We start from the raw sequence: 72,089 nt of genomic DNA, 5'->3' as shown, positions 1-72,089 counted from the left end.
CAACACCTTGATTTTAAAATTCTTATCCTTCTGTTCAAATAGCTTTGTCTCCCCATCTGTTCCCATAACTCCTGACCAACCCACAGCCTACAAAGACATCTGCACTTATCTAATTCCCGCCTCGTGGAGGACCTCGATCTTAATCACCCTTCTATTCCACTGTGGGTGGCTCAATAGTTAGCACTACTGCCTCAAGGTGCCAGGACGCTGGTTCAATTCCAGCCTTAGGTGACTGCCTGTGTGGAATTTGCACACTCTCCTTGAGTCTGTGTGGGTGTATTCCAGTTTTCTCCCACAGTCCAGAGTTGATTCGGTGGATTGGCCATGCTGAATTGCTCATAGTGTCCAGTGACATGCAAGCTAGGTGGATTAACCATGGGAAATGCAGGTTTACGGGGATTGGTTGGTCTGGGTGCGATGTCCTTCAGATGGGTCAGTGAGAACACAGTGGGGCAAGTGGCCTGCTTCCATACCGTAGAAATTCTCTTGATGGTTTTACCGAGTTGATTCTATTGATGGTTTTATTGAGTTGATTCTCTTGATGGTTTTACCATGTTACCTTGGACTCAGACTTTGAAATTCCCTTCATGCACCTATCTGCCTCTCCACCAGCTCACTTCGCTCATTTAAACACTCATTGCATCAGTCTTCTTTAATAATTTCTTTTGGTCAATGGACCTCTATCTATGTCAGGCGCTCAGCCTCATTTTAATAAAGTGACTATAAAGTTTTCTTCCTGCTTTCATGGCATCTGGATGTCATTGGCAAGGCCAACATTTATTGACCATCACTAACTGTCCTGAGGAAGATGGTGTGGGTCATTTTTTTGAACTTCTGAAGTCCTCTGGCACACAAGAACATCCAGCATGCTGTTCAGAAGGGAGTTTCAAGATTTTGATTCAATCATAGTGCAAGAACTAGATCAGAATAGTTTACGGCTTTGAGGGGAATGTATAAGTTGTGTTGCTGTCATGCGTCTGCTATTTTTTAACCTCTAGATGGTAGAGGTCATGAGTTTGAAATGTTTGGTGGATGGAGTTACTGCAATGCATCTGGTAGATGATGTACACTGTTTCCATTGGCAATGGAGCGAATGAACATTGAAGGTGATGGATTGAATGCCAAACAAGTGGGCTGCCTTGTCCTGAATAGGGCTAAACCTTTTGAGCGTTGTTGGAATTGTACTCAGCTGGACCAGTGTCAGTGCATTAGGTTGTCGCTTTATCAGCATTTGTTGTTCTTGTTCCATTTGTTGAAAGCTTTCCTTCATTTTATCAATATTTACAATTGGTTCCACAATTTTTGCTGATCTTTATATGTACTTAGCTACAGAGACTCTGGAATCTTGAATTTCTACTCCTTGTTTCTGACTTGTGTCCTTACTACCAATGTCAAACAGTTCTAACTTTGACAATACCTTATGTGTATTCCATTTGGCACTGTTGCTTATATTCTAATTGTGATTTAATGCTGGAAATAGAAGGATGAGCCATTGAACTCCTAATAAGATGATGGTTGAAATAGCAATGCAAATTTACAAGGCAAATTGCAATGTCAATCAATGGGAATTGAACTAAAACTGGTCTCAACGATGCCTGAAACGCATTAAAGTCTTCACAAAAACATAATTCTCCAAGCTGAACTACAAACTAAATACCAAAGAGTAACCCATGTGAGAAAAATAGCAACTTTATCTTTTTCTGAAGCAATTATGTGGTGCACAGGCTCCATGATGAAGCAGTTATGTGATGCAGAGGCTCCATTATACCAGCAGACACAGATACTTAACAATGTAAAGATGCAAAATAACTAGCATTTCCCAAATTGATTAATGTTTATAGTACATAACACCTCATGGCTTGACATACATCAAGAAAGAAAGTTATTGTAGCTCTCATGAAGAAAACAGAAAGCATTTCCTGTCGAAACGCACAGATAAAGTTTAGTCAAAATCTGTTTTCAGTCGACTTGCCAGGAGGATTTCTGGGTGCTGAGAAACACTTGACAAAATGGACCAAATGGTGGTGTTCAAGACTTTTGTAAGAGTCGGCACTAGATCAAGATTAAATCTGGTAAGGATGAAGAAGCAAGGAGCTATTTAAAGTCAAATCCCTAACTTCTCTAACAAAAAGGATCAATTTCAGTGGGATGAGAATGGATCAAAAAGAAACAACAGCCAGTAGGAAAAACTAACAGAACAAATGGATGATCTTTAACTGAGAAACTAACCATGAGGTTAGTGGAAGCGGAAACGATCAATAATTTCCAAAGTAAATTGAATGAGACATGGAACGCACTGCCTGGAACAATAGTAGACATTTAAATGGCCATTGGATGGCATATGGACAAGAATAGAATAGTGTAGGTTAGATGGGCTTCAGATTGGTTCCACAGGTCAGTACAACATCGAGGGCCAAAGGGTCTGTACTGCACTATAATGTTCTATATTCTATGTTCTAGATGTAAAGTAACCCACGGTAATATTTCTAAGAAGACCGAGCGAATTATAGACCATGTCCTGAGGAATATTTATCCCTCATCACTAGAATGGATTAACCAGTTAGAAGCTTTTTGTTATTACGTGAACAGCCACACATCTATTGATCTGTGATCACTGTTGCAATCACATTCAGCACTGGTGCTAGTTTAAAAAAAAACGTAATGATTGCTTCTTTACAAAATATGTGGTTCATATTAGACTAAAATGTTAATTTAGCCAAAGAAGGACCAAATGACTCGTCATGGGAGAAAATCGGCTGACACAATCCGACGTAACAAAAGCGCTTCATTGGCATTAAAAGACTTGGAACATTTGACGATAAAAAAAGCAGCATATAAATGCAAGTCTTTCAAAAACTTAAGTCCTTTTTTACAATAAGTAATTCACTGCTGGAATAATTGCAGCTGTACATCCTTGATGGTGGGAAGGAAGCAGTGGCAGCTAGATTCCTGAGGAAATTATTCTTACTGAAACGGTACTTTGTGTGGGTGGAAGGGATGGTGCTTGAAGTGCTTACATATTCATAAAGAGCAGATGGAATATATCCGAGGATAATTTGCAAAAAAAGGAGATAAAAGAAGAAGGACGCTATGGTATAAATTTTTCACAACTTATTAGATGCAGGAGAGATATCATGCGATTTTAAAAAGCTAATGCTACTGTTAATATTAATATAAAGCAGTTGAAATCAAAATTAACCAAGGCCACTTCAGCTGTGATCTAAGACTAGAATCTAATTGTTAAAGCGAAAGATATAATAACTAATGAGAGATATTCCCAGCTAACAGTAGCATATGAAAGATAAGTAAAAGGATTGGGAATGCAACAATCACCTGTTGCACAAGCCTTGAAATTCAGAAAATTGGGATGTTGATATTCCAACAGTTCTTTGAAGCAAGGCATACTGATCATTGTAACTAACTGTTTCCCGGTAGCATCTAGGGTCCACAATGCCCACATCCCAAAACAGAGGATAATCGATCAAGTTTTACTATCAGCATTAGGATGGTGCACTAGAGGTGACAAAAAGGGGAATCAAATCAACACTTAAAGATGTTTGGATGGCTCAACCATTTCTCAATAGTCAGCCTCCTAATGCTTTGGTTGATTGACAATAGAAGGTCTGTTGACGCTGGCAAACTAATTACAAGACCAACAATTCTAAAATCTCAGTAGCTCTAGCAGTCTATATCCTTTCAGGCCTCAGAAAAGCTACAGAAGAAATTTTCTGGAATGGAACCATGGACGACAGTTATTCATTAAAGAGAAAGCAGATTTCTCCTTACGGTAGAAAAGGAGAAGAAGAAATTCAGTAGAGGATCCAAAATTAATAAAAGTAATTATGTCCTCTTCCCTATCCAGTGACTTGATCATCACAACTGTGGCATATAATTCAGCACAGACTGAAATTGAAATCTGGGATCTTGCTGATACTTATGCACTGGAGGAAAATGAAGAAATTTGTGAGAAAATAAAATGACAAGTCATATGGCACTTCTTCAGCTAAATCAACATTTTAGACTATATGAACTACATATTTTGTGAAGAAGCAATCATTACTTTTTTTTAAAAACAGTATCTGTGTTGACTCTAATTGCAACAGTGATCTGTAGATCTATGGCTGTTCACGCAATAAGAAACAGCTTGTGGCTGTGTAGGCTTATACACTTTATCATGCTGTGACATTTTGACATTTGGCTCTTTATAATTGGCATCAAAAGCTGGCTTCTAAAATCTAAATGGGTAGGACTCTGGAGTATTCATGTAATAGTTCATAAAATTGAAAAGAGCAAACTAGCGAAAAAAAAACAAGCTCACCAGCATTTCAAAACAGCTCGGAAATTGCTTTTACAGATACATCATTATTTTTGATGCAGCATTGAAAATGCAGCATTTTAGGATATTGGCTGTGATTAGAAATACATCTTAGATTCGATGAACTGGAATGAATGGTGATTCAGCACCTGATATTTTGATACATGTTTGGCTGTCACTGCTCTACAATGGCTGTATTTCTGATGCATTTCAAATATGAAATTAGAAATGTATCTTCTTTCAATAGCCCAGATTTTGATACTGAAGGAAAACATTCGAAGTAGTCTACAACTCGATGTCCAAATGCCATCATTAACTGTCTTCCATTTCCCAGAAATCTGATCACCACCATAATCATACATTACCAATTAGTACAAGATCTGCCTACGTTGAGATTCTCAAGGAACTATATAAAATATGTTTGCTCGTTAAGAGCATATGGACAAATCCATAACTTTCCTTCATTAAGGAATCGGAGGCAGATTGCTGTGATAGAGTGAGACTATTCTCCATTCAAAAATGTAAAGGAACTACTAGTATTGTGAGTCTTAAATACTCCCTAGCTCCTTATTTCCCCAGCTTCAGAGGTGGGTCTGAAAACTGCATTGTGCGATCTCCTCCTGCAAATACTTAAAACATCCATATCAAATTCTTTTACCTCATAATCAGCCAATGTGCAGGGTTGGAGGAAAAAGCCAAGAGCATCAGACTATGTCATAATACTCACTAGGAGATCATGCACAGAAGTGAGCAAATGAGCTGAGGAGTGGGCAGATGGACTTTAGACAATTATGAGGTTTTGCATTTTGGGAGGGCAAATCAAGGTAGGACTTATGTACTTAATGGTAAGGTCCTGAGAAGTGTTGCCAAATAAAAAGACTTTGGGTGCTGCTTCATAGTTCCTTGAAAGCACAGTAGCACATAGACAGAGTAGTGATGAAGGTGTTGGGTACACTTGACTTTATTGGTCAGTGCATTGAGCATACAAATTGGGATGTCATGCTATGGGTATATAGGACATTGGTTAGGACAGTTTCGTAATAAGGTCTACAGTTCTGGTCTCCCTCCTATTGGAAGGATGCTGTGAAACTTGAAGGGATTCAGAAAAGATTTACAAGCATGTTGCTAGGGTTGGAGGGTTTGAGCTATACGGAGAGGCTGAACAGGCTGGGGCTGTTTTCCCTAGAACGTCAGAGGCTGAAGGGCATCCTTATGACAGTTTATAAAATCAGAAAGGCATTGATACGGTGAATAGCCAAGGTCATTTTTCCCCCGTGAAGGGAAGTCCAAAACTAGAGGACATAGGCTTAAGGTGAGAGGGAAAATATTTAAAAGGAACCTAAGGGGCAACTTTTTCACACAGAGGATGGTGCATGTACGGAATGAGCTGTCAGAGGAAGTGGTGGAGGCTGGTACAATTCCAGCATTTAAAAGGCATTTGGATGGGTATATGAGTAAGAAGGGTTTGGAGGGATATGGGAAATATACTGGTACACGAGACTAGATTAATTTAGGATATCGGGTCATTGTGGACAAGTTGGACCAAAGGGTCTGTTTTATGCTGTCCATCTCTATAACTCTGAGTATGAGCCAAGTGGTCACCTTCTGGATATTCATAATTCTGAGGTTCCACATCAATGGGATTGTACCTCTTGGGTGGAAATGGTGGTCAGGTGGTCAGCTGTAGTGATGGTAAAGAGGCCAGACAGATTCCACTGACTTTGGCTGACTTTCCTTCTAAATGGGCTGAGGAGCCTCACCTGCTAAACCAGATAGCTGAGAGGTCACTGCAAGTGGCTTCTGGGAATGACCTTCAACAGGGGGTTGTGTGGGGTCAGACATAAGACAAAATCTATCAAGCTTTTCCTAGCCCACCAAGAACTGTACAATAATTATTTTCAACTTAACTTTGATTCAACTTCGTTTTTGCTCTAGGCAGGTTTGAGCTACTACAGTCAGACCTTGATAATATCAATGGAGAAAATTTGGGGAAAATCTTCATTCTATTTTTTGACGCCTGTCTTTTTTTACCTGCCAAGTAAAGTTACTGTCAGACTCAGCAAGAAAGCATGGAATAACTAATCTAGCTGTTCACTGTTATATCCAAATGGATCACGTAAAGCACTATCAATGCCATCTTCACATCCAAGTTTACATCCAAGAAACTCAGAGATTTCTGTCTCACTAAGATTGAGACCATTGAAATAGCAGCCATTTTTTTCTCTTCCTTTACTTCAAAGACCAAATTTCCATTTCAGCCCCACCCATGCTCTAACTCTGAAATCATATCTTTCTTCAGTTCTTTTCTCATCTCCGTAAATACCCTCTCTGAGCTCAGCCTGTTCAATAGACTCACTTTGACCTTCTTCCTAAAATGCTCAACACCCAAATGCCCTTCCTGCATCTCTGCATTCATTGATTGTGTTAACAGTCCTCTGTCTTCAGGTGCTGCCCTTCTCACCTAGTTGTGTGCCATCAACTGCCCCGACCCTCAAAGAAAGAAACTCTCAAACTCACTGACTTTGCAAATTACTGCCCAAGCTTTTGTCTCACTTGGCTGTTCATACTCCCTGATTAAGTTGGCATCTGTCTTTCTCTGACCTCCATATTTGAATCTCTCCATTAAGTACACGTTCTGCCATAACATACAAAGTTACAAATGACATCCTACATGACCGTGACGAAAATAACTGACCCTCCTGCCCTTCTTATTCATTGAGTAGAGATTTAGAGTATAATGGACAGTGATGAGAGAGAGGTTAGCAACACAGAGGAAGAATTAGAAGAGATTGTCTTCACATGTGCGTGATAAATACGGAAGAGGAGGACGAGGCTTCTTTCTTTCAACACCCAGGAAAATCTTTGCCTCGTCCCATTGTCATTTCCAACTGATTCTTAATCAATTCCATAATTTTGTCTTCAGCCACTCTAACTGAAAATCTACTTTTGCTGCTAATCACATTAGTTATGAATTCCTCTTCACCCAAATTTAAACCTGTTTTCCCTCTTCTGCTATTTGTCTGGCAGTACTTTGAAATAATTTTCTAGATCAATATTGCTTCTCATGTGAGGAGGTTAAAAATACCAAGATTCAATACTCTTCCCACATTACTATGATATTTGACAGAAGGGCTCAGCCTCATTGCTCTTCTGGAAAGCTTCCAACACTTGCACCTCATTGATCACAACTAGATGGGTGCTCAAGGTATTGACTAAGTAAAGCAGTATACAATTTGCTCATAATTCTAAACTTGCATTCTGATGCTTTAGTTAATTAGTTCACCATTCCAAATTGATTGCAAAACGTTAGGGAATGAATTTTACAGGAATGGCTGGGGGAAATAATACAGAGAAATTATTCCTTTTTCCCTACTCTCAATCAAAACAGGTTGTTTGGCATTATGCCAACTGCACATCTGGCTGTGCTACAGCAATATTATGCGAGGGGTATATTTTTTCACATATTGCTGTCCACCTTCAATCACATTATCAGGGGACTATAAAACTCAACCCCAAGAGTTGAACATGGTGAGTGTCAAATGTACAAGGAGCCTTTATGTCATCCATAGCTTCATCCTTAGCTGTTTCCACATGTAAATAAATTGTTCATTTGTTTTAGACTTCTGCATTCTGCATGCTAAAAGTTTCCAATTGACATTTTATCACCATTAACATATTTCATCCAAATAACTTTTGATTTCCCGAACTGTTCAGAATAAACAATCATCCTGACATAGTACAATCTGTAAATCTATTTAAGTTGGGGAGAATGTTCTCGGAGAGACCATCATGGCTCACCATGTTGTGGTTCTATGTTTGTTTAACACACATTTACAGGACTGGCATTCTAAGCGCAGGTCCTGTCTATTTGAATACACGTCACAGGATTGATCAGCAGATAGAGTGTTATAAAAGTTCAGCAATGACTGTTCCAGAAAAGTACATTTGCAACTCTGACACACTACCTGCTACAAGCTCAACTGGTCCAGGGCTGTTGGTCACAAGTTCTGCACCCTGGTTACTTAAAATCAAAAGAGCTACTATCCCCTATTGAAATGGCAGGACCCGTGAATGAGTCAGGCACTTGTTTGATTAAGTAGGGAACTCTGCAAGCATGTTTAGACAATAGACAATAGGTGCAGGAGTAGGCCATTCTGCCCTTTGAGCCTGCACCACCATCCAATATGATCATGGCTGATCATCCTTAATCAATATCCTGTTCCTGCCTTATCTCCATAACCCTTGATTCCACTATCCTTGAGAGCTCTATCCAACTCTTTCTTAAATGAATCCAGAGACTGGGCCTCCACTGCCCTCTGGGGCAGAGCATTTCACACAGCCACCACTCTCTGGGTGAAGAAGTTTCTCCTCATCTCTGTCCTAAGTGGTCTACCCCGTATTTTTAAGCTGTGTCCTCTGGTTCGGTATTCACCCATCAGCGGAAACATTTACCTGCCTCCAGAGTGTCCAATCCTTTAATAATCTTATATGTCTCAATCGGATCCCCTCTCAGTCTTCTAAACCCAAGGATATACAAGCCCAGTTGCTCTAGTCTTTCAGCATACATCAGCTGAGATCTGCAGGATTACCATCTTGCCATGGGGCCCACTGTCTGAGCAGAGAAGTCCTATAGACCAAGATGCTGCATCTGTCAGACCACTGTTGGAATATTGCTTGCAATTCTGGTCTCCTTCCTATCGGAAAGATGTTGTAAAACTTAGAAGGCTCAGAGAAGATTTACAAGGATGTTGCCAGGGTTGGAGGATTTGAGCTATAGGGAGGGGCTGAACAGGCTGGGCTGTTTTCCCTGGAACGTCAGAGGCTGAGGAATGACTTAATAGAGGTTAACAAAATTATGAGGGGCATGGATAGGTTAAATAGACAAAGTCTTTTCCCTGGGGTGAGGGAGTCCAGAACTAGATGGCATAGATTTAGGGTGAGAGGGGAAAGATATAAAAAGGATGTAAGGGGCAACTTTTTCATGCCGAGAGTGATACGTGTATGGAATGAGCTGCCAGAGGAAATGGTGGAGACTTGTACAATTGCAACATTAAAAGGCATTTGGATGGGTATATAAGTAGGAAGAGTTTGGAGGGATATGGGCCAGGTGCTGACAAATGGAACTAGATAGGGTTGGGATGTCTGGTTGGCATGGACGAGTTGGACTGAAGGGTCTGTTTCCATGCTGCACATCTCTATAACTCTATGATTTGACAGGATGTTGGCATGGGATGGGACAACTCAATTGGACATGGGATCTTTGGGGCAGCAGTCACCACAGGAATGGAAAGAGACCTGGGCCATGTACTCAACATTTGAATCTCATGCTGAGGGATGTGAGGAGCTGCAGTGAGGCATATTCTCTCAAAGATAGGAGGAAGAGGAAAACCTACCCAGTGAACAGGCATGCATGGAAGTAGCTGAGGAAGTCAGCAGCACTATGTGGTTTCCCTTCCCTCAAACTGAAGATTGTGCAAAAGAAAAGTGACTCAAAACCCAATGAGAGCAGGAAATCTGAGTGACAATATCCTCAGGCCAATTCATCTTGCAGTTCCATTCAATCCCCTTCTCAAGACATCTTTCCATCTGAACAGCCGGACTCTCACTCACACCCACACTTCGCAGTCACTCTCCACAAATACTATCCTTCCTTTTGATAGGTATTCCTAACAATTATGACTCATTACTTTGTCTCCTGGCAGAAGACAGACTCAGGGACAGACCCAGTGGAAGGCAGGCTGGTTGTGAGGAATTTTCCAATAACAGGCGTGTTGGTGATCACAACTAAAATTAGCATCTTTTTCCAAAAGACTTCAAATTTCAGTCATCATTTGGCCAGAAAGCCTGAGCATCCTGAGGCACAGTTGCTCAGAAATGTTGAGAGCGCAGATCCTCTGACTGCAAATCCTGTGCTGAGGTCTGGCAGCAAGGAAATGCACTGCTCAGCTACAAAAAACACCTGAGTGAAACCCTAAATAGGATTGGATTCTCATCGTGTTGTTATTTCTGGGGATTTAACTTTCAGTCTCACCTAAGCCCACGTCTCCTTATTTAGAAAAATCCCCCCACTGTATCAAATGTCTGATTCAAAATATTAACATAAATTGGAATAATAATTAGTCTGTCTCCTCCTCCTATCCCCACGTAACAAAGCTTCACAAAAAACAGTATCATTTCCCAAGCAATAGCCAATGATTTGTCAATTCACTCAGTTCATCTTTTGAGCTCAAATAGGAGCTTTTCAAGCAAACCTTCGTCAAATTCTTTCAATACCAACAGTTAATAGAATTATTTCCTAAGCTGTTATGATGTAAGTTCTCTTGACAGCAGGATATAGAAAATGCTGACGGTGTGGAACTGCTTCGCTCTTCTCGAGAATACAGGCAGTCTTTCACAAAAGGAGAAATGAAATCATTTAAACCTGAAGTGTGAAACACCTCAATTTGGAGATTCAGCAACTAATTCCAAACTGGTCAATGGTCAACTTAGATAAGAAATCTGATTTGGGGTTTTATATAAATATTGTTTGAGAATTTCAACCCCTATAACTATTATTGACTTGCAATCCTATTCATTCCTGTACAATATAAAGACATTGCTGTACTAAGGTGAGAGAAGTTAATGAGGATCCATTCACTATTTATTGCAGTTTTGATTGACTTCTACTAGCATAGGGAACATAGAAACTAGGAGTAGGAGTAGGCCAATTGGCCCTTCGAGACTGCTCCAATATTCAGTACAATCATAATTGATCAACTGACTAGATTCAGTGAGGAAATAACTTATCAGTGAAATTTTCCAGCATTTCAGTGATGTGGGCAATGCCAAGAAATTTAGGAGATTACGGCAAGAATAAAAATATTGAAATTCTCAGCTTAGAGGAAAAACAACTTTTCTACAGCTTGATGAATGCCTTACTAGTAAGTGTTGGTGAACATATTCCCATACATTTACATCCCATTATTAGCTAATCTTACATCCTTACTATGCAGTTTATGTTTCCCAAGGCACTCGTCTAATAATAGATGACACCAAATCCTTACTTGAAAGTCCAAAAACATACTTTGTGGTTGCTTTTTGGGGCCTCTATATGTACGTTTATTCACCAATATCACATGGTGCCAACACCACACCCCTCCATCCCCACCCGACTCCCATGGGGAATGAGTGCCTCCATCTATCATGTGTAGCAATGGCAATGGCAGAACACCAGTCCCACCACATCATCGTGGTCAACCTCTGACTAACTCAAAAGAAACTTTCACACTTCATTACTGAACCTTATGGAGCTCAGCAACATCGCACATTGCAATGCTCCTGCCATGTTGCCATATGTAGGGACATACACCCAATCATGCATCTGTACAAAGAGCTCTTCATTGCCTTATTATTGCTCACTTATTTACTAGATTTCCTACAGCATGGAAACAGGCCCTTCAGCCCTACAAGTCCACACCGACCCTCCGAAGAGTAACCCACTCAGACTCATTTCCCTCTGATTAATGCACCTAATACAATGGGCAATTTAGCATGGTCAATTCATCTAACCTGCACATCTTTGGACTGTGGGAGGAGCACCTGGTTGAAACCCACGCAGACACAGGGAGAGTGTGCAAACTCCATACAGACAGCCGCCTGAGGCTGGAATTGAACCTGGGATCCTGGTGCTGTGAGGCACCCATGCAACCACTGAGCCACCATGCCACCCACTTATCCTGTGCTCACTTAGACTCTCACAGCATCTCTGTCTTGCCTTACTTCTCAATGCAGTCAGAAGGTCAGGTAACTCATCCTAGTTTCCAGCACTGAATGTTCAAGGGCTCTACCAAAGTCCCTATGCAGGATTCCACCTGACAAAAGGAAGAATTGAGGGAGATGAACAGCTTGGAACAGCTTTTAATGGTTGGATAGAAGCAGGAGAGTTGTCGTGATGTCCCAGGTGAGTGAGTGAGTACGAAGTATAGAGGGCTTAGTGCCATGGGGGGATGGGCTGGGCGAGAGTCATTGAGTGAAGATGCTAGATGCAATAGCAATAGTGACTGACCATTAATCTTGGTAACAGGCGTGTACAATGGCAGAATACAGCAAGTAACAAGTAGCAGAGAGAAGATGGTGGCATAAACTATTGTTGAGCAGACAAGATCAATGATCTTTTTTTCTATATTGCTGGAGGTTTCTTCTCACCTGGGACACTATTTGACCTGAGAGCTGGTCTCAGTGCAGACTGGCAGCAACTGGTCACGGCCTCGTTTGACAGTTCAGAGGAAACACATTGACCCATATCTTCATCTCTCTGTCCACCAGGCCCTCCGACGAGAATCAGGGAGCTAATGTCCTTTTCTCAGCCATCTCCTCTATATTAGTGGTCAATCAACAAACGTTGAATGGCAATTTCTGGCTTGCAGCATTTGAAGTGCGCACAGCTGGAGAATAAACATCACTCCTGAAGGACCTGGCAGTGAAAATTTATTTGATTTTGCCAACTGCATGATTCAACAGGAAGATTGCTATGGAGCATAGAAGCCTTCCATTAAACTCCTCAAAACTCATACAGCCAAAATACAGCCCCATTTATCTATGTACCATAAATCAATTAAACAAGCCATCCATAATACTCTCTAGGAGAACGGGGGTGAAGTCTGGAGGTTGGGGAAACGATGTTATACAGTGACAGCAGAAAACATAAAATCCCTTTGGTCCAAATTCTTTCTGCAGTTGTGCTCAACACTTTCACATACATCAGTCCCTGAAAACTTGTAACTTGACTATCTGGACCCCTCTAGTTTCTGTCCTTGTAAGCATCCCCAATTGTAATCCCTCTACCATTGGTGGGTGGGTGGGTCGTCAGTGCCTGGAACTTAAACTCTGGAATATCTTCCCCACTCCTATCTCCTCACGCGCATTGGCTTCCTTTACAACATTTCCCAAAGCCCACCTCCTCAGCATGGTGGCTCAGTGGTTAGCACTGCTGCCTCACAGCACCAGGGCCCTGGGTTTGATTCCCACCTCAGGTGACTGTCGGTGTGGAGTTTGCACATACTCCCTGTGTCTGTGTGGGTTTCCTGTGGGTGCTCTGGTTTTCTCCCACAGTCCAAAGATGTGCAGGTCAGGTGAATTGGCCATGCTAAATTGCTCAGTGTTAGGTGCATTAGTCAAGGGTAAATAAAGGATAGGGGAATGGGGCTGAGTGGGTTACTCTTCAGAGGGTCGGTGTGGACTTGTTGGGCAGAAGGGCCTGTTTCCATACTATAGGGAATCTAATCTTGACCAAGCTGTTGGTCACTCCACTTCTGACCCTCTTTTTGTAAATTCTCCAACCTCACACGTAAATTAAACTTACTTATCCTACATTAATATAACTTAAGGACTTCAACATATCGCAGGATGGCAACCAGATATGGATATTTTTAAAATTAACTTGTTCTGACAAATCCAGGGTGGGTGGGAATTGAATCCAGTCCTGCTAATCCAGAAGTAGGAACATTGTGACTTGCACCACAGGGCCATTTTTGTAGATATTGTCTAATAAACCGATTCAGAAATGTTCTTCCACCCCTCAGGAGTAGAATGGGATTTGAACCCAAATCTCCTGATTCAGGTGTGGAGACACAGCCACTGCAATACAAGTGCCCCCACTAAACAGGTATACTCTTGGAATTGAACAGTCCTCTGTATTCGCTGCAACAGCTGCAGTCACCTTTCCACATGCTGCTTTACTTCCTGGTTCCTTGATTATTTGTGTGTTCTCAAAGTGATATTGCAATTCTCACTTCTGATCTAATTAGTAGTTCCTATGACTTATTGCGTGCAACTTTGGTCTCCTTCCTATCAGAAAGATTTTGTGAAACTTGAAAGGGTTCAGAAAAGATTTACAAGGATGTTGCCAGGGTTGGAGGATTTGAGCGATAGGGAGAGGCTGAACAGGCTGGGGCTGTTTTCCCTGGAGCGTTGGAGGCTGAGGTTTATAAAATTATGAGGGGCATGGATAGGATAAATAGACAAAGTCTTTTCCCTGGGGTGGGGGAGTCCAGAACTAGAGGGCTTACGTTTAGGGTGAGAGGGGAAAGATATAAACAAGACCTACATGGCAACTTTTTCACACAGAGGGTGATGCATGTATAGAATGGGCTGCCAGAGGAAGTGGTGGAGGCTGGTACAATTGCAACATTTAAAAGGCATCTGGATGGGTATATGAATAGGAAGGGTTTGGAGGGATATGGGCCGGGTGCTGGCAGGTGGGAATAGGTTGGGTTGGGATATCTGGACCGTATAGATGGGTTGGACAGAAAGGTCTGCTTCTGCGCTGTACATCTCTAAGACTCAATTACTTTAAGTTCCATGAAGTATTTTGGAATGCTTTATAATGTTAAAGGTGCTGTAAAAATGTGCCTTATTGTTGAGAGACACCAAGGATGCAAACTGCTGAATAAAAAAGAAAGTTTTATTTAGACTATCAGCACTAAAACAGGGTATTCAGTAAAATAAATCATGGCAGGCTTTATCCTCCACTTGAGTTTCCTTGGTCCCAACTGGTTCCTTTTCAGCTATCAACAGAATGTTCTGGACCCTTTTCCCTTACAGGTTTTTGGAAATCCCTGTTAAATCCATCCTTATTAACTGCCTCAATTATTCTCAGTGGTAGCAAGTTGCATATTCTCTCCACACTCTGAGTAAAGTAGAAATATTTAAGGTTTTTTTGTTAGACAAGAAAATTAAGAGTTACAGAACCAAGGGTGGTAAATGGAGTGAAGGTACGGATTAACAATTGCAGAATGGATTCACAGGGCTAAATGGTCTATTCTGATCCTCTGTTCCACATGCTTATGACTATTAATTAGCTTTGTACTAGATGTCAGGGTACAGTCCACAAAAATATTACAGTCAATGCGTGCCTGCTAAGAGGAGCAATTAATCAATGTAATTTTAATTATTTATTTAGGATAATTGGGAACATAGCTGAAATCCTCATTCCTAGTGGCCTTCGGAATACTGCTCTATACTAGCTCTTTTCCATGACTAAACCCACCCAAATGGCTGTAAATGAACACAGCTTTAGACCAAGATTAATGCTTTCCTTCACAATGAATTTTAGATCTGTTATGCAGTGCAGTAAACTAACAGCATTAACTCCTTCACATCTACCAGCAATGTGTCTACGAGTTAAGCTAATTAGTAATATTAAAATTAGGTGGATTCTACATATCATTCTCTATAATAATAATGTGGTTTGGGATAACATCAGCTGAGGAACTTCATAAACTAATTAATCTTTTTCTTTAATATCAAACAATGCTTTTCCTTTCCTGTTTAAAAAGAATGGTGGGAGAAAAGAAAACTTTAAATGAGCATTTCCTTCCATAATGATCCTGATATTAATATGAGCCTCAGGCCTTTCTGTCACAGTGAAGGTAGAACCTGTTCTGGTCCACTGATAAATGACAACTATAATACTGTATCAAATAAAGAGTGTCACCAATCTCAATTTATTTTAATACATAGAACAAGCGCTGTAAGGTATACAAGATGATATATATCTTATTTTGCAGGTCACAACCGTATATGACATTGTCATTTATTGTCACTTCACACCAAAATATCCATGAATCATAATTACATTCTTGGGCTATGCACTGAGATTGTATTACAATACACTTTCTCTGCATGAAGATTCAGAATTCATCATTGTCATATGTAAAGAAATGGAGCGTTGTAAGACAATAGAAGCAATTGTTTCTCAAGGCAAGAAAGATAGAATCCAGTAGTGTTCAATCAAGTAGAAATGTGTAATAAGAACATTTCCTACATAAGCTATTAGATTCAATCAAAATACTTGTGCCATCAGCAACCACCCAGATAAACCCTGCATCTATAATTAAGTTCTAAATTAATAATGCAGGCTTATAGAATCCAAGACCAAAATTAAACAAAAGCATTTTTCAGCAAATACAAAGTGACATGAGTGAATTTACTACAGGGTTTTTTTGTTTATTATTTTCAACCTGGAGTAATTAGCATGTAAGTTATTCTCCACGGAAACTGCATTTACACATAGCCTAATGACTTGAAACAGAAAGATTCAAGATGCTATTGACAATAAATGCCATACTGCGTGCTAGGAAATGAAGTGAAAATTGGTACAGTCCCAGAGCATTAGAGAGAGAGGCAACTGGTGGTGAGGTTAACTCAAGGGTCACCTTACCTCAGGCGAGGGACAGGCTTAAGATGGCAAGACTTGTATAATGACTTCAGTTGGAATGGAAATTGAAATTTGCTATGGGTGTCACACTGAATGACAAACCAGCCAGCCAGTCTACTGAGCTAAATGACCTCTCCATTCTGAGTTCTCTTCACAAGGAAAACTTCAGGCTGCAATCAGGAAAATGCATTTAAAAATCAGCAGGAAATTGAGCTTGTTTTTCCCAAGTAAAATGGTACCTATAATTTCCACTCAAACTCATTTGTATAAGCCCAAGCACAAAATTTTCCACGAATTGATGCAATCAAGCTTTGAATATAATCAATTATTGAGTGGAACATGCAGGATTATTGAAGCCTTGAGATTACTGAATCAAAGTGCTGTAAGCTAAACTGAAAACTTGCTGAAGTAATTGCTGCACTGAAGAAACAGGCAAACAGTGGTTAAAATTGACTGCTGGTCAATTATTGACTGAAATTGAACTAATTTAAGCTGAATTTAAAGCAATTGAAAAATCAGTTGGAGAAACATACCTATCTGTGAGGCTTCAAATAAATGCTTGTCACTGATGCTGCAGACCATGAGCAATAGAATAATGTGAGTATGGCTCACTGGTACAAGATGGCAGCAGAGTAGGACACTTCAGCCGAAGCTCGTCCACTCCACCTGTTCTTCTTCTTCTTCTTTTCTTCTCACTTTATTTCCTTTTGGCGTCTACTTTCTGCTTCTCTCAAGGCCGCCAACAACTCCCAGCTTCCCATGGCAACCTCCTGGCCTGGCTTGGTGACCTCCTGGCCTGGTGTAGCGACCTCTCGGCCCGGCATGGCAGTCTGGAGTGATCTCCCAGACTTATGATCCTCAGGGTGAAGCCTGGCATGCTCTGGAGTGAAGATCCAGTGCAGACTGGAGGCTAGATGCCATGGGTTGGAAGACCATTGTTTTGGACTTATATTTCTGCAATGCTGGCATTTTATATTTCTATTTTCTAAGATCTTGTACCTGAAGAAGCTGTACCTAGGTACCTTTGTCCCTAAGATGGCGGTGTCACGGCAACATATAAACTTTTCACTATACTCATTGAGTATATGTGGCAATAAAGCTAATTAATTCATTCATTCATTCTATGCACCCATATATCTGAGCAAACTGTGTCAAACAAACTGAACTGGTCCCAACAGTGGAAACTTCCTGCTGGAAGCCAAACAAAGGGGCAATTTTGTGAGTGGGCACTTCTTCAGGTGAGTTGATTTTTGAGCCAACATTCAGGATTTTGCAAACATCAATGAAAAAATGTTGTTGTAGTTGTGCATAGTCGTCTGGCATTTTAACTCTCATGATTTTTAGTGTTATTTCAGATGGTGGGATGCTGGGGACTAAGTAAAACTCCATTGTAGCATGTTCACTTTGTAGTTTCACAGGCAATCCAGGATGTAGAATGCTGTGAAAGAACTGCTCAATTCTAAGAATTCAAGGTTCTCCTTGAAAATTATTGTAGCTGTGTAGAAACATGGCTTTTTCTCACCTGAACATTTACAGAATTAGGTCAAGATTAGTTATTTCAATCTCTTCCTAAAGTGAAGAAACAATGACAATCCTAATGGAAAAAATTAATAATCTGTCTCTATTTTCAGAAAATATCTACTTTTCAGAGAAAAAACAATGCCTATGAAAGCCTCTGTAACGATATAGTTCTCTCCAGTTATTGACAGCAAACAGCAGAAATTTCTCTATACTAGTAGAAAGGACAACCGAAAAATTAACAAATATGTATCTTTCAGCTCCAACAGGATTATGAACAGATTTCATTAAGCAATTGCTGCTAAGCTGCTGTTGATCTTTTGTTCTCTGCTTAGTGATAGGTATCCAGTCAGGATGAGAGCGATTATGATCCACCACAATTTTGATCGTTGGAACAATCTTGTAATGTCACTACTGCATTTCAAGAGAAAACTTCTTGCCCAAACAGAAACATTGGCAGAGAGCAATCGATTACTTTCTAGCACATGGCAAGGAACCAAATAATGGGAGACAGTTTCATTCTAGTTACAAACAAAGATAGGTGTTCATCAGAACTGATCAAAGGTATTTAATGCTCTTTGGGGAGAGACACTACGACAGAAAGATTATATAGGGGGCTCAGGTAGAGACTCCACTGCCTTTTTGATCCCTTCCAATCTGATCCAGGGTAGGGGGAAGCCATTTGGAGCCCTTTAGTTGTCAATTAAGGGTCTTACTCTGCCACCAGTGATTATCAGACAATGATGGTGTTATGAAAATGTGGGTATACCTTTAAGAGAGTTAAAAGCAGTAAAATTACTGGATACAGCACCAAGTGTTCTCAATAAGGTAAGAATATACCACTCAGTCAAACAACTTGATCAGCTCATTGCCTAGAGACTAGAGCAAATTTGAAATCAGCCAATCAGTTTAAATTATCCCCCGAAAAATATCAAATGCCAATCTACTTTGAATTGAGAATATTGACAAGCTTAAAAGCCAATGACACAATCTGATGCTCTGGGGTATAAGACTGGAGGGAAATTGAACAGTTGAGAGGAGAACTGCCAAGTCATACCATGTAACAGACTTCTTGAAAAAACATCTCTCTTAAAAGTACCTTTGTGATGAGTAACCTGTGATGTAGAAATTCCTAACAAGGAAAAAATAAGACACAGGAAGATCCAAAGACGAGAACCTACAGCTGAAAATGTGTTGCTGGAAAAGCACAGCAGGTCAGGCAGCATCCAAGAAGCAGGAGAATCGACATTTCGGGCATGGGCCCTTCTTCAGGCTCAAGCCCAAAATGTCGATTCTCCTGTTCCTTGGATGTGGCCTGACCGGCTGCGTTTTTCCAGCAACACATTTTCAGCTCTGATCTCCAGCATCTGCAGTCCTCACTTTCTCTGAGAACCTACAGCTGCCTGGTTTTGAGATAAGAAGTGTTGTTTTGTAAATCTTAATTGGGGGTTTTATCAGACGAGCATTACGGAAGGGAAGATAAGAGATAGGTTAGAAAAAGAAATTGTAAATTGTGGTTAGCTAATTATTCTCTATTATACTTTACGAAATAAACTTGTTAATTTTTGCTTTCCATCGTGTTTGGCCACTAGATTACTGCATGGGACAAATCCTTTCTGTGTTGCTGGTTTTAAATTAAGCAGGAGAGTTTACCCCATGTCGTAACAATGGGATGACTACACTTCGTGCGCAATCAAGCAGGTAAATTTTCTTGGGCATCTTGTGCCCAAAGGAAGGACCCACTTTCAGAAAGGAAATAATTCCATGAAGCTACCTCTCTGCCCCTTTACAAAAACACTACCGACTTTAGTGGTCCCTTCTGAAATGTCCCTGGTAATCTCAACAGAATTTAATCTGAATGAGTCTCCTGAAATTGGCTGTAGTGTGCTTGCCACTGGCTGTCTAGTCAGTAAGCTCATCTACCACAGTGACCATTATTTTCTGTCTATTGACTCAACTTTTCTCTCCCTGAATGCCAACTGGCCTGCTGACTATTTCTAGCAGCTTCTGTGAATCATTTTAATATATATTGTCATGCACCATTCTTTCACTGCGCAGAAAGAGAAAATTGCCTATGCAGGTTTTACACAATTCTCTGAAAATGAAACAAGTATAGAACTATTGATGGACCAATAACTGCAATAAGCAGTTGCTGATGATGACTAAAATCTATGGTTACATAGTCACAACTGATCTGATTCTGTTATTGTGACTGCGATGAGACACAGGCTTATTAAAACTGCGCTGATGATTTCTATTCCTGCAAAAATGAATTAACATACGTTCTGATGATTTATAGGTTTGTACTGGAGGACTCTTCCAGGAGTGGACAGGAAACAAATGCAGGATTATTGACGGATTGGTGGAATCAGTCATTCATAATGATTAAAATCTGCAGTTACCTGACTACAACATATTTGACCTTAAGTTGGGAATGCAGTGAGTCACAGGTTCATTAAAACTTCACTTTAAAAGTCTGCTGTGGAAGATTAGTTGTTTCAATTGTACATTTATAAACTGTACAACTAAGTATATGAATAGATGGTGACAAGACATTGGGTGCTAATTGCCCTAAATTAGTTTATGGTAAAGGATACAAATATAAAATACAAGTGGTCCTTTTTCATTCCAGATTATGATAGACCTGCTGTGTATTTCTCGAACCATACATATTTTTCTTTACATTTTTAGCATTTGCAAATTATCCACACATTTAACCATGAATTTCTGATTGTGTTGCTGAACAGTATAATGCTCACCAGCATTTTAAGTGAAACAAAATAAAAGAACGATCACTTTTGATAGCACTAACATTTGGAGCAGGACATTCGAGAGGAGCAGTTAGCCATGTATTAAATCGTCTGTTCAAGGTGTCATTGAGAAACAACTGACAGCACAGTTCACACACTGAAATCAGCAGCATAGTTGAGACTATTTCTGCCTGATATATTCATCAGTGTGCAACCTCTGGGGTTACTAAATGCATTGGTCACTGTAACATTATACTATAAAGCCAATAAAATGTCATTCTTTATGGATATGTTCAATGGAAAACATTGATATCTATACTAGAAAAGCTGCACTAGTTCTCTACCGGTCCTGTCGAGTCCAATTAAGAATTTTATGGGTTTCTATGAAATAACCCCTCATTCTTTTAAAATCAAATGAATATAGCCCTAACTAATCCAGTCTCCCTTCAGTACTGTCTTCCCAAGAATCAAACGAGAAAATCTTTATTTCCCTCTCTCCACAACCAGAACGTTCTTCCTCAGATAAGGAGGCCAAAATTACGTGCAATACACTAGATGTGGTCTCACCAAGGCCCTGCCCTGTCACTGCTGAAGTGTATGGATAGAATGAAAGTCATTAGGACTTAACTTACCCGTTCAATGATGCAATAAATAGTAAAATAACTGATTAAAAGTTCCTTTTGAAAACTTGGAAGAGCTCTGTGCCATAATTAAACAATTCAAATGTCAATTCACCTTTAGCAGGATAGTGATCATCAGAGCATTGTTAATAAACTTGTTATAGGAATTGATGATGCAGATCGCAATCTCGCCCTTCTCTCCCTACATTATGATGTGCCCACAACCTATTGTCAGCAAAAGGTCACGCAGTAATAGTCCCTTCAGTTTCTGCTGTGAAATTCTACAATTACATTTCAAGAAGTTCACCAGTACAAATCACATTGAATAAGTGAATCATTTCCATTGCTGTGTTATTCTGCATCAATTTATCATTTGTGACTTTAACAAACATAGGCCTGTTTTCCTCCTAATTCAATGCCAACATATGTTAACCCATTTTTTGATGGATAGGAATTCTCAGAACAGCTTTAACAAAGATGCATAGTCCATTTGCACTTTCCACCTACATCTTTTTCTTTTTCTGAAGCAGATTGTTTTGCTCATATTAACCAAGCTGCTTAGATCAGCTCAGAAATATGAAAGCTTTGAAAAATGTTCAAAATTAACCATTTAGCAATATTACAGTCAGCAATCATTTTGTTCTGCTCAGTCTTGTTACTGTACAGAAGATAATTTGGAATAATTTCGAAACATAAATCATGCTTAATATTCTCTACTAAGCGTTCTTGTATAGGAATTGCTTTCATAATATTAAGTTTTTTAATATACTCTGTCTAACCACATAAGAATACTTTTTCCACAAAGCAATATTCATGAGGCATCAATTACATACATTAACTTATCAAAGTAAATTGTATGTTAGAGTTCGCATTTACTACAAAAGGAAATGATTGCCTCAACGATTTAAACAACAAGCGAATACTGTTGACCGTTTTATTCTCATACTTGATAGTGATGTGCATGTGTCAGAGTAACGGACGCAATAGAATTCTGTCTTTACGTTTGTAAGCAGAAACAGTTTCATCCTAGCCAAATGGAATGCCTGCCGTGGAGCATGTGAACAGTCATGGATACTTATTATGACCCAAGTACTGTCAATGTCACTGGTTGTACAAGTTTGAGCTCCAGATCTCAGAACACAAGCAAATGTAGTCACTGAGGTGGATATTCACTGATAGAGAATAGTAGCTTAATAGGTGGAGTCAGAGTAATGGAGAAAATAATAAAATCTAACTTAAGGTTATGCTGTGTATCTGTGAATGCATAGAAGGTAGTTGATGAGATTGAGGAGCTATGACAGACAGTGCCTTGTGTGATTATCATGATATGGTGCTAATGGAGATCTAGCTTGAGGAAGGTTGAATCTGAGTGTTAATTATTCCTGGTTACATGGTTTTCCAAAAAGATAGGAAGGGAGAGGAAAAAACAGAGGATTTTGGCATTTTGGTTAAGGGGAACATTGCAGTGGTGACAAAACAGGATGTTTCAGTGGGGTTAAGGACAGAATCAAGGATTGGATCCAAGGAATAAATATGGGACAATTTCATTGATCAGCATAATCTGTGCTCTTTCCAATAATTGGTGGTCTATACAGTAACAAAACTGCAGAAAAAAGAAGTATTTATAATTATTATAGAGTAGTCATTATGGAGGACTTTGTTACTTGTACGTAGTCTGGGATAAAGGGGAAGTGAGGGATTTAATATTGAGTTCAACACCTTCAGACTGTGCACCCATTCCTATTCTTTCCCTTTCTATTAGCTTTACTTGTTATGTTCTCTGTCACCATGACCTCTCACCCATGCCCCTTCACTAGTGGGACTATCTGTTCTTTCCAGTCTGGAAGTTTGACACACCATTGTTCTGTCATTCTCAATTTTCAATCAGTTAATCTACTCTATCAATACCCTTTTCTTTAAGTACTTTTACCTATGTTAACCTTGGTCTGGCAGTATTAAGTGCAAATAGGAAAATAGCAGAAACTCTTTGCCCTTGCTATCAAATCAGCTTCCTTTCTTATGTCAATAAATTCTTACTTACTCTGTGCTAGCTTAGAAATTTATGTTTATTAAAATTACTGAAGTGAAACGGAGATTCCAATTGTAGTTGCTCAACAATCAAATAACTCATAATGTTCCTGTGTTGACACTCACTCCTTTTTCCAAACTCTGGTTAAAAATTCCACCAAGTGAAGAAGAACCTTGAACAACCATCAACATAATTAACATGATATGAGCTAACTGAGAGAAACACTCAACCATATATGTGATGTATACTGCAAATGAAAATGTCCCAATGCACTTTACAGGAGCATTATCAAACAATATTTGGTACTTAGCTACAAAAATTTGGTCAAATAGATTTTAAAAGAGAACATGCAAAGTGGAGCAGAGTTTTAAGGGAAAATATTCCAGAGTTTAGGAATTAATGTATTGAAAACCTAGTCACCAGACAGACAATCAAAACCAGAAATATGCAAAAGGTCAGAATTGTATGGGTAACTAAACCTTAAAAGGGCTATAAGGCTGGATGAGGTTATGTAGAAAGATAAGAGCAAGTCCTTGGATGGATTAGAGAAGAAGGAAGAGACCTCTAGTTGTCACAAAATTAAACCTGTTTGTTCTAGTTTTTGAATATGTTTCCAACCAGTTGAATTCTGGCCATGTGATGTTACTAATGGGCATATCGTTAAAAAGAGGATTTCCTTGGTGAAACTGAAATTATATAAAAGTCATGTTTTACCCATTGAAGTCTGAAGGCTTCAAGGAAAGCTTTTTGAAAAGAGTTAGAAGATTAAGAAAAATTTTTTTGCAACTTGTTGACAAAAGAATGATTAAGAGTTTCAAAGTGAAAAATAGATTAAGAGAGGTGAAGTGTTTATCAAACAGTTATAATCTATATTATAGAGAATAGCCAATAAGGTCCGATACAATTGTACAAGAAATTACAACATGTGAGAGATAGCCACAACTAGGAAGAGAAGGAAATAGAAGTTATTCACAGTGATAACCTGCCACCAGAATCTCTAGAAACGAAGTTTGCATCATAGAGGAAGGTAAAAGCTGCTCAACATTATGGCAGCTATTTTTCTCAAAAGGATGATGTAGATTGTATGAGTATGTCATAGAGGGACAGTATCAATATTCACATGTTCACCTTCAGTTTAGTGATAAGATCTTTTATGTTTGCCTAGAAGATCTGATTAGACATTGGTTTAATGTCTCAGTTTGGAAGATGGCAACTCTGACAATGCCAAACTCCCTCAGTACTGCACTAGAGAATCAGGTGTGATACTGGAGTGGTTAAGGTCCTGAATTATGACTCAAATTCAGCACCTTCAGGCTCAGAGCAGGGACAGCTTTTGTTAAACCAAGGCCGGTACATAACTTGAAACCTCAACATTACAGTGGCAGAAGTACAAATAAAGAAAAGAAAATATTCGCTACTTTAAAATGTTATCACACATCAGTATATCAAAATTGCAACACTGGCAAACACAAGTAAGCCTGTGACAACACCTGAGGCAAAATTAATTAAATTAATAGTGATTTGAAAACATTATATCAGAGGCAAAAATTGAAAGAGGATTTTGCTAAAAGTTCCAAAGAACTAATAAGGGAGAATCTTAAGGGAGCTTAAAGGTCCAATATGATCAAAGTAACTGGAACAAGGATAGAAAGTTTTGAAAATCAAAATAAGATTAATCAGAATTGCTAAGGTACAACTGGATGAGAAGGAGATAACATTTGAGGCAGACAATGGAAAATGAGCCAATAGGTAATCAATATAGGTTAAAATAAAATTGACATGCCTTAGATATCTGCAGTACCTGCAGAGGGCATAACATTGACGCGAGGAGTAAGTCATTTAGAGGAGATCTGAGGAAATATTTTTTCACACAGAGGGGAGCAGATATATAGCATGTGCTGCCTGAGAGGGTGGTGGGTACAAGTACTCTTGCAACACTTAAAAGCCAGCGAATTGTAGACTCTGGACCAAGTGCAGATAAATGAGATTAGTGTAGTTTTGTGCTTGTATGGTGTGCTGAAGGGCTGTTTCTGTCCTGTACGATTCTAAGACCGAGATGAAGATTAGGATAATATGGAACCTGAAACATTACTTTCTCTCCACAGTTGCTGTCAGACCAGCTGAGTGTCTTCAGCAATAACTGTATTTAGTTCAGATTTCCAGCCTCCAAAGTTATTTGTTTTATTTATATGAGAATAATTTATATGTACAGTTCCATTATTGCTTGTGCAGGAAGATGAAACATTAATGTTCAAAGCATCTTTGTTGAATAATAATGTGAAGCTACAATAATGAACTATAAAGGTCAAACATCACAACATATCATTTCATAATCAATTGGAAAAAGTTTGTAACTGCAATGTATAACCTGCATTAATTCAATAACTATTACTGTTCCCAATGATTCCGTAATAGTGTTTAATGTTATATGGCTAATTCATCATTAAATGGAAATCTCACCAGCACTGAGCCATAATAAATGATGCTTTATTCATATTCCACTGAATGTTCAGAAAATAATTTATTCATGCCATGCTGATTAGAAAGATCTCAAATGTTCTAATGTCAGAAAGGATTATATTTTTCAATGCTTTTGTCATGAGGGACTGATTATGTCACCATTGAGTTATTAGACCATTCACAATCATGGAGTAATTATTATATGCCATTCTAAATTGTCCATGCTCCTCCATTTGCAATTACCTTTATATAACTTTTCTTTTCTAGACTTGCCAGAACGTACATTCTAATGTTGACTGCTCCTCAGATTGTTTATGGTTGTTTGAAACAAAATCCTCTTGAAACCCTCATCATTGAACTTCAAAGCTGATTATTTAGTAGTGAGTAACTATATGCAAGAATGTTGTGATTCACACATGATTTGGTTTTATAAACCAGTATGTAAGACTAAGAAATGGGATTACCACCAAAAATAATTGATAGCGATGACACATTACACAAAACTAATTAGTATTGGAATAAATACTCATGCTTAATATGTATTTACCTGTGTTTTACTCTGGAAAACTACCTGATAAATTGTGTATATTTATGAAAATAATAGAGACTTAGATGTCTCCATTCTAGTATTGTTATGGCTATCCTGATGTTGTCATACCACTTGATTGAGGGAATTAAAAGAGGTCCTGACACATCTTTAAAATTCAGTTAAATATTTCATAGTGGTAACCCATTTAGTGTCATAGAGTCATAGAGACATACAGCACAGAAACAGATCCTTCAGTCCAACTCATCCATACCAACCAGATATCCCAGCCCAATCTAGTCCCACCTGCCAGCACCCGGCCCATATCCCTCCAAACCCTTCTTATTCATATACCCATCCAAATGCCTTTTAAATGTTTCAATTGTACCAGCCTCCACCACTTCCTCTGGCAGCTCATTCCATACACGAACCATCTTCTGCGTGAAAATGTTGACCCTTAGGTCTCTTTTATATCTTTCCCCTCTCACCCTAAACCTATGCCCTCTAGTTCTGGACTCCCCCACCCCAGGGACAATACTTTGCCTATTTATCATATCCATGTCCCTTATTAGCATACAAAATACTGTATTTTTGGAAGCGAATGGAATTAGAAAATTGCTTTTAAAAATGTAATGTAATATTGCCTTATAGTGTGTCAACACAATGCCACTTATTTATGCCTAATTATTCAAATTAGATCGATCAAGATTTTAAATGTTTGGCCCCAAACATCCAAAGGGAAGCTATTTTAAATAAGTTTATCCCTGAGACCCTCAATTCTTTCGGATGCAGGTTGAAGGTAGCTCTTTGTACTGATTGAGACCAAAGTTAAGTAGTTAATATAAGAATGGACAGCGTAGAGAACGAACATCAGAGTCTGTGACTTTATGTGGAGCGCATTTACAAATGATTATGCTGCAAAAGATGATAAATCATATAACTGGGGAAGGTACTCATTCATTTTATGAAAAGGCTAAATATTTAAATTTACAGATAATCCTTGCTGTTAATATTTCATTTAAAACAGCCTAATCTAGGGTTGGCCAAAGACTCAAAGTTGAATAAAACTTCTAAAGAGAGTGCTTTGTCACTGCTTCAAGGGCTAAGAACTCTCACCCAGATCTCCGTCTATTTGATGCAGTCGTTAAGCTGTTCATTTCTTCACAATACTTGCTCCAATAATTTTTTTTCTTCTGTCATACTGAGGAGGAAATAGAGCTTCTGTTCTTCTGAGCCATGACCCAGAAAAAAAAACTCTATACAAAAACTGAAAATGGCTATGTGGCAACTTTATGCAGCGAACAAGCAAGAGACCGAGAGTAATCAATTAAAATGATCCCTGAAGTCATGGGAATGACTTTCTCACTGCTTGAAAAAGACTCAGCTTTCAGACACAACCTCCCAATGTTCTCTTCATTCTTTTTTTTCTGACAGAATAAAGCTTAGTATTATTCTACAATTTCTCAATTCCTACTGTATTACTTTCCACTAATCATAGGGCTGCTACAAATCTCCAATCTATCCCTCAAAACACAAAATAAAATGTGGAATCAACATGCAAACAAGATTTTTGGGAGATAATGTGAAATCAGAATAAATCCAATTTGACAGCTAATAGTTCATTGGCTTTGCCATATTCCTGCAAATATGCCTACCGACTAACTTGGAAGATCAAACATTGTTGATGAATTGTAGTCAGTCAGATTTGTAAATATGAATTCCAAATAATGGGCACAGGTCAACACAATAATACATATAACAAATTGCTGTGTGATATGTGGGCTATGGCATAGCTCCATAGAATTATACTGCTTGAAAGAGAGCGGAAAGATGTAAAAAAGACCTAAAGGGCAACTTTTTCACGCAGAGGGTGGTACATGTATGGAATGAGTTGCCAGAGGAAGTGGTGGAGGCTTGTACAATTGCAACATTTAAAAGGCATTTCGATGGGTATATGAATAGGAAACATTTATAGGGATTATGAGAAAATGAGGACTGCAGATGCTGGAGATCAAAGCTGAAAAATGTGTTGCTGGAAAAGCGCAGCAGGTCAGGCAACATCCAAGGAGCAGGAGAATTGACGTTTCGGGCATAAGCCCTTCTTTAGGAATGGAAGTGGGAGGATTGGAAAGAGAAGTTGTTCAGAGTGAGGACCAGTTCAGTCAGTCGAAGGAGGGTGTCAGTGGAAGGGTACTGGTTGGTTCGGTGGGAAAGGAAGAAGCGGAGGGCTTTGAGGCCTTCGTGATGTGGGATGGAGGTGTATAGGGACTGGAATGTCCATGGTGAAGATAAGGCGTTGGGGACCGGGGAAGCAAGAATCATGGAGGAGGTGGAGGTGGGGGGCGTGGATGGTGTCCCAAACATAGGTGGGGAGTTCTTGGACTAAGGGGGACAGAACCGTGTCGAGGTATGCAGAGATGAGTTCGGTGGGGCAGGAGCAGGCTGAGACATTCCTGAAGAAGGGCTTATGCCCAAAACGTCGATTCTCCTGCTCCTTGGATGCTGCCTGACATGCTGCGCTTTTCCAGCAGCACATTTTTCAGTTTAGAGGGATTATGGACAAAGACAAGAACATTAAAAATGTATTGATTAAACTGGGAAAAGCAGAGTTCAGCAAAAGCAGTGGTGAAGGGTGAACAAGGCATGATGCACATTAGGATATGGTAACACACCTCTCATGAGCTTCAGTTTAAGGAGGACAGATGATGGGAAGTTGGTCAGAGATGAATTAGAATAATTAAGAAGTAACAACAACTTGCATTAGATTTCAGCAGCAGATGAGCTGAGACAGGGGCAATGGTATGGTGATGGAGATCAGCAGCTTTAATGCCAACGCGATACATGAGCCCAGTTTACCTTGAGGTGGAAAGCGCCACCAAGGCTGTGATTTGATTCAGCCTGAGACAGTTGCTGGGGAGACAGATGGAATCAGTTGAAAGAGAGTAGTTTACGGCCAGGAAAGAATTGTTTTATCTTTTTGCTAGTTAGTTGGAGGAAATTTCTCTTCATTCTGCACTGGACATCAGACAAGCAGCCTAACATTGCAGAAACAGGAGAGGAATAGAAAGAACTGATAGTGAGGGGTTGGACATCCTCAGTGTACCTATGAAACCTCATTTTGTACTTTTAAGGATATCCTTGAGGGGCAACATCTGAGTGAGAAGTAGGAGGGAGGTAAAGAAAGATCCTTGGGGACACTGGAGGTAGCCATGAGGTAGTAGGAAGACAAGCCATTGCAAAAAATTATTCGGTTATTACTGAATTGATAAGAATTAAATCAGACAAGAGTAGTCTCAACCACAATGGAGCGACATTGTAAAAGATAGCATGAAAAACCGTATCAAAGGCTGCACATGTTGAGAATGATGGGGAGCGATAATTTATCATTGTCACATAAGGATCAATGGTGACAATAAACTTCAATATAAAGCACTTTGATTGCAGTGAGAATGAAATTACAAACACCTCATATATAAGAGCTAGAATAACTGTATGGATGCCACTACTGGCACCTCACAGTATCTGCCATTACATGATTCAGAGTAAGGTGTATTAGGAGGCAGTTTGCAGCCACTAATCTTCCTTTATCTATTCATCATCTCGCACATCTCTAATGATACATGACAATAAGGTTTTTACAGAAGTGGCACTGTTCTTACTTAACCAGAACACTTATTGCTAGCATGCAATAAACAACTACATTGCGCATTAGGCATAATTACGAGGAGCTGTACAGAACACACTCACTCCTTAGGAAGGTTAGTGCAGAAACTCCTCTCTCACCATCAGACTGGATCATCAGATTGAGCAGAGGTAATTCAAATTCAACATTAACTCTTTCAGAACCATCACCTCTAAAACAGGCAGTTGAATGTCAGGACTGTGCTCAGTGGCTGGTTTTGCACATTGAGAGTGTCCTATAATACCACACTTGCAGAGGACCTCCCTAACTCTTGCTTGGAGCATAGCTGGGGTTGCAGTGGGGATATTTTCTTTGTATGGGGAGGTAGGATTGTGTGAGTAGTGGAAGATAATTCCACCTAAGTTAACGCTGAATCTGGATCTCAATCTCATTCCACCTCTTCCGATTTCTGTGAAGTGGGATTGACGATGGGAGAATTCCCCTGAAACTGTTGGACAATTCATTTTTGCATCAGTTCCCAAACTATTCCCTGATTAGAATACTTTACAGTGTGGAAACAGGTCCTTTGGCCCAACAAGTCCACACCGACCCGCCGAAGCACAACCCACCCAGACCCATTCCCCTACATTTACCCCTTCACCTAAAGCTAATCTAATAATCTATAAATTAGATTGTGGGAGGAAACCAGAGTACTCGGAGGAAACCCACGCAGACACGGGGAGAATGTGCAAACTCCACACAGTCGCCTGAGGCTGGAATTGAACGCAGGTCTCTGGCGCTGTGAGGCAGCAGTGCTAACCACAGTGCCACCGTGCCACCCACGGTGATGAGGTCGCAGGGATCACATTTGGGGTCATGAACTACTCCTCCTCAGAGGTTGCAACTGTAGGGTCTATAATTTGTACATTTTAATAGTTATATACTGAATGTTGCTACACCACTTTATTGTCGTTTTGCTTTTGATGGCACTGTGATCAGGAACTACAATTGGGTCACATTAGCAAATAGCTTGGGAGACACTGTTTGCGACCGAATGCTAATGCTGTGGTTGAATAAGAAAGCCACAGTTAAGCCCAACCATTAGCAAACCAGATTTCTGTCCCAAGTATTGACCCAGCAGCCTGGGAGGGGCTAAATCCAAAAGATTCCATCTCTCGAATTGAAGTACGGTTTAGAGTCGGTCCAATGCTTAATAAATTTCAAGATAGTTTTCTCTACAGTATAGCCACCTTAGACACAAACACAGGTAGAGGAAAGTGAGAGTGTATCTGTCAGTCAGCAGAATGTAATTCAATAGACTCTATTTGATTGGTGCATTTTACATCTAATATCTGAAAGGACCTGTAAATAAAAAGCAGGGTGAATAGCCATAATGTTAATTAATGTACCAGGGCATAGATGCTGTTCAAGGGGAAGGGAATAAAGTAAAAATATATTTTTCAGAGATTCAGTAATTGAGAGGATAAATTGCACCTTCAGCTATAATAAATCCCAGAAAGTCACCTTGTGTAAGGGTAACAGATATTCAAAGTGGCAGTAAAGGAAACTGGAAAAGGAAGATGAAAATCATATTGTTGTATTCTGAGTGGTCCGGTGGCACAGGTAAGAAAAATGGGAGATATTCTATTGCTGATGCATGAAAAGTTCAGAACTAATTTGGGAACTGCCCACCACAAATGTGATGGAACATTCTCCATTTACCTGGAGAACTGCAGCTTCATTATCACAAGAAACTTGACACCATCCAGGATAAACGCATCCTGTTTGACTGGCACTATATCAACCACCTTCACATCATTCGCAGCAACAGTGTACACAATCTCCAAGATGCACTGACCAAGGCATGGTGGCTCAGCACTGCTCCCTCACAACACCTGGGATCCAGGTTTGATTCCAGCCTCAGGCGACTCTCTGTGTGGAGATCACACATTCTCCAAGACATTTCATGGCACTACTGGAGAAGACAATATTTTCCTTTTCGTCATAAAAATTGTTATTCCTGCATATTAAAGCATATGAAATATTCTTGAAAAGGCATTTTTCTGGGTGAATCAACAAGACTTGGAAGTGGTGACTTCCTTATTCATCTTATGTCTTCTAATGCACCACCTGGATCTTATCTTTAATACTATCTATATGTATATTCTTCTTGATAATGGTACTCTATATTTTCTTACACTCTTCCTCAGAATTAAATAGAGTCCTGAATATATTATTCCTAAAATTTTAATATATACTCAGGATTCACAGAGTCAAATAATATGTAAATTGTGCATTTTGTCTCAAAATCAATCTCTTTCATACTATTTCCAGTTGTTACATTTCTGAATCATGTCCTTCAAGGCATCTATCTGTTTTGTGTTTCAAGATCAATTATTCAACTTATTCTCATTTTCAGTGATTCTGTACTGGTCATGAGCTTTTCTTTTAATAAAACAACAGCAGTCAAGACCTCACAGCACTTTCCAGTAGTTATATGGCCAGCTCAGTGTATTTTTTATCTGCCTCCTCTGTTTTTCTACCTTAGGAACAAAGGAACAGGAGTAGACCATTCAGCCCTTCAAGCCTGCCCTACTACTTAATATGATCATGGTTGATAAACACTTCACTCCCTTTTGCCTACACAATTGTCATTACTTTTTATGTCATTGGTTATCAGAAATCTATCAACCTCTACTTTAAACACAGGTAAAGACTGAATTCCCATAGCCCTACGTGGTGGAGAATTCCAAAGTTTCACAATCATTTTCAGTGAAAAGATTTCTCCTTAACCTAGTCCTAAATGATGTTCCTCTTTTATTTTTTCAATCATGCCCCCTCATTCTAGACTCCTCATCTTACATGCATCTATGTTGTCTATCTCTTTTAAGTGTTTTGTATGTATCAATGATAACCTCTATTCTTCCAATTTAGAGAATGTAGGCCCAGTTTGCCCAATCTCTCTTCATTGGGTAATTCATCCATTCTGGAAACAAGTCTGAGTCATGTCCCATTATGACAATAATGAGGACAGCATGTACTTCAGGTGTAGTCTAAAAATGCACTTACAAAATTGAAGCAAGACTTCACCACTCCAATACTTAAATCCTCTTATAATAAAAACTAACAAATTTTCATAGCACTCTTTTTTTTCTCTTTTTACATTCAAATTTACAGTCCTATGCTTATGATCCTTCTTTAACTCTTTTTCTCTTTGTTACCTTATGATTGCTTGGCCACTCCATGTAGAATTGAAAACAGGGAGGAGAAACAATATGCTTGCTATCCTATGCCATCCTTAAAGTGTTTAATGTTCTGCAGATCCAAATAGGAACACTACACTGAGGTGCAAACAATGTATACAAACGTACATCTTTGAGTTTTGTAGCTCACTAGCGTTCAGTGATGTGTTTCATAAATCACTACCCATCAGTATGAATTCTACCTATTGTCAATAACATCTTGCCGGACTTTGAACAGAGATTTTGGTACCAAAGCAATGCATGGCAAAATAGAGACAATGGCTTTCAGCAAATAGAGCATCTGTTTGAATACAAAGCTGCTTTTTTTTTGTTCAACATGATGGTTGAAATTTTCAAACATTTTATAGAACAGATTGTGTGGAGCCTGAGGAAAGATTGTGTTGTAAGACTTTTTTTTTTCAAGAAGGAGTTTGATATAGGTCTTAGGATTAAAGGAATCAAAGGGTAAGAGGAGACAGTAGGAGCAGGATGCTGAGTTGGCAGAATAGCCAAGGACAAGGGAAGTATGGAAAATGTGGCCATTAGCTTTCCTTTTATCCCTTATTCTTTATTCACAGTAGATTTCCTGCCACATTCCAAAATGGCAACCTATGTTTCAGTGCTGAAAAAAGGACTGGCAGTTCACTATCTGCATTCAAACAAGGCCTGACCACCAAACAGATTATGTCTCTTTTTTCTGGTGACAGGGGTTGATCCTGCAATAGACGGACACTTACTGACCATTGCATGAAGTTGAGAATCAGTCTCCTTAACTCGTACTTGTACCAGAGATAGTTGATGAACTAAACTAGGGATGGACAGTTGCTGTTGGAAATCACAAGTGGAAGGACGTTTTAGTCCTCCAGTTGAGATGAAGATGTGCACTAAAAAACAAAATCACTTTGGGAAACTGGATTTTAAAATAGAGGCAGAGGGATTTAGTCAATTGAGAATTCACTTTTTTAATAGTTCTAAAGTCATTCTGGAACAGTTCCCTTAATGTTTCATTGCTCTGAAAACATGTGATAGCACTCAAGGGCCTGCAACATTATTGGAGGAAATACTTATACTGTTGTGCTTTTGACAAAGTTATTAGATTTGTTTTTGACTTTGGAACTGAAGAATCAACTGTTCTATAATACACAGAAGCAAGGTGTCTGTTACGTCAAAACTTTGAGTTGAAAAAGGAGAATAACTTCTCTGGACTTCAATCTCCAACAGATAGTGTCAGCAAACAGTTGAAATTTTGTTTTTCTGTTTGAGATTTTTTTTGTAACATTTGCTTTGTTTTCAGTAATAAACTTATGTTTTGTTATTAAAGGGCATCTGTAATCTCCTGTGAAAATATTTCAGTGACCTTTTACCATTAACTACAAAAAAAATCAAATATAAGATCAATCAGAGTAAGTTTCATTCTGCGACTTGATTTGTCCGGTATTACTATCATAACAATGCATGATGACTGAAGCAAAAATCTTGCTGGATGGACAAAATCTATTTCTTCATTGACATGGAAGGACATGTTACTTGGAGAATATTGCAGAGTTCAATTGCTGATGATCATTTACTTTATGGCCAAGTTTCTGGTGCCAGGATACAGGAGATAGTTTTGGTGGATAACCACTCATTCATTGGTGCTACATATGAGAAACGAGGTGGTATTGAAAGTCATACGATTGACAAGATAAGTAATGAAGGGGTAATGAAAAAGCCATCCCTGCAAACTAGGCTCTGGTTGTTTACACTGATGTAGCAATGCCACTTGCTATATCCCAAATATGTGAACATCTGCTTTTGGAATCACATTCATGATTCTGGAAAGAAAAAGGGACCAGGAAAGAATCTATAGTGTTTTCATTTCTTTTCTCAGTGGGAGGCATCTGCCGAAAAGCCAAGCAATTATTTGCCATTGTGGCACAGAGTGGTCAAATGATTCTAGCTAAAGTACCTGTAACAAATGTCCAGTTTCTGCTACACCAACTCAGAGCCAGCGTGCCACAAGATTGGTTTTAGATTAGGTTAGTCGATGAATCCCAGTTCAGTAATAGTAAAATGTTCCAGATTGTTACTTTGCAACTGAAGTTCAAAAGTTAATTTCTGTAAATATCCAGTTATAGACAAATGATAATCTAACTTACAGTGCCATGCTGAAGAGTAGTAACTGAATAATTCAATATGTGGCACAGTTCACAGGACAATGTAGGATATCATTCAATAGTAATACAGAAGAAATGCCAATAATATATTCTGTCATTAACTCTGTCCATACATTATCAATTAATCATTAAAATAAATCCACAAATCAACTATCCTACCAATGTCCCCAGATTCGATTTGCTTTAGACCAGCTGCAAACCGAGGGAAACTTCTAATGTCAGGGGAGACTCTCTATTTTGTCTGCAAATGATAAGCATCTATCTAATGCAGACAGCTCATTTGATATCAGAAATGGACTGCTTACATCATTCTCACAGCCAAAGAAACATCTGGACTCCCTTTTGTAAGAAATAACATTTAGCACTCACATCTGCAAATGCTGATACCTTGATTTTGACCAAAACACACAAAACTCCAGGCATTTGAGAAAGTGACTAAACATCAGTCTCAGTCTGGTTGGAAAAGTCAGCAGGTTCTTCAGTCACAGATGATCACAAACAAAAAAATGGCTGCTGGAATTCTCCATTGATAACTGTTGTGCCCTTCTAGTCTACACTCAGAATGTAATTCCCCATATACTTTCTTGTGTGGGAGTTATATTGCCTTTCTGATGAGTCTACTGTATTCTGGGCTCATTTTATCAAGAATCTTTCATTTTCAGAATTCTACATTTACATAGGGTGCCTCCATGTGATCACTCTCCACACTCGAAGATAGTCATGTCACCTTAAATCATGACAATGAGTAACGGGTTGACAGCATGAGTCCAAGTGATCATGATGTAAAAATGTAATACCTTGTCCAACTGTAACAGTTTATTAGATTACATTTAATGAACGGGAATTTTCTCTGCATGTCTCTATCTATACCTCAATCCAATAATAATTTGTAATACTTCACTATCACGCATTTTAGTGACAGAAAGATTAACTGAAAAGTATTACTCATATTAAAGAGGCTACCATTTCTTTTAACGCATGAAGGGGGAAGTGGGTTTGGAATTAAATGAAGATTAAAGTATGCCAACAATTGTTGTGTTTGCATACAGCTATGGGATGAGTACAGCATAATTAATTTGCAATGCATACTTTTATTTGTTCATGGGATGGGAGTGCTGCTGGCTGGGCCACCATTTATTTCCTTTCTCCAATTGTACGGAAGGCAGTTCAGAGTCAACCACATTCCTGTGGGTCTGGAGTCACACTGGACTAGACTAGGTAAAGACTGTTCTTTCCCTCAAGAGCATGAGTCAGCCAGATGGTTCACAATAATGTTTTACAACAATATTTGCATAGTTAGGTCACATGTTCATTCCAGATCATCTTTACTTAATTCATTAGCTGCTACGGTGGAGTTAGAACCCATGTCTCAGAACATTACTGGGGGGGGTGGAAGGGGGGGGGGGGATGGTATCTGGATTACTGCTCCAGCAGACATTACCATTACACCATCACCTCTTCTTGGTGCTGTGAGATAATCACGCGAAAATGTTGATGACAGTGAAGTGCTGTGATTGTGAATGCTGTTGAATCAACAGAAATAATCTCAAGTGCTCAGCTACACTATGTTAATTCTTGAGATAGAATTGGCTACCTGAAGTTTACTGTGGTTTAGTCATAGCATTATTAGCCCCAAGATAGAAGATTAAGAGTTTAAATTTCATACGGATGCCATCTTTCAGAAGAAATAATGAATTGACACTTGGCCTCCTCTTTCAGGTAGAATGAAAAGCTCCCTGTTGCTATTTCAGAGAAGAAAAGGGGAGTTATCCTTGGTGTCCTAATCAATAATTAGTAATCAACATCATTAAAAAATTAGCTAATTACGTGGTCATTATCACAGTGCTGCATGGGGAAGCTTGCTATCTACACACTGGACACCCCACTTGTTCGATTACAATCTTGACCACACAAACCATGAAATGCTTCTGAAGTGTCATCCTGAGGCTGCAAATGGAACTACCTGCAATTATTTTCTTTCTTAACTTTTTCAGACAGTCAGTAATATGACTTGAAGTTGTTTTTGCTTGCAGAGTACTACAATGAGACCTGAGTAAGAATGCTGAGCTGCAACTGGTTCTAAAACCTTGTGCATGGTGTCATGGTCTCCCTCACTAATGATATGTGTTGAACCAACGTCCTTCCGAATTGGTTGTATAGTAACGCAGCTCACCTGTTTTAACCAGTATTGACTGCAGTGGTCAATGTTATTGAGCATTTGGAAGTTCTTATTGGCTTGCAAGTCAAACAGACAATGTACATGCATGCTTACATCCCATAATTGATTGTTGTAGGCCAGACATAACCACTAGTGTCTGTCTTTCTGCATTTTTCTTAGTAAACTACTGCAATCTCACCAATACATCGCGATTTTTAATTGTTTCCTTTGTTTCTTTAGACGCACTTCAAATTTTCAAGTACAATTGAGAATGTCATATGCCAAGAACAAGTGATTTTAAAACCGTATTTTTTTGTGAAAATTGCAACAATAAATTTGAAGAATTCCTATGACATTTCTTTTCCTTTGAGCTATTCATTTTGTCACAGTTCTACCATGATTCATTGTCATATGACTATGCCATCCTGAATGACTGGCAGATTTATTCCAGACCAACTTCTATAATTCATTGTTCAGTCAAACTTGAATATGCCTATTATTAAAAATAAAAAGCTGTTAAGTATCTATGAAGAAATTCTCCAAGTAGTAGGAAATACTTTAATGACTGCCATTTATCACTTAAGTTATACTTTAAGTTAGAATTACTGCCATTTATCACTTAAAATATAACCTTAGTAAGAATGTTCGATAAAAACAGAAAGAGTATCAAATATTTCAAAGATTGTGATTGGCACCCTGAAGACTAATTAAATTATAAATTTCCTTTATCATGCATGTGGAAGATGGTAGTGTTGTGACGGGATTAATAATCTAGGGGTTAATACTCTGGCAACATGAGTTCAAATCACACTGTAGCAGCTAGTGGAATTTATATTTAATTAATAAACCTGGAAAGTTAGTCCCTGTAATGTTGATCGCAAACGACAACTGTTTGAAAAACCCAACTAGCTCACTTGTGTTTTTAAAAAAAGGAAATCTGCCAATCTTACTAGATTTGGCCTACGTATGACTCCATACCCACATCGATGTGGCCCACTCTTAACTGTAATCTAGAATGATCCAGAATGCAACTCAGTCCAAGGGCAGTTAGAATGAGTCACAAATTCTGGCCTTTTCAATTACATTCAGATGAATGAATGAAGAAAAAAATTGCTCAAAGACCCAAAAGCTGCTTTGATTAAATAAATGCAATTCAAAGCAGAATAAAATGAAATTTAAAGGAAAGTCAAATAATACTTCAAAATAAATCTAAGAAAGAAACGTGTTTCTATATCCTATGCAAAGCATTATGAAACACCTTCTCCCAAGTCCTATTTCAAAGACTGCCAGTAACCTTTCCATATTTTCACATAAAACAATCTGATAAAGATGACTTGCATCAGCCCTTTTGATCTTGGAGATTTCTTGTGCAACATTTCATGCTAGCAAGGTCAATTCTTAGATCTTTTTCCATGTGTTGTAAGATCTGCATTTTCCCATAAGGTTCAATTATCTGTCATCTTGAATCTTAACCAATACTTAAACTGAATGGTATGCTTTCCTGCATTTCCCTGCACAGTCACATCCTCCCATTTACTGGACTCTACTGGAATATATGCCACCAGATTATCCACTTCAGACAATTAGTAATTGGAAGTGATAGCCCTCTCCTGTCTGCCATGATCATTCAGTGACCACCATTGAGCTACTGAAAAATTGTATCCTATTCCTCAGGGCTTCCATCTCATGCATTGAATATGTCAGGTGCAGGGAACATCATTGTCTTGTATCCACTGTGCAGTTCCTGCTTGTTTGCAATCAATCACAATGAACTGTGAGGAATGAACCAAAACCATAAACATTAATGTCGAAGAACTTGGAGGGTTCCAACTTACTTAAGCTAAATAGTTACTCGGAAAAAATTTAGATAATTATAAAACTACCTTAGCTCCAAGGTAACTATTAAACTGAACCCTTGAGTCACCCTTCTTCCCCCCAAAAAACTATACCTCCCTCAGTCCCAACCCCTAGCACACTCCTCCCCCAGCCCTCCTGACCAGCTTCCAAGCTCACAGTTACCCAACCCCACACAGCGTGCTTTAACCTTCTCCCCAAAATTCACAAACAGGACTGCTCTTCATGAAAAAAAGGCCTGAACCATCCCCATCCTCCATAACCCTCCTCCACCTGGCCGAGCTCGTCCTCACCCTGAATAACTTCTCTTTTAACTCCTTTCACTTTCTTCAGGTAAAAGGTGTAGCCATGGATACCCGCATTGGCCCCAGTCATGCCTGTCTCTTTTTGGGATACATGGAACTTTCCTTATTCCAGTCCTATTCAGTCCTCAACTCATAACTCCTCTTCCAGTCCATCAATAATTTGACCTGTGCTTCTCTCTCTTGTTTGAAATTGGGAAAGTTTACCAATTTTGCTTCCAACCTCTACCCTACCCTCACTTTCACCTGGACAATCTCTAACTCCTCCCTTCACTTCCTTGACATCTGTGTTTCCATTTCTGGTAATAGATTGGCCACCAATATCCACTACAAACCTACTGACTCCCATAGTTACCTTGACTACACATCCTCATACCAAACTTCCTCGAAAGACTCCATTCCATTCTCCCAGTTTATTTGTCTCTGCAGCATCTGTTTTGATGATGCTGGCTTCTGCAGGGCATCTCAGAAATATTTACCTTTTTTGTCTCAACTGAGGATTCCCCATATTGATGGTTGATAGGGTTCTCAGCCATTTCCCACTCATTTTCCACACTTCTGCCCTTACCCCCTCTCTTTCCTCCCACAGCACTAAAATGGTACCCTGGTCCTCACTTACCACCCCACCAGTATCTGTGTCCAAAGGATCATTGGCCACCGTTTCTGCCACCTCCGGTGGGATGCCATGACCCGACACATATTCCCCTTCCCTCTCTTGTCAACACTGTGCAAGAATGTTCTTTCTGGGACAACATTGTCCATTCCTCCTCTGCTCCTAACATCTCTCCACAAGCCCACAGCATCTTCCCTTGCAGTTGCAGAAGGTGTAACAACTGCCCATTTACTTCCTCATGCTCTAAGACCTTACAGGTGAAGCAGTGATTAACTCATTTCACTTCACTGTATTTGCTGCTCATAATGTGGCCTTGTCTTCACATTGGGAAGATAAAATGTAGACTGGATGATTGCTTTGCAGAACATATACATTCTGGCTTCAAAATTGGCTCAACTTCCAGTTGCCTGCCATTTCAACATGCCACCATGTTCCATCAACAACAGTTCTGAAGAAGGGTCACTGGAGCTAAAATGTTAACTCTGCTTTCTCTCCAGAGATACTGCCAGACCTGCTGAGTTTCTCCATCAATTTCCATTTTTTTAATTCACCTCTCCTTCCCTTGTCTTTGGGACCTTTAACTCCTGAAAATGGCAGAAAGTGTCCAAGAAATATCCTGCCCTGACTTGGTCTGCAATTATACTACACTGCTGGGTGCTTTTGTCCCCTATTTCCACACAGAGAATGGTTCGCATGTGGAATAAACTACTGGAGGAAGTTGTGGATGCAGTTACAATGTTTAAAAGACATTTGGATAAGTTCACAAGTAAGAAATGTTTGGAGTGAGACAGACAGACGGGACTAGTTTAGTTTGGGAACGTGGTCGATATGGTTAGACCAAAGGGTATGCTGTATGACTCTATGACTCCAGTGAATATATTCAAAACAGGCTAAGTTCAAAAATCACTGACATGTGAGTTGGTAATTTTCAAAAGGGTTACCATCTGTTACATCTTTTCCGATTTTCAAAGTCTGGGAGAAGATTTGTAGCTCGGGTGCTCATTGTTGTGGTTCAGTTCGCCGAGCTGGGAATTTGTGTTGCAAACCATGTATTCGCCAAAAACGGATACCCGCGCAATTTCATCAACTGATGCCTAAGGGAAAGACAACGGAACGAGGACATGCCACAACCCAAAGAACTAGCCACACTACCATACATCAGGAACATTTCCGAACTGACAGCCAGACTACTGCGACCACTAGGACTCATAACAGCACACAAACCAACAGCCACTCTCAGACAACAACTCACCAGAATGAAGGACCCGATACCCAGCATGAGCAAAACCAACGTCGTGTACAAAATCCCATGCAAGGACTTCACAAAACACTACATAGGACAAACAGGAAGGCAGCTAACGATCCGCATCCATGAATACCAACTAGCCACGAAACGACACGACCAGCTATCCTTAGTAGCCACACACGCAGATGACAAGCAACATGAATTCGACTGATATAACACTACTATTATAGGGCAAGCCAAACAGAGAACAGCCAGGGAATTCCTAGAGGCATGGCACTCATCCACAGATTCCATCAACAAACACATCGACCTAGACCCAATATACCGGCCAATGCAGCAGACAGCTGGAACTGACAACCGGAAGAGGCAGAGTCAAGCCATTATAAATGCCGGAGGAAACATCACAGAAGCACTTCACAGGAGGCTCCCAAGCACTGAGGATGTCACCTAGACAGGGGACGAAACGTTTGCAACACAAATTCCCAGCTCGGCGAACAGAACCACAACATCTTTTCCAATATTAATCAGAATATCTGGGCTATCAGATTTTAAGAGAAAATTCAATGGGTAAACTGGGTTTGGGTTAACTGTAGACTTTCCAAATACCTTATCATAATCCTTGTTCGGTTTCAGTTATGCCTTTTCCATGGAGGCCTTACCTTAACAGCAAGGGTATCTTAGTGGAGATTACATCAGTACAGGTAAAAGGAACATGCTCCAATTGATCTGCATGAAATCACCTCTCTTTTTACTGACCTTTGGTGTGTTGTTATCCTCAAACTTAATACATGGAAAACTTTCATATTCCATGATCTTATATTGATCCTCTCTCCTGAATGAATCCAGATAACATTTTATCTCTGCCATACAGTGTTGAGATGCACTCGTTAACTAACACTGCAGTTAAATAAACCTATAGCCTATTGACTCGTCAGCAGGCTAAAGCGTCTTGTAACTAGTTTGATCTTTCAGACTGATTATTGCCATCATCAACCTCTAAATTCTCTATATCATGTCACTTGGAGGATTTTGCTGCTCTGTTTTGGGCAGTTCTTCATGACAATTTAGCCTGAATCATCCAACCTGGACCAGAGTCCCTAGTTCTGATCCAAATCTTATCAAATAAAGTCCACATTTATCTTTGCAAGTTATCAAGCGAACATGCAGACCAAAAGTCTTTCCAACCAAATCAATGCAGAGATCTGCACAAAGTGGCTCAGTGGTTAGCACTGCTGTCTCACAGCACCAGGGTCCCAGGTTCTATTCTAGCCTTGGGTGACTGTCTGTGTGGAGTTTGCACATTCTCCCTGTGTCTGCGTGGGTTTCCTCCGGGTGATCCTGTTTCCTCCCACAGTCCAAAGATGTACAGGTCAGCTGAATTGGCCATGCTTATTTGTCCATAGTGTTAGATGCATCAGTCAGAGGGAAATGGGTCTGGGTGGGCTACTCTTCAGAGGGACGGTGTGGACTTGTTGGGCCTGTAGAGAATCTAATCTAATCTAATCTACAATAGGGCGCAGTCAGTGTGATAGTAGCTTCAGGGAAATGGTCATACCGCAAGTAGATGGGTGACTGCCAGGCAAGATAGTGCAGGAGTCTCCTCTGACTATCCCCTCTCAAACAGGCATATGGTTTTGGATACTATTGTGAGGGAATAGCCTCTCGAGGGAAAATGCAGTAGCGGCTAGGTCTTTGGTACCACAACTGGTTCTGCTGTAAAGTAGGGTCTGGCAAAGTCCAAGCGAGCAATTGTGAGAATATCGATGGCATGGTTAGTAAATTGGAAGTCCAAACCAAAATTAGTGGCATAGTAGACAGTGAAGAAGGTTTTCTAAGATTACAAAGGGACCTTGATCAAATGGGTCAATGGGCTGAAAAATAGCAGAGGAATTCAACTGATTAAATGTGAGGTATGGTATTTTAGTACAACAAACAAGGATAACGTTTACACAATTAACCGTAGGGCCTTGGGTAGTATTGTAGAACAGAGGAACTAATTCTTTGAAGTTTGCATCATATACAGACAGAATGATTAAAAAGGCATTTGCCTTCATTGCTCAGTCTTTTAAGTTTCGAAGCTGGGACATTATGTTCAGGTTGTACATAACATTAGTGTGACCACTTCTGTAGTACTGTATCCAGTTCTGGTTGCCCAGTTATAGGAAGGATATTATTAAGCTGGAGAGGGTTCAGAAGAGATTTTCCAGGATGCTGGCAGGTATGGAAGGTTTGACTTACAAAGAAAGGCTGGATAGGCTGAGATCTTTTCCACTGGAGCATAGGAGCTGAGAGGCAACCTGATATAAGTTTGTAAAATAATGAGGGATGTTGATTGGGTTAATGGTAGTTGTCTTTAACCCTAGAATGGAGGATTTCAAGACTAGTGGGCACATTTTTAAGGTGAAAGGAGAGAGATTTTAAAAACAACGTGAGCGGCAAATATCTTACACAGAAAGTGGTTCATGTGTGGAATGAATTTCCTGAGAAAGTTGTGGATGTGGGTACAAGTATAATGTTTAAAAGACATTTGGGTAAGTACATGAATAGGAAAGATTTGGAAAGATTATGGACCAAGAGCAGGCAAGTGGGATTAGTTCAGTTTGGAAAATGTACAGCATGGACAGGTTGGACCAAAGGGTCTGTGTCAATGCTGTTTGACTCTATGATAGGGGACTCTCTAGTCAGGGGCACAAACAGGCTATGAGTGAAACTCCAGAATGGTGTGTTGTCTCCCTGGTGCTGGGGTCAAGGATGTCTCAGAGCGGTTGCAACAAATTCTTAAATGGGAGCATGAGCAGCCAATGACATAGGTAGAAAAAAGGACCAGATCTTGCAGAGAGAATATAGGGAGTTAGACAAGAGTTTTTAAAGGAGGACCTCAAGGTAGTAATCTCGGATTACTCACAGTGCCATGTGTTAGTGAGAGTAGGAAAAGGAGGATTGGGCAGATGAACACGTGTCTGGGGAGTTGGTGCGGGAGCAGGGATTTAGATTTTTGGATGAGTGCAATCTCTTCTGGGGTAGAAGTGACCTGTACAGGAGGGATAGATTGCAACTGAACTGGAGGGGGACCAATATCTTGGTAGGGAGTTTACTGGAGCTACTCGGGAAGATTTAAACTAGTTCTGCAGGATGGTTGGACTCCACTAATGGAGAGATAAAGGAGAAGATTGAGGCTGGTACAGAATTTAAAGGCAGGTAAAAGCATGGCAGAGAACAAAGAAAAGCTGATGACTTATACTTCATTTATTTCAATGCAAGAAGTCTGACAGATAAAGCAGATAAACTCATGGCATAGATCTGAACATAGGACTGGGATATTATAGCTATTACAGAAACATGGCTGGAGAATGGACAGGACTGGCAGCTCAATGTCTGGGTACAGATGCTACAGGAAGGATATAAGAGGAAGCAAAAGAGGAGGGGTGTGGCATTTTTGATTAGAGAAAACATCACAGCAGTCCTTAGAGAGGATATTCGTGGGGAATTTCCAGTGAAGTTATATGGGTGGAACTGGGAAATAAGAAGGGGGTGACCACTTTGATGGGATTGTACTATAGGCTCCCAATAGTCACTAGGAAATTGAGGAGCAAATATGTAGAGAAATCGCAGATAGCTGTAAGAATAATAGGGTTGCAACAGTAGGGAATTTTAACTTTCCAAATATAGACTGGGACTGCCACAGTGTTAAGGGTTTGGATGGGGAGGAATTTGTTAAGGGTGTTCAAGAAAACTGTCTCAACCAATCGGTAGATTGCCTTACTAGATGTTGCCCTACTCAACCTCTTCTTGGGAAATAAGGCAGGGCAAGTGACAGAGGGAGCAGTTTGGGAGCAGTGAGCATAATTCTATTCATTTTAAAATAGTTATGGAAAAGGATAGGCCCAGTCCACAAGTTAAAGTTCTAAATTGGGGAAGGCCAATTTTGATGGTATTAGACAAGAACTTTTAAAAGTCGACTGGGGGAGGCTGTTCACAGGTAAAAGGATGTCTGACAAGTGGGAGTCTTTCAAAAGTGAGATAATGAGAGTTCAGGGGCAGCATGTTCCTGTTAGTGTGAAGGTCAAGGCCAGCATGAGTAGGGAGCATTGAATGACTAGAGATATTGAGGCTGTGATCAAGAAAAAGAAAGAGGCTTAAGTCCGGTAGAGACAGTTGAGATCAAGTGAATAAACAGTATAAACAGTGTAGGAGTACTTTTAAGAGGGGAATCAGGAGGGCAAAAAGGGGACATGAGATAGCTTTGGCAGATAAGGTTAAGGAACATTCTAAGAGATTCTACAAGTACATTAAGGATAAATGAGTAACTAAGACAGATTAGGGTCCCTTAAAGATCAATGAGGCTGTGTATGTATGGAACCACAGGAGATGGGTGAGATCCCAAACAAATATTTTGCATCAGTATTTACCATAGAGAAAGCTGGGAAACTCAGAAAAATACTGATATCTTAAAAAGAGTCCACTTTTGAGAAGGGTAGCTGCTGGAGGTCTTAAAACGCATAAAGACAGATAAATTCCCAAGAGCTGGTTAACTGTATCCCAGCCCATTGTGGGAAGCTAGGGAAGAAGTTACAGTGCCCCTGGCAGATATATTTGTCTCCCTAACAGCCACAGGTGCGGCGCCCAAAGAATAAGAGGGTAGCTAATGTTGTGCCATTATTTAAGAAAGGCTGCAAGGAAGAGCCAGGGAACTACAGATCTGTGAGCCTGATGTCAGTGGTATATAAGTTGTTGGACAGGATTTCGAGAGGACGATCTACATATATTTGGAAAGGCAAGGACTGATTAGTGATAGCCAGCATGGCTTTGTGCATGGGAAATCAAGTCTGACAAAGTTCCTTGAGTTTATTGAAGAAGTGACCAAGAAGTTAAATGAAAGCACAGCTGTCGATGTTGATACATGGACTTTAGCAAGGCCTTTCAACAAGGTTCTACATGGTAAGCTGGTTAGTAAGGTTAGATAGCATGAGATTCAGGGATAGTTAGTGAACTGTATGCAAAATTGGTTTGACAGTAGAAGACAGAGGGTGGTGCTGGAGGGTTGTTGTTCAGACTAGATACCTGTGACCTGCAGTGTCACAAAGATTAGTGCTGGGTCCACTGTTGTTCATCATTTATACAAACGATTTGGATGAGAATATAGGAGAAGTGGTTAGCAATTTTGTGGAAGACACCAAAATTGGTGATATAGTGGACAGTGAAGAAGGTTATCTAAGAGTTAAACAGGATCTTGATCAACTGTACCAAGGACTGAGAATTGACAGATGGAGTTTAATTTAGATAAACGTTGCATTTTGGTAAGACAAACCCAGGCAGGACCCTGTGGAGTGTTGTCAAAGAGAGAGACATCGGGGCACATGTACACAGTTCCTTGAAAGTCATATCATAGGTAGACAGGGTGGTAAGGAGGTGTTTGGCATGCTTACTTTCATCAGTCACAGAATCGAACATAGGAGTTGGGATGTTATGTTAAGCTGTGCAAGACATTGATATAGCCACATTTGACATACTGCATACAATTCTGGTTGAACTGCTATCATTGTTATCAAACCGCAAAGGGTGCAAAAAAAAGATTTACAAGAATGTAACTGAGTCTAAAAGTTTTGAGTTATAAGGAGAGGCTGAATAAGTTGGGACTTTGTTTCCTAGGAGCATAGGAGGCTGAGGAGTGACCTTATAGAGGTTTATAACATCATGAGGGGCATAGATAAGGTAAATAGCCAAAGTTTTTTTCCCTAGGAGAGGAGAGCCCAAAACCAGAGGGCCATAGGTTGGAGATAAGATGGGAAAGATCTAAAAGGGTTCTGAGGGGTAATTTTTAATTAGAGTCGGTGGTGCAATTATAGAACAAGCTGTCAGAGAAAGTGATAGAGGTGAGTACCCTTACAATATTAAAAACCATTTGGACAGATACATGAATAGGAAAGATTTAGAAGGATATGGGCAACTGGGACTAGTTCAGTTTTAGAAACCTGGTTGGCAGGGATGAGTTGGGCTGAAGGGTCTGTTTCCATGCTGTATGACTCTATGACAGGAATAGAAAAGATTAGTGTGATCATGATTACCAATGGATCATTTTTCTGGTAAATTTCATTCATAATAAGTGATTCCAAAATTTCCTCAGTACTTAACTGATGGGCATTCAACTCACAAAATAATTTGCTTATTTTAATTTTGACAGGAAGTGTGTTATAGCAAGACCGTGCCTAGCTTCCTCCATGAGATGTAACCATGGCCATGTATCCGATTCATTCCTCCACTATTTATAAAAGTTCAAACTCAGAACATCAGTAGTAATTAGATTGTAACAATTTACCCTTGCTTTCAGCCATCCTTTGCAAAAACTGATAGGAATATAATCTTCAAAATGAATTTTCTTTTCCCTTTACAGAGAATCGTTTTCTGTTACCACATTAAACTACTTACAGCAAATTGGTGGAGAAGGAGTCCAGGTGTCAATTTTGACATAACTGCAATCATTCACTTTATAAATAAACCTAAAAATATTTCACACCAATTTCTGCAACACACTATCAGTGTCAATAAATGTCTCTTCCTTTGCACTCAAGTGATTATCCAATGAAAGCTCATCCACCTCTTCCTCCAATCTGAATATGGTTAAGCCTTAGTGAGTTCTTCTGGAACTAATTCTCAAACACTCCTAAATTATCGAAAATCAGCAGAGATGTTAATTTTATTATAAAGATCACATAGCACTGGTTTAACATAGCTGCTTACCAGTGTTTATGGGGTCAGGATTATGTGGTTCTAGTAGTTTGGGAACATGGTGGAGGGTTAGCTTACCAATGACAAAGTTGAAAGGTTCAGTCAAGAGTTACATGAGGGTGCCATGTCTTACTAAGAAGGAAGGAAAACAGACTTTGGTGACCATGAACTCCAATACTAAAAATGTTTTGTTAGGTAACCTGATAGTCTGAGTCACAATCTATGTTTAGGTCCCCAAGTGGGATGGATCTCTATGCCTGATGACTGGTGACCACACCTTTGAGTCTTTGCTGCTAGGGCCCACAGTCCCTTAACTTGGGATGGAGAATTCAGAATCAATAAGCTAATCAAAAAGCTTTGTTATTGGATCTCATGCTATCTGTACATTTCAAGCTCCCATACTTTGTCCAAGATTTAGATAATAAAATAAAATCAAGGGCACAACAAAGAATTTTAGCCATTGCATTCCAGTTTAACCGAGATGTGACCTTATAGAGGTTTATAAAATCATGAGGGACATGGATAGGGCGAAAGCTAAGGTCTGTTCTCAGGATAGAGGATTTCAAAATTAGAGGGCCTGTGTTTAAAGTAAGGGTGGAATGATTTAAAAGGAATCTCAGAGGCCACATTTTCACACAGAGATTGACGCGTGTATGGAAAGAGCTGTCAGAGGAAATGGTAGAGGCTGGTACAATTGCAACATTTAAAAGGCATCTGGATGAGAATTTGAATAGGAAGGGTTTAGATGGATATGGGCCAAATGCTGGCAAATGGAACTTGGTCAGATTGGCACATCTGGTTGGCATGAACAATTAGACTGAAGAGTCTGTTTCTATGCTGTATAATGCTATGACTCTATAATGAAGCATTTCTTTGGAACTATACTACCTCCTTATCTTCAGTAAGGAATTGAATGTTCACTCTTTCAGACCAGATCCACCCTATGAAAGTCAACTGTATTGAAGACAAGTGAATAGTATCCAAACTATATGTACAGTGGGAGCAATAATTAGCAATAATTAAAAGCCAAAACAAAATTATACTTTCTCTGCACTATTTCTCATGGTAATGTTGTTCTGCCAATATGCTATTCCCTTCTTCCATTGCAGGTGCTGGCACAGAACCGGATTGAGGATAAACTTTCTGCTGACCTCAGCCAGAGTATTTTGTCAAATCCAGGCTACCAAATTTCATCACACAAACTCTCAGGTCCTGGTTACAGAGCTGATTGTGAAATGACACAAAACTCCATTGGCTGGACCCAGACATAGCTGTCAATTAAAAGCACAATCTCATGATGTCGATCCTTGAAAGTCAAAGTCATAGGGCTGTACAGTAGAAACAGACTCCGCAGTCTAACTTATCCATGTCGACCAGATATCCTAAATTAATCTAGTCCTATTTACCAGCAATTGATCCATATCCATCTAAACCCTTCCTAATTATGTAGCCATCCAGATGCCTTTTAAAGGGTGTAATTGTACCAACCTCTACTATTTCCACTTGCAGCTCATTCCATACACACCAACCTCTGCATGAACAAGTTGCTCCTTATGTGCCTTTTAAATCTTTCACTTCTCCAATTAAGCCTATGCCCTCCAGTTTTGGCCACCCCCACTCTGGGAAAGGATTTTGGCTGTTCACCTTATCCATGCTCCGCATGATTATATAAACTTCTATAAGGTCACCCCCTCAGTCTCCGATGCTCCAGGGAAAACAGCCCCAGCCTATTCAGCCTCCCCTTTGACTCAAATCATTCAACCTTGGTAACATCCTTGTAAATCTTTTCTGAATTCTTTCAAGTTTTCTATAGAGGAAACCAGAATTGTACATCATATTCCAAAAGTGGCCTAACCAATGTCCTACACAGCCACAACATGACATCCCAACTCCTATACTCAAAGCACTGGCCTTGAAAGTGAATAAGAGCACTTAATTGCCAAAGACCCTGTTTGATGGTAAGCAATCAAAGTGCAGAGTAAACAATCAAAACATGGAACAAAGAATTCCAGATTTGTTTTAATACTAAAAGTGGGAATAATAGCCCAATATGTAAATATCCCTAAGGGCTCCTCTAACACAGCAGTAGTGTCCTTAAAAATGATTAGTTCCAAGTTCGACATGCTGCAGAGGTGTATCATAATCCATCTGAACAGGTTGCTTAAATAATATCTACAACGTGAATGACATTACTTGCAGGAAATGGCAATAACTGAAAAGTGAATATGTGACAAGTAATAAAGATTGAAATCCATAACTTGTAGCCCAGTATTGTCCATATCCTAGGAACACATCTTACATAAATTGAATTTGAATGTTATTTGACTGCAAGTTTAACACATCAGATAGAAGAAGATTGGTGTGCAATGAGACCACATCGCAAGAGGAGCTTTCTTCCTGTAGCACTGTGGCAATCAGGAAAGCAACGAACTGGATGGTAGATTCCACTGAAGATTGTTTTAAAGTAAGAAAAGTTTAATGCATAGAAATCAATTTTAAGTTCATTCTGAAATACTGTACTGCACTTCATGAAATATTCATGACTTTGTAATTTCAATGCTGCTGTGTCCTAATCAGGTTTACTAACAATAAAATGTCTGCTGAAAATCTATTATTTGTGCAAAGCAATATGAACAAATGAGAGAATAAAACCTTATAAGGAAATTGATGAACATTTCAGGCTATTTGCTAAGTGGGGTTTTATTGCCATGGAATCGAAGCATTTTGCAAAACATGTATTATTAGGTTTCAATGTATTGAGACAGATGGTAAATTTGTTGGATGTCCATTTAATTGTTTAATTTAACTTGATAAAGCTAATAATATCCATGTTATTTAATAATATTTCTGCAGTAATGAGACATTCCCTCATTATATAGTCTTGCAACCACTGGAGATGAAACCTCTATGAAATTATGCAACTTCCTTTCTTATGGTCAGATATTTTATGTTTAATTGTGTTATGCTCTCACATAATTATCTAATAGCAATAACATCGAGGCTACTACCAGAATCGATGGTCAGATAGAATATTTGCCCAGAACAACTTAATTACCATAAGTATTGAAAAAAGCATTGACAGTGAAAGACAATCTTAAGCACTTATAGCTCCTCTGGTTTTAGCAAAGAAAAAATACTCTTTCTGAAATGGGCTTGTATGTTTGCTATTTGACAGTTTCCTTTACTTGGACAGGAAACAAACATTCTTTCATTCAAACATGTCAAGTAGCTGTTTTCTGTGGATGAGAGAATAAAATATCAGAGTCAATCTGCTGTCAGAATCTGCCATTTAGTTATCCCATACATCACTACTCTTAAAAAAAAGTATCACTTACTCGAAGATGCTGTACAGACTGGACTCCTGCTGACAAGCTTGAATCACTGAAGCAAGAAAACACAATACAACATTGTTGCTAAACTGTAATGTTTGTTATGATTTGGAGGTGCCGGTGTTAGGCTGGGGTGTACAATTTTAAAAATCACACAACATCGGATTATAGTCCAACAAGTTTATTTGGAAGCACTAGCTTTCAGAGTGCTGCTCCTTCACCTGATGAAGGAGCAGCATTCCGAAAGCTAGGGCTTCCAAATAAACCTGTTGGACTATAACCTAATGTTGTGTGATTTTTAACTTTGTAATGTTTGTTGGCGGAGATCCTACTTACTATAAAATGGTTCTGTTAGCAGAACGAAGATTCCATTTTTCCTGCCTTACTGGAATACACACTCGATGTGTTGCAGTGCAATTTTGAGGAGATGGCCCACTTCCTTAATTCTGAACCTTTAGGCGCCCACAGATGCTTGATTTGTAACATACGTATTGTCCCTGAGTGTCTATAATTTTCAATGATTTCAAGACTTCTTTAACCAATGTGTTTATAACCAGAATAGCTGGAATGATAACTGAAAATCAGGAAAGTGGTTTTAAGTATAGTAAACATCTTTCTCATTTTAGGAAACCGAAGATATCCCAGTTGTTTTTTTCTTTCTTGGGATTTACTTGAAAGCATTTCTATTCACATACTGAAGGGAAAGAGTAACAACAATAATATTCTGCATTTCAGCAGCACCTTCAAAGTAGTAAAATGTTCCCTCCCCCTTTTCTTTGATTTGATTTAATTTATTATTGTCACATGTACCTAAGGACAGTGAGAAGTTTTGTTTCGCATGCATTACAGGCAGATCAAACTATACAAGCTGCAGTAGGGTATTAGAACAGAGAAAGAATAAAATGTTACAGCTGTAGAGAAGGTGCGTACAGAGCATGATCAACATTAAATTTAAAATTTGAGAGGTCCATTCAGAAGCCTAATAAAAGTGGGGAAGAAACTATTTTTAAATCTGTTGTTCCATGTGTTTAAGCTTTTATGTCTTCTGCCTGAAGGAAGAGGTTGGAGGTGATTATAACTGGGATGGGAGGGATCTCTGATGATGTTGGCTGCCTTTCCAAGGCAGCGAGATGTACAGCTATACTAGAAAAATCCCTTGAATAATTCAAATTGCATCATTCTTGCTTCATGTTTTCCGTTCCAAGATGAACCAATTGACATTAGACAATTTCTAAAGTAGAAAGGATCTGCATCTGACTTCTATTGTACATCATTTGAAAACCTCTCTTCCATATGCACCAAAAACTTCTTCTGTGGGGCACACCTATGTGTAGATATTACAAGCATTTTCACAAGCTTACAACAATTAATTATTATCAGTTTCAGCTTTCTTTAAAACTCTTCACAGGAAAGAAGACATTAGTGGCCAGTTGCTTAACCATTCAAAGGTTGTAAAGCTTGAAATAACCCAAATGACAATTTTAATGAGCATTATTATAGAATCAAAATGGTTATGGTACAGAAAAAAGCTATTCAGTCTGTTAACTGTACCGGCTTGTTTAATAAGCGTCATTATCTAGTGCCAATCCTCTTACCTTTCCCCATAGCCTTATACATTATTTCTATCCAAATATTCATCCAATGTTCTCTTGAATACCTCAGTTGAGCCTGCCTCCACCATACTTGCAAGAAGCTGTACCGAGGTACCTTTTACATAAGATGGCACCATAAGTACAGTACTCACTGTAATCATGTGAGTACATGTGAAAATAAATCTAATTCTAATAAACCTAATTCTAGTGCATCCCAGACACTATTTCCTGCGTGAATAAGTTTTTCCTCACTCCACATTTGTTTTTTTTTTGTGAATTACTTTAAATCAATGCCCTGTTCCAGTTCATTTTAAAGGCCATAGATTTAGGGTGAGAGGGGAAAGATATAAAAGAGACCTAAGGGTAACTTCTTCATGCAGAGGGTGGTACGTGTTTGAATGAGCTGCCAGAGAAAGTGGTGGAGGCTGGTACAATTGCAACATTTAAAAGGCATCTGGATAGGTATATGAAGAAGACAGGTTTGGAGGGACATAGACCGGGTGATGGCAGGTGGGACTAGATTGGGTTGGGATATCCAGTTGGCATGGACGAGTTGGACTGAAGGGTCTGTTTCCGTGCTGTACATTTCTATGACTCTATGACTCTATTTTACATCTTCTCCTTATCTACTCTAACCAGTTCGCTTGTGACTTTACTCTATTAAATCTGCTCTCAACCTTCTCTCCAAGGAAGGCAGGCACAACGTTTTCAACCTATCCTTACAAGTGAAGTTTCTCATTCCTGAACGAATTCCTGTAAACCATCCCCAGTGCATCCTTCCTTTCAGATGAGACTCACAATTATATACAATACTCCAGCTGAGGTCGAACAAGTGTGTTATACAAGTCCAACATCACGTCCTTACTAAATTAAAATGGAAAGAGCTGCTGTTGCTGTAAATCAGAAACTAAAACAAATGTTTTAGCAGGTTCAGCAGTTCTGGCAGCATCTGCGGAGAGAAATCAGAGTCAAACCTTTCCGATGCAATGACCCTTCCTAGTGGCTAACAATAGTCAGTGTGTAATGGCAGACTGTGTGATAACAAGGCCTGGTGTGTGTGGTAGGGGGGCTAGGATACGGGAGAGTACAGGCATTAAAATTATTGAACTCAACATGGATCCAGTGGACTGAAGTGTCAGCAAGTGGAAATGAGGCTAGTGCACTACATCAAACCTGAGACAGAGATTTTGGCGGGAAACAGGATGGTGTGTTTAAAGTGGCAGGCAACTGAAAATTCAGGATCTTTTTTGCAGGCAGAACGTAGATGTTCTATGAAGCCATCACCTCGTCTACACTTTGTTTCCCCAATGTAAAGGGGGCCACATTGTGAGCAGCGAATGCAGTAGACTAGATTGTGCGAAGTGCAGGTAAAGTGCTGCTTCACCTGGAAGGTATGTTTGGGCCCTTGGATACTGAGGAGGGAGGAAATAAATGGGCAGGTGTTACACCTTCAGTAGTTGCAGGGGAAGGTGCCATGGGGCTATGGGGGGTGTTGGGAAAGGAGTAAGAATGGACCAAGATGTCTGGGAGGGAATGGTCCCTGCGGAAGAGGACAAGGGAGGGGAAGCGAATGCGTGCTTGGTGGTGGCATCTTGCTGGAGATGGCGAAAATAGTGGCTGATGATCTTCTGGATTTGGATGCTGGTGGGATGGTAGGTAAGGACAAGTGGAACCCTGCTGCTGTTGCAGGAGGTTGGAGAAGCGGTGAGGATGGAAGTGCGGGAGATGGGTTGGACCTGGTTGAGAGTCTTATTAACAATGGTGCTGGGAAATCCTTAGTTGAGGAAGAATGTGGACATTTCTGAGGCTTTCTTGTCAAAGTTAGCCTCATCTGAACATACGCAACAGAGACAGTGGAACTGGGAGAATGGAATGGAGTTTTTACAAGTAACAGGTTGTGAGGATGTAAAGTCCAGGTAGCTGTAGGAGTCAGTGGGTTTATAATGGATATTAGTGGCTAGTTTATCCCCAGAAATGGAAACAGAGATGTGGAGGAAGGGAAGGGAGGATTCAGCAACAGACCAGGTGAAAGTGAGGGATGGGTGGAAATTGGAAGCAAAATCGATAAACCTTTCCATTTCCAGATGAAAGAGGGAATCAACAACGATAATGTCATCAATACACTAGAGGACCAGTTGCAGTTGAGTGTCAGAGTAGGACTGGAACAAGGAATATTTCACATACCACTCGAAGAGACAGGTATAACTGTACATATCCATGGCCACCCCTCTGATCTGAAGAAAATGAGAGGAGTTAAAAGAGAAGCTGTTAAGGGTGAGGATGAGCTCTGCCAAGCGGAGGACGGTGGTGGTGGGTGGGGATGGTTCAGGCCTTAGCTCCAAGATAAAGTGGAGAGCCCTGAGGCCCTCCTAGTGTGGTTGTGTATGTAAAGGGTTTGCATGCTCCATGGTAAAGAGGAGGCAGCTGGAGCCTGCAAACTGGAAATTCTGAAACTGGTGTAAAGTGCCAGAGGAATTGTGGATATATGAGGGCAGAGACCCGACCACAGGACAAAAGACCAAGTGAAGGTAGGAAGAGATGAGTTCTATGGGGCAGGAGCAGGCTGAAACAATGGTCTGCCCCCGGGCAGTTCTGTTTGTGGATTTTCAGGAGGAGGTACAAGAGAGCTATGAGGGGCTGGGAGACTATCAGCTTGGAAGCATGGTGGGGGAGATCACCAGGTGAAATTAGGTCACTTCCTGCTTAATTTTAAAATAATCAAAAATATCTCCTGTAGTTATCTTATCTCTTATCCTGTATCACTTTATTCTCTAGGAACAAGTATAATCCTATCCTCAGTATTTAAGAGAACTTTCTCAATTGATTTGACAATAGGCTGTTGCCCTCTCAAAGTTATCCTCCCGACATCATGAATCATCTGTGTTTTGTAGCCAGGTAGAAATGTTGATTAACTGTCTTCTATACCTTTGACTCTATTTATCTTGTAATTAAAAAAACTTAACCTATAACCATTTATAAAACCTGATATTCCTAACATCTCCCTATGAGGATTAGAATACAACAACCTACTGACCATCAGCACAGTTGCTTTTACCATTGTATATAGGTGTGAAAACCATGGAAGTCAATCTGGGCCTCACTGTCACCCTGGTAACCAAACCACACAGACTTGTTGTCACAGGCTTTTTGAATCAGCACGTTTCAAGAGCAAATGTGCAAATTTGTGTGGTAACTGACTGTAATTTTCTCAATGTATAACATGAGAATTCAACTTACTTTCTTATCAACATGAAAGGACTTTTTAATTTTTTTATCTTTTCCTCTCTCTTTCTCCCTGACATGGGAAGTCAACCTTTGAACAAATGCTTACAACTTCCTCATCTCCAATAAGCATCTAACAATTCAGAAGTGCTTTAGCAGTCAATCACACAGTTGACACAAATGCCGTAATCATAACTGTTTGTGTTATTTGTGAATTGTACAGAAATAAATAAACAAACTTTCTCCACCTGTAATTTATAGGCAGAAGTGTCAGAGTCATAGAGATGTACAGCGTTGAAACAAACCCTTTGGTCCAACCCGTCCATGCCAAACAGATATCCCAACCCAATCTAGTCCCATCTGCCAGCACCCACCATGCCCCTCATAATTTTGTAAGCCTCTATGAGGTCACCCCTTAGCCTCCAACACTGTAGGGAAAACAGCCTGAGCCTGTTCAGCCTCTCCCTATAGCTCAAATCCTCCAACCCTGGCAACATCCTTGTAAATCTTTTCTGAACCCTTTCAAGTTTCACAACATCTTTCCAATAGGAAGGAGACCAGAATTGCATGCAATATTCCAACAGTGGCTTAACCAATGTCCTGTACAGCTGCAACATGACCTCCCAACTCCTGTACTCAATACTCTAACCAATAAAAGAAAGCATACCAAACGCCATCTTCACTATCCTATCTACCTGCAACTCCACTTTCAAGGGGCTATGAACCTCCACTCCAAGGTCTCTTTGTTCAGCAACATTCCTGAGAACCTTACCATTAAGTGTATCAGTCCTGCTTAGATTTGCTTTCCCAAAGTGCAGCACCTCGCATTTATCTGAATTAAACTCCATCTGCCACTTCTCAGCCCATTGGCCCATCTGATCAAGATCCTGTTGTAATCTGAGGTAACCTTCTTCGCTGTCCACTACACCTCCAATTTTGGTCACTTCCACTTTGTGGAAGTACTTGCTAATTGTATGGTCGTAAATGTGGCTTGAGGATCAGGTTTAGCAGCCATGCAAGGAGCCACAGAATTTCTAAGGGGACAACCATACTTATTGGCAAGTGATTCCCAAAAACAATATATAAAAGTGAGGTGAATTATCTGAACTTGATACGTAAGCCTTCGTTGATAGCGATTGCTGACAGGTGAGTGGTCGTATGGTGATTTGAGTAGTGACCAAGGCCAGTGGTGTGGTTGAAAGCATATCGTAGTTAGAGTTAACTTAAGCATATGTCACTGACATATGTCACTGCTCAATTCAGTGTATAAGTCATGCCCTAATTTGCCTTTCCAAAATGTCCTACCTCACATTTATCTAAATTAAACACCATCTGCCATTCCTCAGACATTGGCCCATCTGATCAAGATCCCGTTGTACTCTGAGTTAATTTTCTTTGCTATCCGCTACACCTCCAATTTTGGTGTCATCTGCAAACTTACTAACCATACCTCCTGTGTTCACATCCAAATCATTTATTTAAATTACGAAAAGGAGTGGACCCACCACCGATCCTCGTGGCACACTCCTGGTCACAGTCCTCCAGTCTGGAAAGCAATTCTCCACCACCTTCTGCCTCCTATCTTCGAGCCAGTTTTGTATTAAAATGTCTGGTTGTCCCTGTATTCCATGTGATCTAACCTTGCTTACCAGTCTGCCCTGAGGAACCTTGTCGCATACCTTACTGAAGTCCATAGAGATCATGTTTACTGCTCTGCTTTCATCAGTTTTCTTTGTTACTTCTTCAAAAAATTCAGTCAAATTAGTGAGACATGATTTCCCACACACAAAGACAAGTTGACTCTCCCGAATCAGTCCTTGCCTTTCCAAATACATCTAAATCCAGTTCCCTAGGATCCCCTCCAACAACTTGCCCACCACTGATGTCAGGCTCACTGTTCTACAGTTCTCTGGTTTTTCCTTACCAACTTTCTTAAATAGTGACATCACGTTACTCAACCTCCAGACTTCTGGCACCTCACTTGTGGCTATTGATGATGTAAATATCTCATCAAGGGGTCCACACGCTACATCTCGCTGTGTAACTTCATGGGTGGTAAGAACTCTATGCTTTTTACACAAAATCTGTAGAACCCATTGCCTACCTTGTTAATTTATTGGCATCACTTGGATACCTCAGGGTAGAAACTGTATGCTGCCAATGTGTTGACATACACTCACTGCATAGAGTAAAGTGTCCATTTACAGTCTGATTGGTCATCTCCAGAGATAGTTTGACTGACAGCAATGTCCAATTTCAGGACTTCTGGCAGTTGCCATTATGTAAGTGACAGAGGAAAAAGACATAAGAGTGGAGATGACAAAAACTACCATATCTCTGTTAATGGGAGAATACCTTGGTTCCTTTAGCTCCAATGACATTTAAAAACATTTGCCTTTTTCAATGAGGTAGCACAGTGGCTCAGTGGTTAGCATCGCTGCTTCACAGCACCAGGGACCCGGGTTTGATTCCACCCTCGGGCGACTGTCTGTGTAAATTTTGCACATTTTCCCCATGTTTGCAAAAATCCCCTCCAGTGCTTCAGTTTCCTCCCATTGTCTAAAGATGCACAGAATGGTCCAAAGATTGGTCATGCTACATTGCCCATAGAATCCAGGGATATGCAGGCTAAATGGATTAGCCATGGGAAATATGGGGTTACAGAGATAGGATTGGGGTGTGGGTCTGGTTGGGATGGTCTTTGGAGGGCCAGTATGGATTTGATGGGCCAAATGGCCTGCTTCCACAGGGATTCTAAATGTGATAGTCACTGGAGAGGCCCCAGCTGTATACTAAAAATTGCAAAAATATCGTTCATTCAGCGAAGCCTAATTTCCAAGAAGCGTCTTTACCACTGGCATCAGGTCCCATATAGGTATTTGTACTGGGGCTAATGCCTGTTTAGGTGGCCTCCCGGGTACCTGAAAATGTTTCAATTTCTGTGTGGCTTTCTCAGGGATTGTCAAGCTACCCAAAGGCAGTATCATTCAATTACTGGAGTGTTCTATTAGGATCAGTACTTCTTTGATTGATCATCAATAATGTCATATGAGTGTCACAGCCCAGGAACCAGTCATCCTCAGAAGCTGCTACTCTACTGCACCTGTGTGTCTGTTCTCTAAGGAAACAATTAGAGAATGCAAGCATCCAACACATTGTCTCAGAGAGCTTTTGGAGCTTAATGCCTCAAGCCAAAGAGACTAGTTGTGGGGTTGGAGTGCCAAAGTGCTGAAATGAGTTACATTTTCATGGCTAAGTGTTAATGGTAAAATGTGATACTGTAAAGAAGCTTGGGAAGAGATTTAAAGTCAAGGGAAAGATAAAGTTCACCATCTTTTCTGTGTAAATCCAAGAAGTGTAAAGGCAAGTCATAAACACCTCACTGCAAGCCCCATGATAATTCCTTTAAATAGCACTAATGGATGATAGTCTCTCATGCAGATAAATGCATATTCAACCATGACATCTTACAGGGAAAACAAAACGATACAGATCAGGAGCCACTGAAGACACTGTTTAACCTCACAATCTGCACACTTCCATCTCAGGCACATCAGATTGATGTCAGCACCTTTCAGATACGATCTGGCAGAAAGTGGTTGTGCAGATCCTGTCTGAGTTCTCAGTTTCCCATTGCACTCAGAAGTCCTTCATGTATTCATACCTTCAATACATGAAATACCACAAATACCACTGGAAATTAAACCACCTTCTAACTGTTCCCTGTATGAACTTTTCATTCTCAAAATAATTAACTCTCACAACATTCATAATTCAATGCTATCTGCTTAACTAATAATCAGGGGCCCAGGTTCAATTCCAGCCTTGGACAACTGTCTGTGTGGAGTTTACACGTTTCCCCGTTTCTGTATGAGTTTTCTCCAGGTGCTCCAGTTTTCTCCCACAGTCCAAAGATGTACCGGTTAGGTGGATTGGCCATGCTAAATTGTCCGTAGTGTCCAGGGATGAGCAGGGTAGGCACATTGGACATGGGGATGCAGGGGTGGGCGGATGGATCTGGAGGGACACTTTTCAGATGGTGGGTTTGGACTCGATGGGCCAATGGTCTCCTCCACACTGTAGGCATTCAAAATAAGGATGGACGCAGAGACGATGGAAGAAGAGTTCAATGTCACATTGTGCACGAAATCGTTGAGACTGGGCGCAAAGGAATAAAACTAAGAGCTTTGCTGAGCACAGAATATTCTGTTTCAGTGAGGGAAGACCAGATGGGATAGTAAATATCCGCCAAGAGGTGGGATTATGAGAAGGGGTGGAGACAGAGGGAAGAGGAGGGGAAGAATGTTCCAGAGGGTCATAAATACCTCTGAATTGTTATAGCCTTTGTTCCTTAATGCCTGAAAGAGAGAGAAAATTTCTTGTTAGGACCATGAACGGGTTCAAGAATGAAGTAGACTGGAAGTGGCAGAGTAGCTCTGAGGTAGCATGAGGAAGGGCTGGTGGAGAGAGACATCAAGAGTTTGCTGATGGTGATGCATTCCACTGAGTGTGGATCTCAGGATGCAGCCAGAACAGCTGTCTGAGGAACATTGTACATCACGGAGATACCTGTTATCCTGGTGGATTCAAATCACAAAGAATGAACCTTCAACTTCAAAAGACATAGGGTGAGTCTAAACTGGAGGCAGTCACCAGGGAATGAAATGTAGCAGTGGAAGCAAGTGCTGGCAAATACCCTGTCAAACACCAAGAGCAAAAACAAAGGATGTGTGTATATGTGTACTTGTGTGTGAGAGTGGGATCACCTGTAGTGGGACATGAACCCAAGATCCCAGTTGAGGCCATCCCCATGGCTACCGAACTTGGCTATCAGCCTCTGCTCGGCAACTCTGCATTGTTGCTTATCCCAAAGTCTGCCTTGGAGGACAGTCACATGATGTTCAGAAGTCAAATGCCCTCAACCACAAAAACGCAAGTAATGATGGTGAACCAGAAGAATGATAAAAATGGAAATGCTGCCAGAGAGAGGAGCAGGATTTCTACAAGATGGCCGTAACTGGAAGAAAGAGGTGGCAATGACTTTCGCACTAAATTGAAACAAACGTCTGTACATGCTGAAAAACTGAAACAAACAGTAAATCTTTTTCAGGACTCGCAATGGTAGCTCTGCTTTCTCTCCACAGATGCTTCCAGACCTACTGAGTTTCTCCAGTAATTTCTGTTCTTGATGGAAGTATCAAGTTTAGTTCAGTTTATCCTGGAATGTTTTGGAGGGGGTGTGTGGTGTGGGTTTGCGTTTGCTATTTTTGTCCAAGAACTTTCAGAAATTATAATAATCATTCCTTGGGTGGATTCATTCAGATGTCTATGACCGTGGACTCTGTAGACCATAACGATAGAGTCATTAGCCGAGTAGGGAATCACATCAATTTGCAAATCTCTATTTAATTGTGTATCATGAATCATAATTATTTCCCCGTTGATTATCTAAAACACTCTTTCCAAAAAGTAACAGTGGCTCTCTGTCCTAATGAACAAAAGGCATCGTGTTCCCTTTTTATTCATCCTGATTCTAGGCCAGCTTTCCAGCAGTATTAGTTTCCAGCTCAACTGCATGATAATGGAGGTGCTCCAAGAAGGTGATACCTCAAATAGCTCAAAGACATCTGTCAGGTCTGCTGTGGGGAAAATGAATACAGAATATCAAGCTATTTCCCAGAGTTCAATGCGCTGTGCTAAAATCAAACTTGGTCACTGGTGAGAGAAACTGAAGAATCCTTTTGGTTTGCATAAAGGCAGGAGATGAAAGTAAAATCACTTTGGATAATGATTACCATAACTTTGGTTAATTTTTCCATTCATTTTATTTCATTTAAGTTAGCTGAGGATTTCCAATCACTTCAGTATGTGAGTAAATATACCCAATTGATTGAAACACATTAACAAGAGAAGCAGAATGAAAATTGCTGGCCGATTCCAACCATGATCTAAGTCCACTGTGCCTAATGTTCTTGTATGGCTTCGACCCAGGCATAGCAGATATAAATGTGCAATTTATATGTAAATTCCAAAATCGTATAACATAGATGTCTGCAGTGCACTGGTGAGAATTTTACTCTTTCAAGTGCAAATGGTAAAAACTGAGACATGCAATTTTATAAATGAAGAAAATATGGTTTCATAAGGAAATTCTTACATAATCTAGCCAGGTCTTTGGCCAACTGAAAGATGTGTTGACATTTAATCCTGAGCCATTCATATATTACTTTCTGGAGACAAGTTTTAATTAACAAATAATGGGTAGGTGAGGCTTCATGACTATCTCCAATGCTCAACAATGGTCGCGGCCAGCACTTAACTGTATAATACATCAGTGAACTATTGAGCCAAAAGTGCTGAGTGTGGTAACCTTATCCTGAAGAAAAATGGGAGAAAAGAGAAAGGAGTCCTGGCCTTATTGAAATCAACAGGACTCATGGGAAAATTGTTCACTGCTTGGAGTTATACAGAGCACAAAGTAAAATGATAATAGAGCATAGAACATAGAACATTAGAGCCCAGTACACGCCCTTTGGCCCACAATGTTGTACTGACCTATGGAACCAATCTGACGCCTGTCTAACTTACACTATTTCATTTTCATCCATATGTTTATCTAATGACCATTTAAATGCCCTTAAAGTTGACATGTCTACAACTGATGCAGGCAGGACATTCCATGCCCTTGCTACTCTCTGAGTAAAGAAACTACTTCGGCATCTGTTCTATATCTATCACCCCTCAATTTAAAGCTATATTCCCTCATGCTCGCCATAACCATCCAAAGAAAAAGGCTTTCATTGTCCACCCTACCAAATCCTCTGATCATCTTATATGTCTCTATTAACATACTTCTCAACTTTCTTCTCTCTAACGAAAACAGCTTCTAGTCCTTCAGCCTTTCCTCATAAGATCTTCCCTCCATACCAGACAACATCCTGGTAAATCTCCTCTGCATCCTTTCCAATGCTTCCACATCCTTCTTATAATGTGGCGACCAGAACTGTACGCAATACTCCAAGTGTGGCTGCACCAGAGTTTTGTACAACTGCAGCATGGTTTTTGCAGGCCAACCATCATCTCAGCCACAGGACTTTGCTGTAGGATTTCTTCAGGGTAGTTTACTAATCCAAGGTTCATCAGTTGTTTCCTCAATGACCTCCCTCCAGCATATGTTTGGATGACATTTGATGATGATTGCAACAGGATTCAGTTCCATTCATAATTATTCAAAACGCCCCACGGCTCCAGACCTGGACATTATCTAGATTTTGCTGTTAAATTCTAAATGCATATGTGCCAAGCAATAACCTTGTCTAACAATGCAGTTAATGTCATTACCAACATGAAATCCTACACCATCAATAGCCTGGGATGTCACCATGAACTAGAAAGTTAACTATGTCAGCCACATAAGCACTGTGGATACAAAAGCAGGGCAGAAGCTATAAATTCTGAGATTGGAGCTTTTGATCGACATGATACATGTCAGAAACTTGATATTGTTCAGGATTAAACAGTATAATTGTTCCCATTCACCAACTTAAATATTCACTGCCTTCATCACTGACTGACAACATCAGCAGTGTGCACTACCTCCAAGAGGCACTGCAGCAATTCACCAAGCCTCCATAAATAACACTTTATAAACCTACTTCCTCCAACACCAAGAAAAGGAATGGTAACAGATGCATGAGAACACCACTATCTGCAAGTTCCCTTCGAAGTCACATTCCATTCTGACTTGAAACTATATTGGCCTTCCTTTTCTGTCAGTGAATCAAAATGCTGCTGCTCCTAAATGGAAGACATTGCGGGAGTACCACACCCACACGGACTGCAGCAGATTGGTTCCATAGGTCAGCACAACATCGACGCCCGAAGGGACAGTACTGCATTGTAATGTTCTATGTTCTATTACCATTTTACTTTGTGCTAGGTATAACTCCAACCAGTGAACAATTTTCCCATGAGTCCTGTTGATTTCAATAATCCTATAACATACATGTCTGCAGTGCACTCATGAGAATTTTACTCTTTCAAGTGCAAATGGTATAAACTAAGACATACAATTTTATAAATGAAGAAAGTATGGCTACATAGGGAAATTCTTTCATACTCAAGCTGAAGTATGGCTTGAGTATGAAAATCTTTGGCTGATTGGTAGATGTGTTGACTTTTAATCCTGAGCTATTTTTCCACAATTTTCTTCCTCTTTTCTCCTCTTTTCCTTCAAGATAAGGTTACCACACTCTGCACTTCTGGGTCAATAGTTCACTGATGTATTATGCAGTTAAATGCTGGCCACTAGCATTGTTGAACATTGGAGATAGTCATGGAGCCTTATCTTCCCAGTAGTTGTTAATTCAAACTTGTCTCCAGAAACATCTTCACAAGTTAGGAATGGCCTTGCCGACAAAACCTGATTCTATGATTGAACAAAGAAATTAATAATTCCAGTGGCCCAGTCATATTCCAGTATGAAAAGAATGACCAAGTTCCAGTTTCACTCCTCATGTAAGTTTTGTTGATGATTCACAGGATCCGGAAGGTTCTTCTGAGGAGAAGACTAATGTTGTCATTTCAACATTGAAGGAATGCTGCAGAGATGCTACCTTTTGGATAAATTATTAATCTCAGGCTAATTCACTCTCTCAGGATTACCTTTAAAAAAAATTCCTTGGCATTATCCAAAGAAGAGCAGGTTATTTACCTTATAACCTGGCCAATACTCATCAATTAACTCATGTCACACAACAAATGATGTGATCATTGTCACGTCACTGTCTGTGGGAATTTGCTGTGCACAAATTTGGTTCTGGTGATTTCCAGCAATGTAACATGGACAATATTTTAAAGTACTTTATTGATTGTAACAAGCTTTAGAACATCCTGTGGTGCATCCTTCCCATGTCACCCTATAATATATCTCCCACACCTGCCTCCCAAGCCACTCCTTAGGTGGGAAGAATTAAATTTATTATTCATAACTAACTGCTCAGCAACGATTTCGATTTCATTTCATGCATAATTCAGATGCACTGGGGTTGCGGAGTGTTGCTTAATATTGCTTGCACAACTACAGTTTTATGTATTTCTCTTCTTCAAAACACACCATAGAGGAATCACTAATATTGAGAGAAGCTGGTAATTAAGGTTACCAATGTCAGAGGGAAATCTGCTGATTGTAGAGCAACTATTTCCAGCAGTCCAGGGTCACAAAATATTTTATAATGGTAGGATCAGTCAAATTTTTCCCAGCATAACAATGATCATTGCCACAACAGCATCCAAGAAGTCAAACTTGGTTATGTAATGCCCAGCCTGCATATAGTCCAGGCAAATTTAACCAGTACTTCAAGGTGTAGTCTGACAAGGACTTTGACACTTTTAGCAGATTATCTGCTATATATACTCTTCCAATTCATTCAGCATCTTTCACATCCTATTTGCTTTTCAGACAAGGCACATCAATTTATAACCAACATTTTTGATAATATTGCAAATGTCAACGTCTCACTGGACTAAAAATGTATTTTAGTCCAAGTAAATGAGCTTACAGCCAACAGCAGAATACTTCATGCTCTAATTTAAATATTTTACAGGCATTTTAAAGGCATTGGCGAGGGAAAAGGAGCTACATTTGTTCTTAGGAATTACTGACTCACTCTGACCCCTCCTCCACATTGGGCAGATTGTCATAAATTAAAATTGATGGGAACAGCAGGGTAGCTAAAAATAAAGTTAGATTTGGGGAGAGTATCAGTATACTAACTCGCAGGCATTAAACCTGCCACATATGTTCTTATTTGGCATCATTGCCAGTTCAGGTATCCTGCAGAAATTGATACGGGGGCAAATTGACACGATGCTTTCAAAATGCAACTCCAGCAGTGAAACTCAACCCTGTTATATCTCCATGCACCCAACAGCATCAGACTGCCACACAGACATTTTTATACAGTGAAAGCACCTAGTATTTTATTCCAGCTCATACCTGGAGCTACCAAGCTTAACCGAGAATATTCTGAAAAGTTAACTCCAATAGTAAAGAATACAGAAGTTATTTCTGTTCAAAAACATGAAGGAGCAAACAGTCAACAGATATTGGTGGATAAAGAGAAAAACAGCAATATCATCTGGAGGGTGAAGAGTGCACATAGAATGGTCATGGCATGTACTAGGTAGTACCCCAGGAGTACGTGTGTTACAAAGAGGCCAGCTTGAGGAGTGATGCTCCTGGAAGCTTAACAAACTGATTGAGACTACAGTGGTCTACATGTTTCAGGAAGAGGAACACGGACAGCCATACTGTCTGTGATGTTAAGGGTCACCACTGTCCTCAATTTTTCTGCCACAGGGACCTTACAAATGTGCAGAAGAGAGTTTGAAGATCCATCGCAATATGCTTTAAAATTGTAAACAACATAAGGAAGGTTTTCAGGGTGTGAAGAAGCCATGACTGGATTAGTGCCAAATCATTGCTATTTTTGATAGATATTAATAATGCAGATAAACACACCGAGAGCAAATCAATTTATCTTGCCCTCTGTCAGCACATTCAGATATTTATCAAAAAATCAGCATTTGAAAAATTCATTACAAGTTCTCCTGATCAGATTATTGATGGAGATTCTCTACATCCACCTCTTGGAGTGTGAAAGGTGTAAGTTTTACATTGCTATAATAATAATCTCCTGCCGAGCCAACCAATACCCCTTCAACAACGCACTCATTCAATTGGCAGAACTGGTCCTTACCCTCAACAACTTCTCCCAATTCCTTCAGACCAAAAGGGTAACCGTGGGCACCTGCATAGCCCAGCTATGCCTGCCTCTTCATCGAATACATGGAACAGTCCATCTTCCACAGTTACACTGGCACCATTCCCCACCTTTTCCTCCACCACATTGATGACTGTACTGGCATCACCTCATGCTCCCACAGGGATGTTGAAAAGTTCATCAACTCACTAGCATCTTCCACCCTGATCTCAAATTCACCTAGACCTTCTTGGACACCTCTGTCTCCTTCCTGGGCCTCTCCAGTGACCAGCTGAACACAGACATCTACTTCAAACCCACCGACTCCCACAACTACCTGGACTACACGTCTTCCCAAACCCCTCCTGTAGAAACACTATCCCTTACTCCTAATTCCTCTGCCTCCTCTGTAACTGCTCCCAAGAGGAGCAATTCCACTCCAGGACATCCCAGATGGTCTCCTATTTCAAGGACCGCAATTTCCCTTCCCATATGATCAACAATGCCTTCCAGCATACCTCCTTCACTTTCCATCCCTCTGCCTTTGAACATCAACCCTCCAACCGCAACAATAATAAAACCCCCTTAGTCCTCACCTTCCACCCCACCAACCTTCAGATACATTGTATCATCCTCCACCACATCCACAATCTACAAACAGACCCCACCACCAGAGATATATTCCCCTCCCCACTCCATCTGCATTCCGCAAGGACTATTCCCTTCACAAATCCACATTAGGTTCACACCCCCCACCAACCCACACTCCACTCCTGGCACCTACCCTTGCCACTGTAGGAGGTGTAAAACATGCACCCACACCTCCCCCTCACCTCCATCCTCACCCCTAAAAGATCCTTCCACATCCAGCTGAGATTTTCCTGCACATCCAAACACATCTAGTGTATCCATTGATCTTGCTGTGGTCTCCTCCAAATTTGGGCGAGACAGGACCCCAACTCGCAGAACATTTCAGGGAATACCTCTGAGACACATGCAACAAACAACCCCACTACTCTGTAACCGACCACTTCAACTCCTCTTCCCACTCTGCCAAAGACATGCAAGTCCTGGACCTCCTCCACAGCCAAATCCAAGGCACCTGATGCCTGGAGAAAGAATACCTCATCTTCCACCTTGGAACACTCCAACCACATAGCATCTACACCAACTTCGCCAGTTTCCTTGTCTCCCCTCCCCCTCATCTCATCCCAGATCCAACTTTCAAACTTGGCACCATCCTCTTGAGCTGTCCTGCCTGTCCATCTTCCTTCCCACCTATCTGCTCCACCCTCCCCTCTGACCTATCACCATCACCCCATCACCTGCATCTGCTTATTGCCTTCCCAGCCACCTCACCCTTACCCATACTGCCACCCTCCTATTTATCTCTCAGTCCCCTTCACCCCCTCCCCCCACATTCCTGATGAAGGGCTTATGCCTGAAATGTTTACTCTCTTGCTCCTCGATTGCTACCTGAATTGCTGTGCTTTTCCAGTGCTACATTTCCAGACTCTGATCCCCAGTATCTGCAGTCCTCACTTTCTCTCATTACTATATTAACTCAAAGACTAGTTGTTAGTCATACCATATCAGTGGACATCCCAGTTCATGGAAAAGATATCAAATGGCTGAAGTTTGTCTTTTATTTTGTCCGAGTAAAGGAATTGTCAGAGGATATCGAGAGTTTTCAGTCTTCAGATAACCAGAATTTTCTTCTACTGTGAACCTGGATGACAATCACTCAGAAGTTATTGACATGCAGACAGCCTATTGTGAGTGGGTACAAAGGGAAGTGCTTGAGTAGAGTCATAGAGATGTAAAGCATGGAAACAGACCCTTCGGTCCAATCCGTCCATGCCGACCAGATATCCCAATCCAATCTAGTCCCATCTGCCAGTACCTGGCCCATATTCCTCCAAACCCTTTCTATTCATATGTCCATCCAAATGCCTCTTAAATGTTGCAATTGTACCAGCCTCCACCATTTCCTCTGGCAGTTCATTCCATACACGTACCACCCTCTGCGTGAAAAAGTTGCCCCTTAGGTCTCTTTTATATCTTCCCTCTCACCCTAAACCTATGCCCTCTAGTTCTGGACTCCCCAACTCCAGGGAAAAAACTTTGTCTATTTAACCTATTCATGCCCCTCATAATTTTATAAACTTCTATAAGGTCACCCCTTAGCCTCCGACACTCCAGGAAAAACAGCCCCACCCTGTTCAGCCTCTCCCTGTAGCTCAAATTCTCCAACCCTGGTAACATCCTTGTAAATATATTCTGAACCCTTTCACATTGCACAACATCTTTCCAATAGGAAGGAGACCAGAATTGCATGCAATATTCCAACAGTGGCCTAACCAATGTCCTGTACAGCCGCAACGTGACCTCCCAACTCTTGTACTCAATACTCTGACCAATAAAATAAAGCATACCAAACACTTTCTTCACTATCCTATCTACCTGCGACTCCACTTTCAAGGAACTGTGTACCTGCACTCCCAGGTCTCTTTGTTCAGCAACACTCCCTAGGACCTTACCATTAAGTTCATAAGTCCTGCTAAGATTTGCTTTCACAAAATGCAGCACCTCGCATTTATCTGAATTAAACTCCATCTGCCACTTCTCAGCCCATTGGCCCATCTGGTCAAGATCCTGTTGTAATCTGAGGTCACCTTCTTCGCTGTCCACTACACCTCCAATTTTGGTGTCATCTGCAAACTTACTAACTACACCTCTTATGCTCGCATCCAAATCATTTATGTAAATGACAAAAAGTAGAGGATCCATCACCAATTCTTGTGGCACTCTACTGGTCGCAGGCCTCCAGTCTGAAAAACAACACTACACCACTACCCTCTGTCTTCTACCTTTGAGCCAGTTCTGTATCCAAATGGCTAGTTCTCCTTTTATTCCGTGAGATCTAACCTTGCTAATCAGTCTCCCATGGGGAACCTGGTTGAACGCCATACTGAAGTCCATATAGATCACATCTACCACTCTGCCCTCATCAATCTTCTTTGTTACTTCTTTAAAAAACTCAATCAAGTTTGTGAGACATGATTTCCCACCCACAAAGCCATGTTGATTATCCCTAATCAGATCCTGCCTTTCCAAATGCATGTACATCCTGTCCCTCAGGATTCCCTCCAACAACTTGCCAACTACCGACATCAGGCTCACTGGTCTATAGTTCCCTGGCTTGTCCTTACTACCCTTCTTAAACAGTGGCACCACGTTTGCCAACCTCCAGTCTTCCGGCACCTCACCTATGACTATCGATGATACAAATGTCTCAAGAAGATGCCCAACAATCACTTCTCTAACTTCCCACAGAGTTCTAGGGTACACCTGATCAGGTCCTGGGGATTTATTCACCTTTATGCATTTAAAGACATCCAGCACTTCCTCCTCTGTAATGTGGACATTTTGAAAGATGTCACCATCTATTTCCCTACATTCTATACCTTCCATATCCTTTTCCACAGTAAATACTGATGCAAAATACTTGTTTAGTATCTCCCCCATTTTCTGTGGCTCCACACAAAGGCTGCCTTCCTGATCTTTGAGGGACCCTATTGTCTCCCTAGTTATCCTTTTGTCCTTAATGTATTTTAAGAATGCTTTGGATTCTCCTTAATTCTATTTGCCAAAGTTATTTCATGTCCCCTTTTTGCCCTCCTGATTTCCCTCTTAAATGTACTCCTACTGTCTTTATACTCTTCTAAGGATTCACTCGATCTATCCTGTCTATACCTTACATATACTTCCTTCTTTTTCTTAACCAGACCTACAACCTCTTTAGTCATCCAGCATTCCCTATATCTATTAGCCTTTCCTTTCACCTTAACAGGAATATACTTTCTCTGGATTCCCGTTATCTCATTTCTGAAGGCTTTCCATTTTCCAGCCGTCCCTTTACCTGCGAACATCTGCCTCCAATCAGCTTTCGAAAGTTCTTGCCTAATACCGTCAAAATTGACCTTTCTCCAATTTAGAACTTCAACTTTTAGATCTGGTCTATCCTTTTCCATCACTATTTTAAAACAAATAGAATTATGGTAGCTGGCCCCAAAGTGCTCCCCCACTGACACCTCAGTCACCTGCCCTGACTTATTTCCAAGAGTAGGTCAAGTTTTGCACCTTCTCTAGTAGGTGCATCGACATACTGAATCAGAAAATTTTCTTGTCCACACTTAAGAAATTCCTCTCCATCTAAACCCTTAACACTATGGCAGTCCCAGTCTATGTTCAGAAAGTTAAAATCCCCTACCATAACCACCCTATTATTCTTACAGAAAACTGAGAACTCCTTACAAGTTTGTTTCTCAATTTCCCTCTGACTAGTAGAGGGTCTATAATACAATCCCAATGAGGTAATCATCCCTTTCTTATTTCTCAGTTCCACCCAAATAACTTCCCTGGGTGTATTTCCAGGAATATCCTCCCTCAGCACAGCTGTAATGTTATCCCTTATCAAAAACGCCACTCCCCCTCCTCTCTTGACTCCCATCCCATCCTTCCTGTAGCATTTGTATCCTGGAACATTAAGCTTCCAGTCCTGCCCATCTCTGAGCCATGTTTCTGTAATTGCTATGATATCCCAGTCCCATGTTCCTAACCATGCCCTGAGTTCATCTGCCTTCCTTGTTAGGCCCCTTTCATTGAAATAAATGCAGTTTAATATATCAGTCCTACCTTGTCCCTGCCTGCCCTGACTATTTGACTCACTTCTGTTCTCAGATTGATCTCTTTCCTCACTATCTCCCCGGGTCCCACCTTGCACACCCACCTCCCACCCCACCAACCCACCTTACAAGTTTAAATGCTCCCAAGTAACTCTAGCAATC

This window comes from Hemiscyllium ocellatum, chromosome 3 (genome assembly GCF_020745735.1).
Source record: "Hemiscyllium ocellatum isolate sHemOce1 chromosome 3, sHemOce1.pat.X.cur, whole genome shotgun sequence".
NCBI classification, from domain to species: domain Eukaryota; kingdom Metazoa; phylum Chordata; class Chondrichthyes; order Orectolobiformes; family Hemiscylliidae; genus Hemiscyllium; species Hemiscyllium ocellatum.
This window is presented reverse-complemented; position numbering follows the sequence as displayed.